Source organism: Nicotiana attenuata, unplaced genomic scaffold (assembly GCF_001879085.1).
Source record: "Nicotiana attenuata strain UT unplaced genomic scaffold, NIATTr2, whole genome shotgun sequence".
NCBI lineage: Eukaryota > Viridiplantae > Streptophyta > Magnoliopsida > Solanales > Solanaceae > Nicotiana > Nicotiana attenuata.
This window is the reverse complement of record NW_017670253.1, coordinates 323123-395211: the sequence shown is the minus strand read 5'-3', so window position 1 is coordinate 395211 and position 72089 is coordinate 323123. Positions and strand designations below refer to the sequence as shown.

At 35.8% G+C, this 72089-nt stretch overlaps 4 protein-coding genes, 1 long non-coding RNA gene and 1 other non-coding gene across 8 annotated transcripts; 3 read left to right on the top strand and 3 right to left on the bottom strand.

Annotated features, from left to right (window-relative positions):
- Positions 1–347: 347 nt before the first annotated feature.
- LOC109236723 lies at positions 348–1850 on the top strand. The gene is made up of 2 exons (XR_002069534.1): positions 348–887; positions 1694–1850. It is a non-coding gene; the product is annotated as an uncharacterized LOC109236723 (long non-coding RNA).
- A 5380-nt stretch (positions 1851–7230) lies between these two features.
- On the top strand, positions 7231–11246 carry LOC109236740 (ankyrin repeat-containing protein At5g02620-like). The gene is made up of 3 exons (XM_019402956.1): positions 7231–8053; positions 8870–9279; positions 9912–11246. The coding sequence occupies exons 1-3, from the start codon at positions 7720–7722 to the stop codon at positions 10791–10793; spliced, it is 1626 nt and encodes a 541-aa protein (XP_019258501.1). The 5' UTR covers positions 7231–7719; the 3' UTR covers positions 10794–11246.
- Positions 11247–26091: 14845 nt separating this feature from the next.
- LOC109236722 (probable membrane-associated kinase regulator 4) lies at positions 26092–27712 on the bottom strand. Its single transcript, XM_019402931.1, has one exon. It carries the CDS (start codon positions 27595–27597, stop codon positions 26299–26301), a length of 1299 nt encoding a protein of 432 aa, XP_019258476.1. The 5' UTR covers positions 27598–27712; the 3' UTR covers positions 26092–26298.
- Positions 27713–29128: 1416 nt separating this feature from the next.
- TRNAK-UUU lies at positions 29129–29201 on the top strand. Its single transcript has one exon. It is a non-coding gene; the product is annotated as a tRNA-Lys (tRNA).
- A 6158-nt stretch (positions 29202–35359) lies between these two features.
- Positions 35360–58287, bottom strand: LOC109236739 (paramyosin-like). Of its 2 annotated transcripts, none has more exons than XM_019402954.1 (18): positions 57966–58287; positions 55128–55355; positions 54437–54532; positions 50074–50126; positions 49796–49892; positions 49595–49668; positions 47906–48014; positions 42261–42371; positions 41382–41458; positions 40672–40738; positions 40035–40100; positions 37303–37410; positions 37049–37179; positions 36759–36825; positions 36601–36656; positions 36449–36533; positions 36170–36240; positions 35360–36074 (listed from the first exon to the last, which is right to left on the bottom strand). In XM_019402954.1, exons 1-18 carry the CDS (start codon positions 58119–58121, stop codon positions 35561–35563), a joined length of 2166 nt encoding a protein of 721 aa, XP_019258499.1. In that variant the 5' UTR covers positions 58122–58287; the 3' UTR covers positions 35360–35560. The 2 variants fall into 2 exon arrangements, with proteins under 2 accessions (XP_019258499.1, XP_019258500.1); XM_019402955.1 differs by having other exon boundaries at positions 35983–36069.
- A 996-nt stretch (positions 58288–59283) lies between these two features.
- On the bottom strand, positions 59284–69112 carry LOC109236738 (phosphatidate phosphatase PAH1-like). 2 transcript variants are annotated; one of them, XM_019402952.1, is made up of 12 exons: positions 68881–69112; positions 68701–68778; positions 66858–68427; positions 66129–66739; positions 65954–66027; positions 65507–65591; positions 64659–64745; positions 62972–63044; positions 62505–62548; positions 60170–60298; positions 59978–60076; positions 59284–59632 (listed from the first exon to the last, which is right to left on the bottom strand). In XM_019402952.1, exons 3-12 carry the CDS (start codon positions 68263–68265, stop codon positions 59573–59575), a joined length of 2670 nt encoding a protein of 889 aa, XP_019258497.1. In that variant the 5' UTR covers positions 68266–68427; positions 68701–68778; positions 68881–69112; the 3' UTR covers positions 59284–59572. The 2 variants fall into 2 exon arrangements, with proteins under 2 accessions (XP_019258497.1, XP_019258498.1); XM_019402953.1 differs by having other exon boundaries at positions 66129–66727.
- Positions 69113–72089: the final 2977 nt, after the last annotated feature.

Below are 72089 nucleotides of genomic sequence, written 5' to 3'. Positions count from 1 at the left end.
GTGTGTGTGTATGTGTGGGTGTGTGTTTTTCTTATTTTTTGTATGTATAAGTTTCAAAAGTTGATTAATGGTTTGATAAATGGAGTAGGGATTGGACTAGTGTATTTTAATTAAAATTGAGCCAAAATTGGCCCAAAATTTGAACCCATTTCGTCCAAATCCGGTCCACAAGGGGGTGCCAAGGGGAGGGTCCAAACGACGTAGTTTTGGATCAAAACTACGTCGTTTCAATTAGTAATTTGAAGATTGAATCTTACCCATCCATCCTATCTTGATCCAACGGCCCTGATTAATCTCCCACCCTAGGTATTTAAAGCCTAGTTTGGCCAAAATTTGCCCCCATTTCCCTTATTGTCTCTTCATTTTTCTTCTTCCTTTCTCTTTTATTTCTCCTCCCCAGCAACTCCGCCTGTCCGCCGCCCGGCGGCGGCCAACGTCCAAACACCCCCAAATTACACCATTCTTTTCCTCTCATCACCCTCTTTCTAGATCCACAACCCAAATCCCCCAAATCTCCACCAATAATCAACAAAATCAAACCCTAGTCGCGCCGTCACCACCCTAGCCGCCGCCCACCACCCCAAACTCCAAAAATTTTACACCACCGGCCTCCTCTTCTCCCCCTCTTTCCATATCTCCGACTCAAAACATCAAAAAACCCCACGCCGCCCTAGCGCCGCCGCCACTGCCCTAGCATTGCCACCACTGCCGCCCACTGTCGCCTGTTTCTTTTCCCTAACCGGCTTCGAGCAAGGTTGTGTCGTTGATATTATTGAAACCGGACTCGGATTCACCGGAATTTTTTGGTTTCAAGAATATCAACAATAGAAGCTTGCTCGAAAGTCGTACCACTGCCTATCTTCGTCTCCCGGATGCTCGAGTATATGGTAAAATCACAATCCCCGCCCCATTATTAATTTTCTGATTTTTCTTTTTTTTGGGTTTTTAGTTTAGTTAGTTTCTGTCTTGTTTCTTTATTTTAATCCATTTCTGATTATGTTTGTCTTTGTTAAATCGCTTCAGCTATATCGTGCGTTCCGTTTGGCATTAATAGTTAATTTTTGTTTGCTCATGTTGGTTCATAATACATGTGTTGAAATTTAATTACATGTTTTAATACTTGGTTTAATTTGAATCAATAGGTTGATATTGGTGTTGTTAAAATCTGAAATTTAGATATTTTGTAGGGTACTAGTAGCTTTGCTTTTAGTAGGGTGGCTGAAGTGACCCTTTGGCTCCTGCCATAGCAGATTTCAGGCTGTCCTTTCACCTTTTGGACAGCCTTTAGCACACAAAATCAGCCTCTTTTGAGGAGATTTTTGGTGAACAAAAATCTGTCCAAAAGTTGGCTTTTCTTTGCCTATTTAAGGGCTGCCCTTTATTCATTATAGGGGGACGCTATCACACATTTGAACAAGTTTTTACACACATCTTTAGAGCTGTTTTAAAGACAAAAAAAACTTGAGAGAAAATTAGCAGCTGAACATAAAGAAAGTAAGCTGAAATTGTGAGTGAATGTTAGAGTGCAAACTTAGAAAAGTATAAGTTTTCTTTGGAGTTGGTTCTGGGTTTCTTCTCTAAGGTTTTTGGGTTGTTTTAACACTTATTTGCTGCTGGATTGTTGCTGTTTTTGGCTGCTTTTGTTGCTGAATTTCAGCCCTCTCCAAGCTGACATTTTCTTTCTGGTATCCAGGTAATTCTCTTAAAATGCTACTGCAATTTTGAGTCAGGATTGAATGGAGACGAAGCAATTTGAAGTTTTTTTTTTGTTCAGTTTGTTCTAAGCTTCAAAAGCATTATGTTCTTGTACAGTTTTGTGTGTGAGTACATATGACAAGTTTTGGATTTTCTATGAATATTCCAGCTGACAACATGCTTTAAACCTCTTTAGTTCCAAGTTGCTTTGTTATTATGACTCATTGTCACCTTGGTTTCATGAGAAATTGCTAGTAAAAATAGAAATGTTAGTGATACATGTTCAGGTGTTTAAGTTGGTACTTTTGAATTTTTTTTTTTCTTGAGATAAAAGTCCTTTGACTGTCCTTACAAATGCATGACTATATAGCTTTATGATTGTATTTTGCTAAGTATGATTAGTTGTGGAAATTCATAAGCTAAAGTAACGTTCTCTCTTTCTTTTGCTCAATTTCATGCATTTAATTTTCCTTTATATATTGTTTGCTTATGGTTACGTTTTCCTTTCAGTTTCTTTTAATATAGTTAATAGCCTTTAGTATTAATAAAGTGAGTCATAATACTAGATTCAAGAATCAGTTATATATATATATATATATATCATTCCTTAAATAGTTGGGGCCTTTTTACATTTTTCTTAAACAGGCCAGTACCACATTTTCATGAAACTCAAGTTGGCCCATTTTCTCAAATAAACTAAACTGGCCCATGTTTAAATAAAAGTCGGTCAGCCTTTACATTTTAATTTAGCCATCAATTTTTAATAATCTGTTTGTTTTTTTTAGATAATTTAATCATATTTAATTAATTTAAGCGCTAGGAATTAGTAGCGCGCTTTAACCCCTTTTTTTTTATTCACGGACTCGCTTGCGTAACGTGATGTTTAATATTCAATAAATTAATAATCTCATACCATACCCATTAGTTTTAGTTAATTTTTAATTTTGTTAATTCTTTGCTAAAATCGCGGATTCGCTTGAGTAGCGCGACGGTTGACTTGTAAATTTTCAAGAGCTAATTTTCTCAAATGTAGTAATTTTTTTTAAAAAAAAGTATTACAAATAATTGATTGTCATGATTTCGGATTCGCTTGCGAGGCGCAATTATGACAAATTAATTAATTATTTTTATTCGATCACGCATTCGCTCGCGTAGCGTGGTCATGACAACATAATTTATCCAAAAAATCATTTTTTCTTAATAAATCTGATAATCAAGAAATAAAAGCGGATAGGTAAAACATAAAAATTAAATAAAGTACAGTTTATCCAAAATTAATTCAAGCCAAGTTTAAGTCAATAAAGCGACCGTGCTAGAACCGTGGGACTCGGGGAATGCCTTATACCTTCTCCCCGGTCAACAGAATTTCTTATCCGAACTTTGTTTTCGCGGACCGATAAAAAATAGAGTCAAACCTTCCTTTGACTAGGGATTCAAATAAATGGTGACTTGGAACACCGAAAAATCAATTCCAAGTGGCGACTCTGAACAATAAAATAATCCCTACTCAAGTTTTGTCACTTTAATTGGAAAAACTCTTTAACCCATACATACATATATTTCGGGGGTGGGAAAAAGGGGTGTGACACTTACTCCTATTTGTTTTCTTCAAGGGGTATTCAACCCTTTCTTTAATCATTTTATTTATGTAACGCAGTCAAACCTCTTTATAACAGTTTCATTGGTTCTAATATTTTCTGACTTTTATAGTGAATAGAAAAAAATTATCCAATAATCAATTTTTTTTCTTTTTTATGTTATATATGAAAAATAAAAAAATTAATCAAATTTAAAATCTCAAAACATATGCATATTTTACTAATTAAAGATTTAAAAAGCTAATACATTACTAATAAACTCATAACAAAGTGTACACAGATTTAAACTTTAAGGCATATATTTTTTAAAGCTACTTGAATATTATATTCTTTAAAATTAATGGAATAATGTAATTGTAGCTTGTTTCATAGCTTTCAGTCTCTTACTGGCGAAGTAATACTTGAATTAGCGAAGATTTGTGTTCATACTTTCAGCGAAAGGACACCAAAAATATACAAGCATATCTTTAATGGAATTGAACGAAATATTTATTTGAAAATACAACAAATACTCCTAAGTTCTTTACTCCAAGGGCAACTTTTAAAAAAAAAGTTAAATCCTTCTAGATATTTGAATTATTAAATATTATGGGCCACCAATAAAATCAATTAAAGTGGACCGGTGGGTGTATTCTTTATCATAAGTGGCGCGTCAAAATTTTCAAGATATTTGGTTAAAATCTCTAAACTTATTATTGGTAATCTTAAAGATTCTACGTGACTATTATAGAGGAGTAATTTTATAAAAGTGTGATGTTACATGCAAAAAGCTATACTAGGCGTTTAGAATTAAGTAACGTTCTGTTTATGTTGGATCAGTTTTTTCATCTTAGGATGTCTTGTTTACGCCATTTATTCAATGCTTACTCCTATTTGTTTTTCTAACCCTTCCTTAATCACTTTATTATTTACTATATAATATAGTAGTACGTGTGCTGATAATAATTTGTACCATAATAATTGAAGTAAGATATAAAAGAACCCACGAGTGGCCCTTAAACAATGGCGGGCTTGACTCACTATTATATGTCTCTTTCTATAAACCAATCATTCAAATTCTTGGTGTGTAATTAAGTCACCTTTTATTAGATCCACAAAAGCTGAGATTTATTTCTGTATTTGGAAGTCCCTTTCAACACATACTTAGTAAACATTTGTCAAAAAATTGTTCACACTTGTAAAAGTCTTTAAAGTAAAGTAGGCCCATGCTTCATAAAATTTGGTTTATTTCATAAAGGTTCTCTTTGAGTACTATTTTATGGTTAAAATAGCACGGGTTAGTCAGCTTTTAGACTGGTCGTTCAAAAATAGCCAGCGTTTGCAACGTCATTGAAAAATAGTTACTATTTTGCTACAACAGAGACCGGGCCAACATAATATACTGGAGATCGGTGCACCTGTGTATGAACTTCCAACATATTATGCTGGAACTCCAACACGCGGAAAGTTCCAGCATAATATACTGGAGATTGGAGCACCTGTATATTAACTTCCAGCATATTATACTGGACCGGTATATTATGCTGGAACTCCTGTATATTATACTGGAGTTTCGGTATACTTATGCCGGAACTCCATTATAATATGCTGGAATTCCAGTATATTTATGCTGGAACTCCATTAACTCCAGTATATTATGCAGGATTATTTTTCGGATTTTGAACAGGTATTTTCGTTTAGATTTATCTTTACATGAAAAGTGACTAAATTTCAATTACTTTTGAAACTGTGGCTATTTTTGAATGATCACTTGTAAATCTGGCTATCTTTGAATTTCTCCCTATTTTATGGGATACACTTCTGTTTTAGTTTGTTTCGAAAAGATATAGTATTTCTATATTTAAAAACTGTCTCATTTCTCATTTATTCTTGTGACATGAATTGTTTGAACGCCATGATAAGAAAGTTCACCTTCTTAGGGTCCTTTGGTATTATGGATAAACAAAAATAATTCTGGGATAAAGATTTAGTATCGCCTTATCCCTTGTTTGATTACTAATCCTGGGTGGAATAGTAATCTTAGGATAAATTATTCTAGGATTAAGCACTAAAATTGACAATCTCAAAATTAATATAACATACCAAACAGTCATCAAAAGATAATATCAGAATAACTAATCTCAACATAACTTGTCTTCAAACCATACGATCCCTAAACAGATTGAAATCTCAATGCCTCTCAATTACTTGTTGATAGTAAGGTAATTTTATAGTTTGCATGTATATAACTTACGTGTCAAGAGCTTTTTTTTTTTTTTATTTTAAATTTCTTAAATTTCATGTCGATCAAACAATATTGCACATAAAATGAGATAGGAGTAATAAGGTAGTACTAGGGATGGGCGTTCGGGCAGTTCGAATTGCACATGAAATTTTGGTTTGGATTTTCAGTTTTCGGATTGACGAAATGACAATCCAAATCCAACCCAAATAAGTTCGGATTGGATCGAATTTTTTAAGTTCGGTTTCGGATTAATCGATTTGAATATTTTGGATTTTCTGTTTTGAGCTTATAAGTTGAGATGTCTCTTCTTTTTACAAAAATGAATATCCAAATGAATTACTCATGTTAAATTGCCTCAAAAGTTCTTCATTCTCACCGCAATCATCCAAATGAAATATTAAACTAATGAAATTATTATATACAAAAATAAAAAATACAATAGAGACGTTAATATGACAGATAAGAAGTAGAAATAATAAAACCATGTCCAAATAGAAAGTATTCTCATAATAACTAGTAATTAATATTGAATATATATATGATAATATCTAATGGGTAGGGTATTGAACTTATTACTATTGGCATATGGACAATGGACTAAATATAAAGTATAAGAATTTCGGATTTTCGGATATCCAAAAATTCGAAGTACCAAATCCAATAACCAATATGAAATCCAAAAATTTTAAAAATTAAATCCAAAATCCAAAAATCCAAACAAAAAATCTAAAAAATTCGGATTTCGGTTGAATTTCGGGTTTGTCCAAAATATGCCCACCCCCTAGGTAGTACTTGTACTATTAAGCNGAAAGGGAGTTGCTTGATACGAAGAAGGATGCAATATAACTTTGAATTAGAAGATATTGTCGGACATTTAGTTGATGTCCATAAGAAGTGAACGGACTAGTACAGTTGGTGAATGAGCATAGGCTCAGGATGTGTTATTGATGTCGTAGTGATTGTACCCCGTGCAGCGATGTTGGAAGATGTCGGCATGTAATTTCCACATGTGGGTCATCTCCTATGAGCAGGTCAGTGGTTGCATAGTTGGCAAAGCTTCTGCGAAGGATTTTACTGATTATCCAGTAAGAAGTCGAATATGTGAATGTTACTAGAGATTCAGAGTGTTCATGAGATGCTAATAGAAGGATTTCAAGGAATTTGGCGGGTTGGTTGTGCAAGATCATGCCAACAATGAAGAAAAAATCTTGGTGGGTTCCAGAGTTGTGTAATAGTAGCTTCAAGCTAAGTGGGAGAGTCCCACCGCCTACGATTGGGTTGCATGGTTATCTACTTGTGAGGTTTCGGGTTATCGGCATATTGGTGATTTATTATAGCTAAGGGAAAAGAACGTAAGTGGTAATTTGAGCAAAGGAATTGATAAAGGTGTGGCTAAAATCAGTCATAAGTAATAAGTTGGCCACCCCCAACTTATGACTTTTTAGCTTATAAACACTTCTAGTTTGATCAAGACTTTTACTAGTTTATCCTTAATAATATTTTCTAATTTACAAAATATTTTTCCCAAAATAAATTATCTAACTTTCTTTGCATTCCATATTCATTGTTCATCTTTTTCTTTTCAAAGAAACTTTTTAATTTATAATCTTTTGTAAAGTTTTTAAGGATATTTTAGTCATTTTAATAAAAGAACAACTTGTGAGCACTTTTCTATTAAACACATCAACTCCTTATCATCCGTTTCAACACGTCTATCCAAACACGTAAATGCTTATTTGAAAAATCAGCTTTATCACTTAAAAATGCTTTTCAACACTTCAAGCTTATCAGCTATTTACAGTCAGCTAATCCAAACGGGCTCTTAGCCTAATAATAACTAATGCTATTATCTAAAATCCATTGTGTTTGAAGAGGGTGTTGTTGTAACTGGTAAAGTTGCTTCCATATAACCAAGAGATCATGGGTTCGAGCAGTGTAAACAACCTCTTGTAAAAATATTGGATATGACGACGTACAATATACCCTTATGGTCCGGCACTTCCCCGGACCCCACGCTACAGAACTTAATTCACCGGCTTGCCTTTTTATTGTGTTAGCCTGAAAAAGATGTAGTTTGTCCATATCATAGATAAGTTAAATATTAGAGCACCCCATGTTACATTTTGACTTAAAAGACTTTGATACCATAAAAGGGAAAACTTTAAGGAACTGTTGAAATTTTCAGCTGAGAGTCTGAGAGTTATGGCATCTTCTGTTGGGCAGCAAAATTTTTCTGGGAAAAAGATGACAAAACAGTTAACAGGAAAAAGAGGAGACACTGAATTTCATTCAGTGGTAAGAGGTGGTTATCTTGAATTGGCTTTGGAGATGATCAATGGCTGTGTAGAAGGAGAATTGGTAGAATTATTGTCAAAACAGAATCAATCTGGTGAAACTGCTCTTTATGTTGCTGCTGAATATGGTCATTTGATTGTAGTGAAAGAGATGATTAAGTATTATGATATTGGATTAGCTAGTATCAAGGCAAGAAATGGATATGATGCATTTCATGTTGCTGCTAAACAGGGTGATTTTGGTAAGTTTTTATTTTAAGTGGTTTTTCATTATCTTGTCTTTCTATGAACTTATAGAATTTCACATAATAAGCACAAATCGTGTGGCCTAACGGCCAATAAAGTAGGTGAAAACTGTGAGAAATTAGGTTCAAATCCAATAGAGATAAAAAAAACTAGGTGATTTCCTTCAATTTGCCTAAACTTTGGTGGTTAGAGTTAATCGATACCCAGGGGCGAACCTACAGGGGTGGTCAATTGACTACCATTTTATCGAAAAATTACACTGTGTATATAGGTAAAATATTAGGTTTTAGAGGTACATAACATATATCGAACACCTTTGTCGGGAATTTTTTAAAACTTTTTTCAAGTTTGAGCCTCGTCATAGCTGGTAAAATTGCTGTCATATGACCAGGAGGTCACGGGTTCAAGCCATGGAAACAACCTCTTGCAGAAATGCAGGGCAAGACTGCCTACGATAGACCCTTGTGGTCCGGCCCTTCCCCCGACCCCGCGCATAGCGGAAGCTTAGTGCACTGGGCTGCCCTTTTTTTTTCAAGTTTGAACATCCTTGAGGAAATTTCTATCTTCGCCACTGCCGATACCTATATTGGTGGAGCTAGCAAGTAACAGTGGAATAGTCGAGGTGCGTGCAAGTTAGCCGACAACATCATTAATTTTAAAAAAAAAAAATCTCTTAACGAATGAAAAACAAATGATGGAAGTTTCTTCAATGTTAAGTTTTATGAATTTGATGTTCCCTTTATCCTTGGTAGTAATTACAACTAATAATGAAGTTATGATCATAGATACTAAAAGATTGGATTTTGTTGCAGAAATGGTGAAGGTACTATTTGATGTTTTTCCACAGCTATCAGTTACATTTGATCAGTCAAATTCCACTGCACTGCACACTGCAGCAGCACAAGGTCATATTAATGTAGTCAATTTCCTCTTGGAAACTAATAGCAGTTTAGCCACAATACCAAAGAACAATGGGAAAACAGCACTTCATTCTTCAGCAAGAAATGGACATGTTGTAGTTGTGAAAGCACTTTTAAGCAGAGAAGAAGGGATCTTAAATTGGAGAGATAAAAAGGGCCAAACTGCTCTTCATATGGCAGTTAAAGGACAAAGTGTTGATGTTGTTAATGAGCTTATTCAATCAGATCCTTCTTTGGCTACAATTATTGATGGAAAGGGTAATACTGCTTTGCATATTGCAACACGAAAAGGCCGCGTAGAGGTAAGTTTTCTTATGTATATTATACCTGCGTTTCATTTTATTTGGCAGTGTTGGACTTGGACTGAACACGGATTTTAAAACAAAAGGCAGCTTGGTGAACTAAGCTCCCGCTATGCGCGGGGTCCAGGGAAGGGTCGGACCACAAGGGTCTACTGTACACAACCTTACCCTGCTTTTCTACAAGGGACTGTTTTCACGGTTCGAACTCATGACCTTCTGGTCACATGACAACAACTTTACCAGCTACGCCAAGGCTCTTCTTCGGACTGAACACGGATTTAACAAAGAAAAAAGAGTTCTTGACACAAAATCTGAACACTTTGTTCTGTTCCTGAAAGTGTGACAATTCCATCCGACTGCAGATTATAGTTGAAAGATTATTGACCACATGTATGTTATGTAGTTCCATATGTTATACATTTGCCACAGAGCCAAATATTTTACATGATTTTTTGTGTTGAAATGAAAACACAGAACACTCTTCTGTTCAAAAGCTCAACAAAGATGTTATATAAGCTTCACGGCCGCCTTAGTCTCTCTTATAATATTTGGACTCGGCAGGTTATACTTTTACCATATATTGGTAAGAAAAAGTATTTCAAATCTTCGACTAACTATCATATCTCATGCAGATTGTTCAAGCATTGGTAAAGGACAAGCGGATGAAGTGGGACGCCATCAATAAATCTGATGAGACTGCTCTTGACATTGCTGAGAAAGGAAGGCAATCAGAGATAGCAACAATTCTAAAGGAACATGGTATTCTAAGTGCAAAGAACATGAAGCTAGTATTACCAACGCGTTCAGCCAAAGAACTGAAACAAACCGTTAGTGACATAAAACATGATGTTCATAATCAGCTTGAGCACACTTTTCAAACACAAAAGAGAGTGAAAAACATAGCAAAACGTCTGAACAAAATGCACTCGGAAGGGCTCAACAACGCAATAAATTCCACCACAGTCGTCGCAGTTCTTATTGCCACTGTTGCTTTTGCTGCCATATTTAATCTACCAGGCCAATATGTTGATAACCGTAAGCATATTCCTCCTGGATACTCATTAGGAGAAGGAAATATTGCTCCTCAACTCCCTTTTGCAATTTTCTTCATATTTGACTCTCTTGCACTCTTCATATCATTAGCTGTTGTGGTGGTTCAAACATCAATCGTGGTCGTTGAAAGAAGAGCGAAGAAGCAAATGATGTCGATTATCAACAAGCTAATGTGGTTGGCGTGTGCATTTGTGTCTGTAGCCTTTCTTGCACTGTCTTATATTGTTGTAGGTAAAGAAGAGAGATGGATGGCAACTGCAGTAACTTTTATGGGAACTTTTATCATGGTTACAACACTAGGGACACTGTGTTATTGGGTAGTTATGCACCGGATTGAGTCTTCAAATTTGAAAAGTTTGCGCAAGTCAGCTCGGAGTAGCAAGTCCTTGTCAAGATCCATATCGATCATGTCAGAATCAGAGATCCCGGATGATGAGTATAAGAAACTATATGCTATTTAGTTCTTCCATACCTAGAAGGGGAGCCTTGGTGTAACCGGTAAAATTGCTGTTATGTGATCAGGAGGTGATGGGTTCGAGCTGTGGAAACAACCTCTTGCAGAAATGCAAGGTAAGGCTGCATATAATAGACCCTTGTGGTCCGGCCCTTCCTCGGACCCCGTATATAGCGGAAGCTTAGTGCACCGGGCTGCCCTTTCTTCTTCTACGCCTTGTATTTTGCGATTATCCTGTATATTCTTGTGTAATAGCATTTGATCCTTGCACTTCAAGCTTCAACACAGCAGCTGCTAGTTTATGTGTAGTATATGAGCAACATAGTTATGAGCATTTTACTAATAAGTGGCTGCTAGCTTTGTCCAAGTGAAAAACAATGTAGTATATGAGCAAGATAAGTGAAGTGTGGAATTTTATGGCCTTCTAAATAGAATTTTGAGCATATTACTACTGTGGTCAGATCATTGGTTTCCAACTTTGTAACTCTGTCATATGCTTCAGTTCCTCTTGTTCATTCATTCACTTGACATATCAACAACAACAACAAGAAGATACGTAGTATAATCCCACGAGTGATGTCTGGGGAGAATAGTGAATACACAACCTTATCCCTATCTTTATGCAAGTATAGACGCTATTTTCGATAAACCCTCGGCTCAAAGCTAGCATGCATAAATACAACAGTATAGAGGAAGACATGCAGTAATATAGAAGTCATATGAGAGAAGCAGTAGCAATACCAAGATAAATAGTGAAACCGAATCATAAACAACATCAGGTTGTGATAAAAATCTAAGAATATGGAAATACAATAATAATACAATCAAAACTGGTATTGAGGGGAAAGACGTTCGACTGCCCCCGAATCTTCTACCCTAATCATCGACCTCCATACCTCCTATCAAGAGCCATGTCCTTGGTAAGCTGAAGATGTACTATGTCATACCTAATCACCTTTCCCCAATACATTTTCGGCCTACCTCTACCTCTTCTCATATCCACCATAGTCAATTTCTCACACCTCCTCAGTAGAACATGTGGGCATCTCCTCTTCAAATGCCCGAACCATCTCAGCCTCGCTTCTCGCATCTTGTCCATCATAGAGGCTACTCCTAACTTGTCTTGAATATCGTCATTCCTGACTATATCTCTCCTAGTATGCCACACATCCATCTCAACATCCTCATCTCCTCTACTCTCATTTACTGGATGTGAGAGTTTTTGACAGGCCAACACTCCACCCCATACAACATAATCGGTCTAACCACCACTCTATAGAATTTACCTTTAGGCTTTGTCACGACCCGTCTGGTCGTTTCGAGAGTTGTAGCCTCGGTACCCCATTTACTACTGATTTTATGCTTTACGGTTGTTATGTGACTTTCCAGGATAGTTGGTTCGGGTCCGGAGAGGTTTTAGAATGAGTTGAGACACTTAGTCTCAAGGTTAAAAGCTTAAGTTGAAAATATTGATCGGATGTTAACTTGTGTGTAAACGGCTCAGGATTGGAGTTCTGATGGTTCCGTTAGCTTCATTGGGTAATTTTGGACTTAGGAGTGAGTCCGGATTATTATTTGGAGGTCCGTAGTTGAATTAGGCTTGAAATGGCGAAAGTTGAAAATTTGGAAGTTTGACCGAGAGTTGTGTTACACCCCATATTTTCGTATGTGAGAGTACGACGTAAGTTAATTGATGTAAGCTCAGAAACGAGATCATCTTTGAAAGTTCATAAAGAAAGTTAATCATGTTAACTTGGTGGTTGCAAATATTTAAGATCATGAACTGCAAGTACCAAGAGGGTTGGAAGGCTTAGAAGCTGAACGAATTGAAGAAAATAGGTTTGGTCGAAAGTCGACAAGTTGGGAATGTTATAATATATAATTTTGGGGTGAGACTAAGGTTCTCAAAATGATAAGGAGGTTATGTTATGATTTATTTTAGTCTTATGATAGTCGTGTGTTATGTTTTGAAGTCAAGCGAGTTGTGGAACAAAAGTTGGCAAAGATCGTCACAAGTTACATTCACAAATATGCTGAAAATTAGGTCAAAGGTAGCTGATCATTTCTCCTAATGTACTTGGAATTACGAGATGATCTACCTACCAAATTGAATATCTACGAGTCTAGTTTCCAATGGATTAAACCGTTCATTGATACAACATTGGATTAGATAGATATTTGCATTTTCGGGAGACTGCACAGATTGATAGGTGACAAGTAGGTGCATCACCTACTTGCCAAAAGGAGAGGCCTCAATTAAAGCTCCAAAGTCTTCCAAGAGGGGACTTTTAAGGGATTATCAACTCATTTCCTTCACCAACATTTCATACCAAGAAAACTAAATTGAACCCCTGCAACTCCTCTTCAAAAATCCCACACAAACCCTTGGTTATTTCGGGTGTTACGATGTGATTTTAGTGCCGAAAAACCCCTAGTTTCTCTTTCTCCTTCTTGTAGCTGCGTTGGGGGACTGATTTTGGATGAAGAAGGGTTAGGTTTCATGGGTTCTACTCAGTCCAAGGTAAATTTATGTTTCTCCTTCCATTATCTAGGCTTGTACGAGTTGTAACTCGATCGTAAAGACTAGACCTAGCGAGTTTCGAAAGAGTGGTATGTTGTTTGTTGTTGCGTCACTGTTGGCTGGTTGTAAACTTATTTTCAAGTTGAATTCATGGTTGGCTTATAGGATAAGAGGCTTAATTATGTATTGTTGGTTGTGTTACTCAATTTGAAAGAAAAGACAAGTCTTGTATAGTTTTATCAGTAGATGTTCATGGCGGTCTCGTCAGCCTGCACAGTTTATATATATATATATATATATATATATATATATAGCCCCCCATAGGAATGGTTGAAACCAGCCTTTGTAGCGGTCCAATTTACTTTGATTGTTTTCCTAATTTTACGGTGTCTCTTAGAGATAGAAATATCTTAGATTCTTTAACTCTTAATATTAAAACAGCCAATTATAAAACCAAAACTGAATCCTTACCACTAGCAATTATTTATAGAATGCAGTATAAAGCCATGAGTCCTATTTTTAATACTGGAGCCATGAAAACCCTCCATAAAGGAGAAATTGTTCTTTTCAAAACAGATCTAAAAAGATCTCACCTGTCAATACCAAAACCCATTTCTCGGAGCCAAATTTTTCTACCACAAAACTGGTTACTACAAGATTCTACTTAGGATGAGAAACCGGAAAATACTACGGTCTCTCAAATCCAACAATATTCTAGCGGATCTGTAGCTATTTCCTTCCAAAGGTCCCTTAGCCAAAGAGTCTCTGTCTCGTCCTCTTCGGCACAGTCTGAGATTCAGTCTGGAAAACATTCAATATCTTCTTTTTCTTCTAGGATTGAAACTGTTAATTTTGACTTTAGGATCCCACAAGCCAAATATTCTGTAGAAACAGCCCCTCCAACAGAAGTTAATTAGAACAACCTCAATCTCCCACTTACTCAGCTTTAGGTTCTGAATTAGGTCTTTTGGAAAAAAAAATTCCAAATTGATAAAGAAAAACTTCGAGCAAATTTTTATTCACAAGAAAATATTTTCAAAAGAACTTGGTTTTTCCAGAATTTTCAAGGAGACGATAGAAAAAATCTCCAAAGTATTTACTATGAGTCTTTAAACTTCATAAAAGAACAAATTAATTATAGTTTGAAGCCTATATATGCTGAATATCACCAATTAGATTTTCCTTTTTCTAAATCAGTTAACGTTTCAAAATTTTGGAAAACCTCCTCTGAAGAAGAAGTCATCTCAGAACTTCCTCCGGCACAAGGATTTTCAACAAGTTATGCAAATACTTCAGTAGTAGCTAATCCTTTCATATTAAAAAACAAAAATGAAGCTATTACAGGCAAAGATATTAAAAATATTTTTGAACAAAATAATTATTCGAACAAATATTTACAATCTCTTGGTGAATATTTAGTTACAAAACCAACTTCAACATTTACTAGTTCTAAGCCAGCAGATACCTCCACTTCTTCAGTCCCTTTGTTTAAACCTTATGAGATCCCTAGAACTTTCGCTACGGAACTTTGGATCCCCCAAGCTAAAGACTATCCTCAGTTCTCTGACCTTCAGCATAGGATCCTAGAAATTGAAAAACCCCTGATAGCTCAGGATACTCCATCTAAGGATTCTTCTGTACATATTCTCCAAGAAGCCGATTCTGACCAAGAAGCCAATTCGCAGTCAGAACAATTTCATGAAAATCCTCCCCTAGAAATTAACCCTGTCAGAACAGGATCCTTCAACTGGCGTCAACCCCAAAGACTTTACTATTCTAGAGCTACCCATCCTGATGTAGCCTTAGAAAAGAGACCCAATGTTATGCAAAGCAACTATAATGCCAATAATATCTATGAATGGATCATAGATGGTTGTTCTGAATATAATATTTTGGCCAAATTACAGCAAATGACTTTGGTAGCCGCTGCATATCGAACTTCTTATAACTATTTTGACCAGCTTACTACCCATGTCTTAGTAGTAGGTTTCACAGGTCAACTTAAAGGATGGTGGGATACCCATCTTAGCGAAGAAGATAAGAACCAAATTTTCTTAAGTGTCCGAGTTGATTCAACGGGAGAAGCAATTCTTAAAGATGGCCTTACCATTCCTGATTCAACCAACACCTTGATTTATACCATTATCAAAACATTCATAGGTAGTCCAGGTGTCTTTAGGGAAAGATCTTCTGAGATACTTAACAACCTTAAGTGTAAAACCCTTTCTGATTTCAGGTGGTATAAAGATCCCTTTCTTACCCGAATCTACGAAAAACCTGATGGAAATCTCCCATATTGGAAAGAAAAATTCCTAGATGGCCTACCTAAGTCTCTTAGAGATTTAGTTAAAGAAGAACTCGAAAATCAGCATTCTGGCGATGTTATTCCTTATGAACAAATCACCTATGGGCAACTTACCAGTCTCATTCAACATGTCGCTCTCAAAATTTGTCGACATGATAAGATATTGAGACAATTAGCCAAAGATAGAACACAGACTCGCCGAGATCTAGGTAGTTTTTGTGAACAATTTGGCTTACCACTTTGTAGTAAAAAGCCTCATAAGAGACGAACAACCAAGGATATGGAGATTAGAAAATATAGGTCTTTTGAACCTAAGTTTAGGAAAACCAAATTGTTTCCTTCTATATCTAAACAAACTTCCAAACTCCCAATTCCGACAAATGTTTCAAGTGCAACAAACCAGGTCATATAGCCAAATACTAGAAGTTGTCTAACTTGGGAGACCGAGCGGGAGATGCGGAGCAGATAACCACGCCTATTTGAGACTCTAGGTATGTTTCTAGACCCGTTTGAGGATGAATATTTGTTTAAGAGCGGGAGGATGTAACGATCCGGCCGGTCGTTTCGAGAGTTGTAGCCCTGTTCCCCCATTTACTGCTCATTTTATGATTTACGGTTGTTATGTGACTTGCCGGGGTAGTTGGTTCGGGTCCGAAGAGGTTTCGGATGAGTTGAGACACTTAGTCTCAAGGTTCGAAGCTTAAGTTGAAAAGGTTGACCGTATGTTGACTTGTGTGTAAATGGCTCCGGATTAGAGTTCCGATGGTTCCGTTAGCTCCGTTGGGTGATTTTGTACTTAGGAGCGTGTCCGGATTGTGATTTGGAGGTCCGTAGTTGAATTAGGCTTGAAATGGCAAAAATTGGAAATTTGGAAGTTTGACCGAGAGTTGACTTTGTGGTTATCGGGATCAGATTGGGGTTCCGGGAGTTGGAGTAGGTCCGTGGTGTCATTTGTGACTTGTGTGCAAAATTTAGGGTCAATCGGACGTGATTTGATTGGTTTCGGCGTCATTTGTAGAAGCTGGAATTTCTTAGTTCCAATAGGTTTGAATTGGGGTGTGATTCATGTTTTTTATGTGATTTGAGGGCTCGAATAAGTTCGTATCGTATTTTAGGACTTGTTGGTATAATTGGTTGAGGCCTCGGGTGGAGTTCGGATGGTTCACGGATCGAATTTAGAGTTTGAAAGATTGTTGTAGCTGAAGTCTTCTGGTGCAGTTGCACCTGCGGGACTTTGGTCGCAGGTGCGAGCTGGGAAGCGCAGAAGCAAAGTTTGGATTGGGGGCTGTGGAGCGCGGATGCGGAAGGAATTCCGCAGGTGCGAGCGTGGAGGATCGCAGAAGCGGAAAAGGACGTGGGGAGGATGGTCCGCAAAAGCGGATGGTTCTGCGCAAATGCGCACCCGCGGGAGCGGGATATGTGACCGCAGAAGCGGTTGGTCAGCCCTGGCCTCTGCTGATGCGGATTATTGATCATAAAAGTGGTACCGCAGAAGCGGATTTTTGGCCCGCAGGTGCGAAAGCACTGGGCAGTGTTTAAATTCGAGGGTTTCCGAGATTTTCTTCATTTTGGACATTTCAAGCTCGGGTTTAGGCGATTTTTGAGAAGGGTTTCGAAGAGATTCTTGAGGTAAGTTACTTGTGGTTAAATTTAATCAATAATTTTGTTTCCCCATTGAATTTTTCACCTAGTTTGTGTATTTTTAAGGTGGAATTTGGGAGTTTGAGGCTAGAGATTTGGAGAGTTTAATTTGGGGATTTAAGTGATGATTTGATGTTGGATTTTGGTAAATTTGGTATAATTGGACTCGTGGTTGAATGGACTTTCATATTTTATGACTTTTACCCAATTCCGAGACATGGTCCCGGGGGCCGACTTTTGAGTTGACTTTTTAACTTTTGATTAAGAGCATAGTATATTCTTACGGAATTGATTCCTTTTGCTCGTTGATTGTATCGAATTGTTTATGGCTAGATTCGAGGCATCCGGAGGCCATTTTGCGAGACAAAGGTGTGTTGGAGTATAGATTTGCACGGCTTGAGGTAAGTAACAGTTCTAGATTTGGTTCTGAGGGTATGAAACCCCGTATTACGTGTCATATGATTGGTGTTGAGGTGGCGCACATGCTAGGTAACGCGCGTGTGGGCGTGCACCGTAGGAATTTTGAGTTGGTCAATTCCATGGAATTGTATAGTTGAATAATCTGTTGTTATCCGTATATTCTTCATGTGTTAAAGAAATTGAACTGCAAATCATGCTAGAAATTATGTTTAGGCTATATGTTGGCACTGTATGGACCCACCGAGGTCGTGTTACATGTTGAATTATTTGTTAAATTGCTAACTGGTACTCAGTCACAGTTTTACTTGCATATTCTATCTCAGTCTCTGTTGTTCTTTATTGATACATTATATCGTCGTTGTTTGGGATGATCATCATGCTTACTGAGAGTCCGAGAGAATGGAGAGATTGATGACTGTGTGAGGCTGAGGGCCTGATTGTAAGGATATTTATGGGATCGGGCTGCGCACCGCAGCATGTTTCATTGATTTATGCCATGATTGGCTTGTTATAGTGCTTGGGTTGAAGGAGCCCCTCCTGAGTCTGTACACACCCCCAGTGAGCGTAGGTACCTACTGAGTGCGAGTGCCGAGTGCGAGTGCTGAGCGCGAGTGCCGAGTGATTGGGAGAATTGAGTGACTGTGAGGAATGAGTGACTGTGAGGTTGGAGTGAATGGGAGGACTGAGTGACTATTGCTCTGAGATTATGCACTTGATTTCATTACTGTTGTGCTTCGACTTGCATATATCACTGTCATGCAAATTTTTGAGAGATATTATATCCTGTTTCAACTGAACTTGACATGAATTAACTGTCTTGGCCTTAATGTCGAACTTGGAAGCATGCTTATCTTCCTATGTTGTAATTTCTGTAATTGAACTATATCTGTGAAGCTCGTCACCACTTTTAGTCCATTATTTAGTCTTGTTACTTACTGAGTTGGTTATATTTACGCTACATCCTGCACTACGTGTGCAGATCCAGGTGTGTCTGGATACGATGGGTGTTGATTCTCTGCGCAGCTTGCTCGTTTGGAGATTCTAAGGTAGTTGCCCGGCGTTCGCGGACCTTGACTCTCCTTCCCTATCTTTCATCTTTATGTATTTAGTTTCAGTTTTCATAGACAATATATTGTGTTGTATAGACGCTCATGTGCTTAGTGACACCGTGATTTTGGGAACTCCCATGTTGAATTTTGATTATCTATCCAGTTTACGAGAGCTTTAATTAACTAAACTGTTTTAGCTCATTTTTCATTTAAAAGTATTGAAAAATATTTTGAAACGTCGGCTTGCCTAGTACCACGTCAGGCGTCATCACGACAGGCTATGTTTTGGATCGTGACAGTCTTGTGGCACATTCTCATCACATAAAACACCGGCTCCGATACGATATGCGACATCATCATCAATCTCCCAATCATCTTGGATTCACTTGACATATCATTAATACATAATTAAGTTGGATTCTTTCTGTCTACCTGAAACTTTAAATTCCCATTCTTAATTTAACGGTCATGTTTTTATCATCGGTATGTGTCTCTTGACAATTGTAGACGCATAGTGTTAAAAGTGCAATCTCTTAGAATCTTTGGCATCAATTATCATTTGCCATATTTTGGCATGAGAATCAGAGTTTCGACAGCAACTGACTCAACCTTTAGTATTCATGGAAACATTATCTCTACTTCAGTGTGCAAATGTTTTCATCTTTTTAGGTGTAGGCCTAAAGGCTAAAGCAATACATCCCTTGTACACCCATGTCCTTACCCTTCTGACTTGTATATTACAACTTTTATATTTAGGCATTGTTTGAACAGCAAAGGGTAATCCAGACGAAGATCAGGACTTAAAGTAAATGGCGAGAGTTCTCCTTATAAGATCTATCTTTGGTTAAAGTGTGAAAAAGGCAACCTGGTGCACAAAGTATCTCGTATTCATGCAGGGTTCAGGAAATTGCCGCACCTAAAGGATGTAATATAGACAGCCTAACCTAATGCAAGAAGTAGTGGTTACTTCCACAGCTTGAACCTGTGACATATAGTCCTCAAGCGAAGAAGAGCATGAAAGATGAGTCAATTACTCAAATGGCCACTCAATTATCCCAAATTATCTCCTAAAGTCACTTTTCTATCGTTTGTAACAACAAAGTCACCAAACTATGCCAATTGCACTCAAAAGGTCATTCAACTAGATTTTTCAAATTTTGGATTGTCAAATACCTATTTTGCCCTCTAAATTATAAACATTTATCTTTTAATAATTTTTTTAAAAACTTTTTAGTATTAACAACAAAAATTCAAAAATTTATTTATAATTCAGAATGAACGAAAATAAAGGTTGTAAAATATATATTCCAGGCACGTAATATAAAAATAATTATTTATGTAAAGGTATTTTTATAATCATTACTCCCTCCGTTTCATATTAGATGAGGTAGTTTGACTCGGCACGGAGTTTAAGAAAAAAGAAGAAGACTTTTGAAACTTGTGGTCTTAAAAGCTTAAGAGGTAAAAGGTTTTTGGGGCCATGACATTTGTGTGGCTATAAAAACTTCTCGTTAATGGTAAATGGGTAAGATGAAGAGTTTAAAGTTGAATTATTTCCAAATTTAGAAATGTGTCATTTGTTTTGGAACAGACTAAAAAGGAAAATACATCATCTAATATGAAATGGAGGGAGTATATATTATAGAAAATTATGCTCATTATATTATTATGTTTCTACCAACTTTCCGACGACATAAAGTTACATGACCGGAAAGCAGGGGGACTATCTGTATAGGGTAAAATATGCTATGTTATGTCGTGCATGAAATATATATAATATAATTGAGCATAATTTTTAAAAATATATAATGTATATTAGAAAAATACCTTTATTTAAATAATTATTTTTATATTACGTGCATGCAATATATATTTTACAACCTTTATTTTCTTTCATTCTGAATTGTGTAAATAAAATTTTAAATTTTTATTGTTAATATTAAAATTATTATTACTAATAAATTATTCTAATTAATTATTTTTAATATGCTTATTATTTTGTTATATATGCTTAAATTTTTTTTAATTAATAAATAATATCTATTTATTCTATAGGTAAGTCCATAATGTAAATTTATTCTATAGGGACATGAATTTCTTGACGCAAAGATTCAGACCTTCCTCAAATGCACTCAACCACATTTCCTTACCTTTATTTTAGTGAAAAGGTAAATTTGGTGGGTAGAGGAAATTGAAATGAGACTGAACTGAAAGAGCCAAAAGCTCCCAAACAAATACCAAAAGCTATTGTCACATGGTTTGCAAATTGCAATCACAACCAATCTCTATATATTGTCTCATATACTAACTTCTTTTCCCTTGTCTCCAGTTTTGGTTTCAATTGCTTGGGTGTAAGGAGCATGAGATATAATATTGACATGACATAAATTTTGTGATTGACATTTTTCCACATCAAACTTCTTCTAATTTCCAAGATTGGTAACTTTTGGACTTGAGTACACAATCTAATTATATAGTGAAAATAGCACGGGCTAGCCAGTGGTAATCGAAAAATAATTAGCTTTTACAAAGTCATTGAAAAATAGTCACTATTTGACTGAAATACGGAAAGTTCCAGTATAATACCCGCGTATAAACTTCCGGCACTCGGAAAGTTACAGCATAATATGCTGGATTATGGAGCTCTTGCATATAAACTTCCCGCATATTATGTTAGAAATCCAGCACATTATGAAATTCCAGCGCATTATGCTGGAAGCTCATATGTAATAAATTCGTACTCCAGTATATTATGCTGGAATATTTTCGGATTTTAAGGGTGTTTTTGTTCAAATTATCTTTACATGAAAAAGTGGCTAAATTTCGATTACTTTTGAAACTGTGGCTATTTTTCAATTACGAGTTGTAGATCTGGCTATTTTTTTTCCCAATAATATCATCCTTGAGCTGTAGTATACTAATTACTAAAAGATTAAATTGCATGACTCAATATTGTCCACGTTATAATGAAGTACCAGAAGATGAACGTCTAGTTTTTAGATAATGTTATTGCAAATATTATCCTCAAGAAAACATCCCAAAATGTAGACATTACACCACATACTCCACTACTGAACTATATTTGAAGCTGCTGATATCCCTTTTAAATTTAGATACATGCACATATATTTTTTTTTCTTTTTTTATTCCTGCAAGAAATATCACTGTCCAGGATCATAATTCAACTGTTCTTCCAGCACTAAAGGAGTTCAAAACTTTTGAAAGAGAATGAACACAAACAATAAAACACAGAACAAAAGGGTCCAACTGATTCTCAATTAACGTTCAGAATTTCTTCTTTGAGATTTAGTGACCAACAAAATATGATTGTACATAGACATTGTTGTTGGGGGTAAAACGGCCTAAAAAATATGGGGAATCAGAAATAGCCAGATTTACAATTTGAAAAATAGCCACAATTTCAAAAGTAATCAAAATTTAGTCGTTGTTTCAGGTAAAGATAAAATTTGAACAAAAGACCCTTAAACATCCGAAACAATTCCAGCATAATATGCTGATCCTGGAGTTTAAATTTTTTACATATGAGATTCCAACCTAATGTGCTGGAATTTCATAATATGCTGGAAGTATATACGCAGGAACTCCATAATCCAGCATATTATGTTGGAACTTGCCATGTGCTGGAGTTCCAACATAATATGCTGGAAGTTTATAGGAGCTCCATAATCCAGAACTTTCCGTCTTTCAGCAAAATAGTGGTTATTTTTAATGACTTTGCAAACGCTGGCTATTTTCAATTAGCAGTCCGAAAACTAGCTAGCCCGTGCTATTTTCGCTAAAAATACTCTTAATATGATATGATATTATTCGTTTTGGGCCAAGCCTACACGGTTTTACCCAAAAAGTCTCACACAGTTAAGAGTATCCTTACCAAGTAATAAATTAATGCTATATATGATGCTGTTTTCCAATCTCTAGAACTCCAAGAATGGATAAAAAATTGGAACGACTATTATTGTCAGAAGGAAGTTGTCTAAAAAACTTACAATTCTTAAAATTCATGTAGATTTCATAAAAAATAGGACGAAATGGAAAAAAAAAAAAAGAAGATATATACGGGTGATACAAACAAATTGAGATTACTTTAGGTTCAATTTTCACTAAGAGTCTTTTAGTTTTATCATAAACTTAATTATATGCCACTAGAAAACATACAAAACTTCTAGAGTTAGAGAAATTTAAATTTTACAATATTAGACTGAGACAAATTTATATAAAGCGACATGAAAAATAATAATTCAAATAACCAGTCCTAATTTGCTTGGAATTGAGAACCTAACTATTGATAAGGATGATTAATATTAATCCCGGAAGTATTTATTGACATTTTGTTTGCTTCTATGTGATACTTGTTATTTCTAGACCTATTAAAACGCTTTCCTAAAGTATTGATATCTCAATATAAAAAATAATTAGGAACACAGCACCTGTAATATTGTGAATTTGTTTGTACATGAAAGTTCATCTGAGCTTCTACCATCGGTTCGGTCGAACCCGTAGGTCGGCTTGTGTCTCTGCCCCCAATTTTGGCGCAACAGTAAGAGTTGCCATCGTTTGATTAGGAGGTTACGGGTTCAAGTTGCAAAAATAACCTCTTACAAAAATGTAAAATAAAGCTGCATACAGTAGATCCAATGTGATCCGTCTAGGGGCGTATCTAGTAGCCTAGGTGTGGGTTCAAATGAACCCATTACTTTTAGTCTAGACCTGAATTTATATTTGTAAAACCCATTAAAATTGCTGAAAATATTGAATTATGAACCCATAACAACTAGAATTTGAGTCCTATATCCATAGAATTAAAATTCTGAATCCGTTCTTTCTCAGACCCCGTGTATAGCGAGAGCTTAATGTATCGAAGGGAGTCACAACGCTAAGGCTGTTGTCGTGTGATTAGGAGGTCATGAATTTAAGTCGTGAAAATAGCCTTTTTAAAGAAATAATAAGATTAGATTGCGTACAATAGACTAGTTTAATTCGTCCTTCCTAAACATCATGCATACTGAAAGCTTAATGCACTGAACCGCCTTTTTTACTAATAATTCTAATCCATAAGGAACTTGTGGGGATGCTCACATATGAAATGATGATGCCCAAAGGTAATTGTCTATGACATATAATAATAAAAATGGTAGTGAAAAAGGCTTTGTAATGATGGGCATCTTAAAATGTGCATATCTCAAGGATGTTTTGTACCTATCAAATAGCCTTGCTACATAATCAACCTTAATTTTAAGTGTCACAGATAGTCAAGTCAGTGGAGACTTAAGCATGAAATTATGAAGATCTTTAGGATTATCTTTGTCATTATCAAGTGGCCCCTGCATGCTTGTTGACATACTATATTGTTTTATTTTTTTTTACGTTTTATTTTATATGACGATATTTAAATAAAGAAGAAAAAAATTAAAGGACTTTTGATAAATAATAAAGGTATTTTTAGAATTTATAATTTTAAATATGTTATGATATTATTATTTTTTAAATATAAAAATGTGTTACTCTTTTTAAAATAAACTAAAAAAAAAAGAGTGTCGTATAAAATGAAAAATAAGGAGTATGTTATACTCAACATATCGTAGCATCCTATCGATAAAAAGTTCCCAAAAGCACCATTTACGGCGGATCATATTAATTTATCATTGTTATGTGACAAATATAGAGTGAATGTATTAATTAATTATGATATAGCGATATAATCAATCAATGTAAAGATGCACATAATATATTCATTTGATTGGTGTAAACTTCAAATATGAGTAAAGTATTTCAAGGAAATACAATGCTTATAGATTCTTTATCTGATCTAGATTTAACTCTAAATAATGAAAGAGAATCAATGTACATTATGTTAATCTCCATATCATAACCAAAAAGATAAATTTTGCATTAGCTCATGAAAGTGAACCTAATACACTATTTGAAGTTAAGTTGGAGAATTATTTTCATAAGCCTATTAGTTGTTTTAGCCTTGCAATAACGATAACATTATTTTCGTGTGATTTATAGGTTACGGATTCGACCCGTAAATCAGCCACTGATGTTTATATCAAGGTAACCGCCTACATCAAACTCTCCTGGGGTATGGTCTTTCCTCGGACCTTGCGTGAACACTAAATACTTCGTATACTGAACTGTCCTTTTATTCATTGTTTAAACCTTTTTTTAATATACATAGAGAGACGGGAAGAGGGAATTACAAGCCTTTTTGTTAGACCACACATCACTTTCTCTCTTAGCTTTTTTCCTTTGCACGATAATTCTTTAAATTACTTTTTTCACTCAGTCTTTTACAAAATTTTCTGTAAAGGACTTAAATACTTTTTGATAATACTCTGAACAAAACTTTTATATTGTAAAAAGAAAAATAACAGCTTTCACTTTACCTTTAGTAAAAGCAGAGAGATTCCTCACTTCTATACTAAATTGTATAATAGTAGTACAATATAAATTGACAGAGTCCATAGCACTTGAATGATTAATAAACCGTGAGAAAAAGTGGAGCAGAATCTAGTTGAGGAAAAAGTCTGTTTGTAAAAAGCCCACTGTCTACTAAAAAGATGTAGTTTCTATAGTACCCTTTTCTACTAGAAAGTTTATCACTTCTTATAAAAATTTTTTTTTGGTTCTCATTCGGTATTCGGTATCCGTATTGGGGTTCAATTAAATTCGAATTAATTTGCAAAGTCTCACATTGGGGAGGTAAAAACGCTGCCAACAAAGGCGACTCTATACTCAGGGCTCGAACCCGAAACCTCTGATTAAGTATAAAAGAATACTTATCATTCAACCACAACCTTTGTTGGTTTTATAGAAAGGTTGTCATCATCTAAATTAGTGAAAAGGTCCATTTCCTACTTTTCTTCTTGTCTAAAATTCTCACTCATCCTTAAAGTATGAATGTATATGACCAACTAATAACAAAATTGAATGAAACTATCAAAAATTTGTTGAAAACATAATTGGAAAAGGGCGACCCGGTGTACAAAGCATCCTGCATTTAGGCAGGATCCGACGAAAGTATGTACCCCAAGGGGGTGTGATATAGATAGCCTACCATAATACAAGTATTGATGGTTACTTTCACGACTCGAACCCGTGACCTATAGGTCACACGGAAACAACTTAACTGTTCGAAGGCTCCCCTCCGTTGAAAACATAATTAAATAAAAAAAAATATGTTTTCCCTAGTAGCTTAAGTTCTTAATTAAGACGATTATAAAAATCAATATAATATCAACGAGAGGACATGTTAAAGATATAATTAATAAAGTAAATAAAAATATTTATATAAAGCGTTTAAGCTTTTAGATGATGCAATCACACAATTCAATATAATTCAAGATTAGGGAGATCAAAATAAGAAAACATTACATTAACTCATGGAATTATACACAATAAAAACAATGAATTAATTACATATAATCTGCAAAATCAAGCAAGAAACCAGTTTTACAGACTCAATTCCTCTCCAAAACTTTCTTTTTTTTTCTTTTTGAGGAATTTTATAGTATCCTTTAAAAGTAACAAAAAAAGAAAAAGAAGAAAAACTTATTCAAAATCTGCAAAGATCTGGTCTTTCTTGAATCTCACTTGTTGGAATCTTGGAAATTGACATTGAATTAATTCCTCCTTCAATCATTCTCCTCTTTGGATTACAAACCTCTTGAGATTTCTTACAATGAGCAATAGCTGCCTCAATTGAACCCTCATGAATTTCTGTATTAGCACTACTACTTCTCTTTAGTAAATTCAACTCATAAAAACCATTAGAATTCAATGAAAAAGATGATGAAGATGAAGAAGAAGAACCATTAGATGAAGAAGAAGACAAACATTTAGTTGGAGAATGTCTTTTAATTACTGCTGAAAATGATTTTCTATGACTATTCACATTATCTTCAACCCCTTCTTTCTCAATATTTCTTATCATATTAGCTAATGTTGGTTGTGTACATTTTCCAATATGGCCAAATGGGGTTTTCTTAGATACTTTAATATACTTATTTTCACAATCTTTAGTACTAAAAACTTGTTGATCAGTTTCATCTGAACAAGCAGACTTGTTAAACAAAGATTTAAGATTAAGATATGCTTTTGAAGCCTTAATCTTTTGACTAATTAAAGATTGTTTAACTAACTTAAGTTTCTTGGACCAAGTTTTCTTTGGATGGTCATTAATGAAAGTACTAAATTCAGTTGACCATTCAAAGAAATACTCATCTGGATTAAGTTCACAACTTACTCTACAAGATTCTGAGGGAGAAATATTGCATGACTCAAATGGGGTACTAGTATTAGTACAAGGTGCAGTAGAACTAGTAGCTCGATGCACTAAGCTCCTGTTATGAGTGAGGTCCAGAGAAAGGTCGGACTCACAACTCACCGTACAAGATTCTAAGGGAGAAACATTGCATGACTCAAATGGGGTACTAGTATTAGTACAAGGTGCAGTAGAACTAGTAGTTCGGTGCACTAAGCTCCCGTTATTCGTGGGATCCGCGGAAGGATCGGACCAAAAGGCTTTATTGTAAGCATTAATCAAATTCTTGGAATTAATGCTAAATCTTTCTTCTTCTTGAAAAGTTTCTAAGTTTGAGGTATGAAGAAGTTTTTGGACCATTTCTAACCTTGGAGGGAGATGAAGAGGGAGGAGTTTGCCTCTATAGAAAAGTTCATCAGCTGGTGAAGTTGTGGTAATTTCTTTGTCAATAGAAATAGAAGACATTTGAAACTCAAAATCTCTACTTTGTGGAGAAGAACTTGTACAAGAACTAACTTCCATATCTATGTAGTCTTCTTCATCTACATTCTTGATTTTAGATGATGAAAATGGAGGAGGATTTGTGGCCATTTATGTAAGCAAAAGACAGGAGTCTCAGTCTCTTATTTTTTTTCACTGTTTTCTGAGTGTGTGTGTGTGTGTGAAGATGCTTATGGGGAGCTGAGCAAAATGTTAAGGGAAGAGAGCAGAGGTTCTTTAAAGTGGAGATGATGCCAAGACATTAAAGCTTATAAAAATGTAGAAAATGTCAGAAACTTTTCTATCTTTTTTTTTAAGTAACAGTAATGTTTGGATCGAGCCATGGAATCAGCCACAGTCAAGTTGTCTCCATATGTCTTATAGGTCAAAGGTTCGAGCCGTAGATCATCATTGATGCTTGCATCAGGGTAGCTGCCTACATCACATCCCGTTTGGGTGCGGCCCTTCCCCAGACCATGCATGAACACGAGATGCTTTGTGCACCGAGCTGCCTTTTTTTTTTTGGATCTTTACATAAATAGTCAGGCATATTTATTATTTATTTTTTCTAGCCATATACATAATTTATACATTGATTATACGTAATTATACATATATAATACATAAATTATGCATATATTATATCTCCATCGGCTATTTTAGTTTAAACAGTTGGGTGGACGACTATTTAGGTTAATTCGTCTTTCTTTTTTCCTAGCAATGTTCAGATCAGCTTTTGTGTATCTCGACTATCTTATCGAATATTTGTTATAATATAGGTATCGAATAATTCTGCTCGCCGAAGCTTAAGCAAAAATATCTGAAGTGTTATTTTCATTAAAATTAGAGGGGAAAAAAGACTTTTGAACGCCTCTGAATCTGATAATACATCCAAATAAAACAATTGCCCCACTCCCTTTCCCAAAGAAAAAGGGAAAAAAGTTTATTTGACTTCTTTTATTTATTTGGTTATTTTTTCTATCTATGTTCCATACTATGACTGTTTGGTTCACTTCATCTACTCTATGGTCAAATTGCTACTTATTCACAAGGAACAAATACTACTTGAATTTTTTTTTTTTTTTTTTTGCTTTATTATCAGTGACCAAATGTTAAAAAAAATACTACTACTTAAGTTCTTGTTCAGCCATAAAATTTGGGAATTTTTTTTCAAATTTATTTTTAAATATTTGTTTGTTTATAGAATTTAACTAATTTTTGGCAGATTTTGAAAACAAAATTTTCATTTCCCAAAAATAATTCTAGAGTAGTTTTTGAAGTTGTTTACTCATAAAACTTCAAATTCTTTTCAAGTAAAATGCATGTTCAGACACAATTTTAATTTTTAAAAATTATTTTTATCTCATCTTCAAAACTCATTCTTTTTAAGTTTCAATGAATTCTATGTTCAAACAACTCAAAAATAGACAAATTAAAAATGCTAGACAAGAAATACTTGCACCAAAAAGCTTAAATAAAATATAAGTCAAATAAAAAGCAAAAAAATATATCCACTATATGAAATTGGTGAACCTTTAAATCGTTTTAGTATTTGCAAATACTGAACTTCAGTAAGTGACACTAGTCTAACTCAAATGCTATAAATTATCCACTTGGTGTACTTAATTAAATGAGTCAACAAGCCGTCTTAGCTCAGCTGGTAGAGCGCATGGCTTTTAACCATGTGGTCGTGGGTTCGATTCCCACAGACGGCGTTCACAACTTTTATTCATTTTCAGCGAAATTTGCTCTACAATTTCGCCTTTATTTTTGAACGAGGAGAAAAATATGTATTAGAAAAATGAAAAGGTAATGCAACGGAAAACAAAAAAAAGAAAGAAAAAAAAAAAGAAAGAGATTATAATCTCGTATGTTTTATTGTTATTTAGCCCAGACCCCACATGTTGGGATCAAACTGGGTTAGTTGTTGTAGCACAATGTAAGTTGTAATTCCACAAGCTATAACTTTAGCTAAATCAAATTAGTACATTTACTTTAGGTCAAATATATCTAAGGAATTCTTTAATCTTGTTGGAACTTTATTACTAATAGAAAATGTTAGTGCTAGAAAAACTAATTTTTATAAATTAGATAAATAGGACCATGACTGCGCAGTGCATTAGGGCAGCCGCGAGAGAGGTATTACGGGTCTCAAAGGATTACTCTGGTGGTCACATGGGAGTCTGGTGGTGGAATGGAGAGGTCCAAGGAAAAGTGGATACCAAGAAAGCAGCGTATCTGTAGCTAGTGGAAAGTGTAAACGAGGAGGAGAAGAGGACGAACAGGGAGCATTATAAGTTGGCTAAGAAAGAGGCTAAAGCTAGCAGTTATGGCTGCAAAGACTGAAGTTTTTAGTCGGCTGTATAAGGAACTCGAGGGCCGAGGTGGGGATAAGAGATTGTTCAGGTTAGCCAAGGTGCGAGAAAGGAAGGCGCGTGACTTGGACCAAGTGAAGTGCATCAAGGACGAAGAAGGTAGAGTTTTGCATGATGAGGGGCTTATCCGTCGGAGATGGAAGACCTACTTCAATAGTCTCTTGAACGAGGAGAGGGACATGAGCATTGTACTAGGTGATTTGGAACTCTCCGGGAGTTGTTGTGACTTTGGGTATGTAGGCGGATTAGAGTTGATGAAGTTGAGGGTGCTATGCGTAAGATGAGCATGGGCAAAACGATCGGGCCGGATGAAATCTCGGTGGGGTTTTGGAAGAATGTGGGCAAGGCGGGCTTGGAGTGGCTCACTAGGTTATTTAATGTCATTTTTAGAACGACGAAGATGCTCGAAGAGTGGAAGTGGAGCACGATGGTTCCTGTATACAATAACAAGGGTGATATCCAGAATTGCAATAATTATCGGGGTATCAAGCTGCTTAGCCATGCTATGGAATTCTGGGAGAGAGCGGTAGAGCTAAGGGCGAGAAGGAGTGTGACTATTTCCGAGAACCAATTTGGGTTTATGTCGGGGCGTTCGACTACAGAAGCCATCCACCTTGTTAGGAGATTGATGGAGCAGTATAGGGAGAGAAAGAAGGACTTGCATATGGTGTTCGCCGACTTAGAAAAGGCGTACGATAAAGTTTCGAGGGAGGTTTTGTGGAGATGTTTAGAGACTAGAGGTGTTCATGTTGCCAACATTAGGTTGATTAAGGACATGTATGATGGAGTAAAGACTCGAGTGAGGACGGTGGGGAGGGGGGACCCGGACCATTTTTCGATTATGATGGAGTTGCATCAGGGGTCAACACTTAGCCCATTTTTGTTTGCTGTAGTGATGGACGTACTGACGCGACACATCCAAGGGGAGGTGCCGTGGTGCATGCTATTTGCAGATGATATTGTATTGATTGACGAAACGCGAGACGGTGTGAACACGCAATTAGGGGTATGGAGGCAGACCCTGGAATCTAATGGTTTCAAGTTGAGCGGGACCAAGACAGAATACTTGGAGTGTAAGTTCAGCAGCGATACTCTAGAAGGGGAAGGGGAGGTGAGACTGGACTCGCAAGCCATCCCTAAAAGAGGGAGTTTTAAGTACCTCGGGTCTATTATTCAGGGGGATTGGGAGATTGATGAAGATGTCGCACATCGTATTGCGGCGGGATTGATGAAATGGAGACTCGCTTTCGGTGTTTTGTGTGACAACAAGGTGCCACCGAAACATAAGGGTAAGTTCTACAAAGTGGTGGTCAGACCAATGATGTTGTATGGAGCTGAGTGTTGGCTAGTCAAGATTACTCATGTCCAAAAGATGAAGGTAGCAGAGATGAGGATGTTGAGATGGATGTGTGGGCACACCAGGTTAGATAAGATCAGAAATGAGGTTATTCACGATAAGGTGGGGGTGGCCTCTATTGAGGACAAGATGCGGGAAGCGCGGTTAAGTGGTTTGGTCATGTAAGGAGGAGGAGCACAGACGCCCCGGCGAGGAGGTGTGAGAGGTTGACATTGGAGGGCCTATGGAGAGGTAGAGGTAGGCCAAATAAAAGGTGGGGAGAGGTGATTAGGAAAGACATGGCCTGCTTCAACTGACTGAGGACATGACCCTTGATAGGAAGGTATGGAGGTCGAGAATTAGGGTAGTAGAGTAGGTAGTGTAGAGTGTTCATAACATTAGTATTAACATGCAGTCTCGTTTTCTGTTGGTAGTAGGTTTTTATGACTAATCGTTATTTTCTTTATTTCCCGATCACTTTACTGTCTTGTTGTGTTATTCTGCTTTTATATGGCTTTTTGATATTGTCCCTTCTTGCCTATATTTTTATTAATTTGGTACTTGTACTATCTTTAGCCGAGGGTCTATTGGAAACAACCTCTTTATCCTCACAAGGTAAGGGTAAGGTCTGCGTACACACTACCCTCCCCAGACCCCACGATGTGGTATAATACTGGTATGTTGTTGTTGTTATTGTTGTAGTAGCCAGTTTGGCCACGATTCTAAAATAAGCTTATTTTGAAAAGTATTTTTCTCAAAAGTAATTGCTGAGAAGCAGTTTCTGGTTGGCTAATCAATTTGAAAAGCACTTTTGAGTACAATTAATCTTTGGTCAAGCTTTTAAAAAGTACTTTTAAGCGTTTTTTTTTCTTCTAAAAAATGCATTTGAAAAAAAAAAAACTGATTTTGCTTCTAAAAGTTTCGCCAAACACTTTGACTTTGGGAAAAATATTACTTTTGGCCAAAAGAAGATTGGCCAAATAAACTACTATAAGATAGGCTTAGTGGGAGTTTGGACTAGGGGTGTACATGAGGCGGTTTGGTTCGGTTTTTTACTAAACCAAAATCAAACCAATTATGTCGGTTTACTAAATTCATAATCAAATCAAACCAACATAAATTCGGTTTTTTCGGTTTCGATTTTAGTCGATTTTTTCGGTTTTCTCGATTTTTCGGTTTATTTTCGGTTTTCTTTTTTAGTTATATTATTCTTGAAAAAGAGATCAAATAATCACCAATTATCCGCATAATCACTGTTTTTCTTAATAATATATGAGGAATACCAATTATTCGTATAAATCATAATTCCAAGACCTTCCATAATAAAAAATGACAACAAACATGTGACAAAGCAAAGCACTGTAAACTTGATAAACCTCAACACTAAAATAATCACCAATTATGTGAGCAAAATGACAAGCAGGAAGCTCGTGTGATGTGGGGGAAGGGTTTCCAATATTTGGGGTTCTTTGATTTTGGAATTGGAACATAGGGAAGATATTGAATAATCTATTTTATTGTTTTTTGTCTTGTTGGGTTTTAGTTTGGGCTTGATATTTAGGTTATGTAGATAGAATCTACTTAGTGGATAGTGAATTTACAAGCCCACAAATAAATAATATCTCAAGACATTGAAAACTATAAAATTGTTTAGAAAATACTTACAAATTAGATTTTAATGATTATTTTTTATGTATAAAATTTTTAAAATTTATTTATATATCACGTCGGTTTGGTTTAGATTCCGTTTGATGTATTTTTTGTTAATGCCAAACTAAACCAAGAGTGATCGGTTTTTTATTTTCCAACACCAAACCAACCAAACCAAACCACAAGTCGGTTTTTTTCTTCGGTTTGACTTGGTTCGTCGGTTCGGTTTGGCTTGATGGTTTGGCTTGTACACCCCTAGTTTGGACATAAGAATTGTAAAATTCCAAAAAAAAAAAAAAAATTCAAGTGAAAATGGTATTTGAAAATTTGAGTTGTGTTTGGACATGAATATAATTTTGGGTTGTTTTTGAAGTTTTGTGAGTGATCTGAGTGAAAATTTTGGAAAACAACTTTTTGAAGTTTTTTAAATTTTCAAAAAATTTCAAATTCATCTTCAAGTGAAAATTGAAAATTTTATGACCAAACTCCGACGAAAAAAAGTACAAAAATTTCGAAAAAAGTAAAAATTCTTATGTCCAAACGGGCTCTTAAATTGAGTGATACAGACAGTGAAAATTCATATAACTAATTCGACTTGCTTAGAATTGTGGCAGTAATAGTTATTATTCTTTTCTCAATTTCAAAGTGGGACAATTTATCCAAAAGTTATACACTGAGCTGCATGAACAAAGGGTCTTATATTGGATTTGTGTTTTGCACTTGTGTCCAAAAAAAAAAACATAACTTTAATAATCAGAGAGCAAACAATTAAATAATAATGGCCTGTGTCTGCAAAACCCACAACCCCAATGCAGCAAACTTTGATTAAAGAAACAATTATATTGCAGTGGATATAAAAGAAACAGCCCATTCTTCAACACTTGGTTTTTAGCACCTTCAAAAAAAAAAAATAACAAATTCTGTTATGGATCTCTTCTTTTCTGCTCCTATTTTTCATTGTCTCATTGACTAGGTCAAAGCAGTGATGGGGGTATCTTTTTAAAACCTTTTTTTATTTTTTTACTGTTTTTGAGATGTCAACTTTTGACACTACTAACCCTACTCATAACTACCATAGCCTATAGGGTACAATGTCTTGCCTTTCCAATTTTTGGAAATGTTGAATTCAAACATATAAAAATGGTATAGCTTCCAATGCTCGAGGTCTTTGTTTTTATTCCCTTTTAACTCCTCTCTCTTTATCAGTTTTTGTGTGTGGTAGGTTGATATGTGAGACTAAACAAGTAGTAGGTAATACTGTTAAAATATGACAAGACAATAGCCAAGAGGTCATGAATTTGAACGAGCACAAGTTTAACCGTAGTTTCTTTATTGACAGTAGCATAATATAGTTGAAACATTTAGGACTCGTTTTGTTTGGAGAGATAGAAAGGATAGAAATAAATAGATAAGAGAAGAGAATCACATCTTTTTTTAAGTAGAGTATCCCAGTGGTAAGAGTACGATACATGATGTGTATATTAGGCACATGATACGGGTCCGAACCTTGATACAGACAAAAATATGGTATTTAAATAGAGAAGAGTAGAGGGACGGACCACCCATTATCCATCGTTGAAATTTCTCAGTTATCAAAAAGAAAATAGAGTTATACTCATTATTTAGATCTTATTCATTTCCTTTCATTCTAACAGTCCAACCCTAAAATTACTTGTTCTTTCAAGGGTTAAGATCTTGACTATTATATTTGGAAGTCCAAAAATTGTGCCGTTTCAGCCATTACCTTAACAAACAACAACAAAACTACCCTTCCATGACGCCCTATTGGTATGACTGAAAATGAAATGAAACAAATAAGATTCGAAATTTATGGATTCTAAATTTGTCATTTAATTCATAGCTCGTTTTAGTTACTAAATAAAATATTTATATCCTTGGAAAATACAGAATGTAAGGAAAACTTACTGGGTTTATCCGAACCTGTAGCTAATATTGTAGCTCTGCCCCTGGCTGCTACTACTCCACATCAGATTCCTCACATGACTTTATCTGACAAAGTTCAAAACTAGACACGCTCCGAACTGACAACCTTCCTCAACTGGCCCAACTACCCGTCTCCATTTCCCTCTTCCTATTAACGCTACTTCAGCTTTTGCATTCCAAAAGAATCTGTATAGCTTCTTATTAGCAGACACCAAAAGTAAAATTTCTTTCACTTGAAGAACATTTTTTATTTTTTTCTTAACACATACAGTATCCAAAACTCAAATAATCTGGATTCACACCGAGTAGACCTACTAGGAAATAAAGTTTCCCCTACTAGGAATTTCTCTATCTTTAAAGCACGAACATGCTTCTGGTTAAGGTGGAGCGATCCCAATTATCTCACCACACGCTTCGGTGTTTCTCACATGAAGAACTACTCCTTTCAAATCCACAGCTTCAACATTTTAAGTCCAGTCTAATAAATTTATAGAAAGGACAGTACATGGAAAGAATCCATGTTAAACCTAAATTCAGGCTGGACACCTTAAAATCAACTCATTTTATGTACAAAAGATTCATCTAACACCATAAAAACTAAGTGTAACAATATAAAGTGAATCAGAGTTATCCCCAAGGTACAGTGTTGAGAGAAAAAGGAGGTACAACAATACATTCTATATCAAATTGCCACAACTTTGGCCACTTTTTGCTCAAGAAAGTAGCCAAAAGACTACATATTTAAAGTTGTGGACAGTTGTTGGAAAGTTCATTTAAAATGTTGTCGTTCTTTATCAATCACATCGGATTCCCAGTCATCAATCTCCTCAGCAGGGTGTATTCTACTATCATTCTCAAGTTCTAACTCGAGCTTCAACTTAGACAGTTCAGCAGCTGGATCCAAGGACTTCCCTTTCCGAAGTTTTGGTGACTTGAAACTGGACTCCAGTGTCCCTGTTGTCTGATTGATAGCTAATGAAAGACTTCTTCCGACGTTCTCTCTCATCCATCGCCTTGGTGTTAGTACCACAGTTTCTGAAGTGGACGTAGAGTCAGCCCTTGGCGTCTGGATTCGTGGGAGAGCATCCAAAAAGCATGCAGAGTCATCGCTTATTGGCAGCTTAGGAGATGAAGAAGGAGTACTTTCAAGTGTCCCTTTTGATTTTGCCTCAGTCTTCCTTGCTAGGGTCTCAAGTTCCAGCGTTGGTCTATTAATGGATTCAAATTCTTCTTCGAGCTTTTGAAGAGTATCAAATAAATCTTTCAGTTTCTGATCACCTTTCCTGGTTAAAAGCCGTGTTATTAATCTTGGGGTCATTACAGAATGCAACCAACATTAGTTCATACATAAAACAAGTAAACAATAACACTTCATCACCTAGAAATCACGCCGTCTTGCCCATGAAATTGTCTTTTTATGCCGTCCACTACACTGAACACCGTAACTAACTGCAAATTAATTTTAGGAAAAAGATAAAACAGAACATCAACTGACGATAAATAGAGAGGGAAAGAGAGAGAGAATGAAGAATGAATTGAACAGAAAAAACACATAACAAGTTGGAGATAAAATAAATATTCTTCCGGTGGAGAATGATCATGCTCTTGAGACTAGTGAACAGATCAGAGAACGCCAGAGAAATAAATATCCATGTACCTTAGCCTCTGCATTCAGGTATTCTTCCTCTAGCCTTCTCTTCACTTCAACTGTTTCCATCTTCTCATTGTTCGTATTCTCTGACCTGGCAATCTGAATTTAGAAACGCGATTCCCCTTAGAAGGATACTTAAATAATGTGAATTATGATACCGTTTCAAGTTTTCTGCAAGCTCCCTAATGTTTGAAATAGAGGGGCCCAGCTCATCCTGTTAAGTGCAAAGGAAAAAGGTTTTCATAACACTCAGTTTCACTATTATATCACAATCGAAAGCATTAATCTTAGACACCCCACATGGAAACAACCATACCTTGTACATGGATAAGACAAGGATTGACAAGTTCACCAAATAATCTTCGCATTTGTCCAACTCATCACTTGACATTTGAAAAGCACATCATTAAGTAAACATTCTCCAGAAATCCTACTATTCAAGGATACATTAAATGCATGTCGAAATACTGGTACAGCTATTTTACTTTCACTCTTATTGCTACTCAGAAATTTAGCAAGCCAGAACAGTCAAATTAACACGGTAACACCTTTTTTCCATATAAAAAAGAAAAAGAACCCAAAGACACATTCAGAAAAGCTCCATACTTGACCTGCTTCTGCTTTTGTTGGATGTGAGAGGACTCAAAAGTCCAGGAGTCTTCTAAAAAACTAATAAATGCATCACAAACATCTGCTTCTGCCCGATATAAGGTCATTGATCTAGATAGCTCATCTTCCTGAATTTAGGATTGAAGATATTAGATCTTATTATAAGATGGTCATCCTGCAGACTACAAAATTATGCATTAACTTCATTATAACATAAATTCCTTGACCATAATGCTTCATCGTCGACCTACCTTCACCTTGAAGTGTTGAAGAATTTGATTATTAGCTTCATCAAACTGCTCTCTTTCTTCCCTAGCATTGTGAAGACGGGCATTTGCAGAAACCAATGCAACTTTGACCTGCACAAGTACTCATTGACACAATATGATCAGTGATAAGAGTGATGATCAGATGCTAACAAAGGCGTCTCAATAAAAGTTGTGGCCTAAAACCAAATTTTAATAAGGGGTCTTAATTTTTTTTTTTTTGCCTATAGTATAGTTATCTTGTAAAATATAGTATTAATATTACATTGGTTTCTTTCTTTCTGTGTATAGAGGAATTATCTTATAAAATATAATATTACTATTCACATTGGTAAGGAAATTCAAGTTAATAAGATGTTAGCCACGTATTTACAATTTGTTACCTTGGGTCTTATTATAATAAACGTTATTTATCAATATGAAGATGTGAGTATCTTAATTCAAAGTTCTAAAATATTTTTATTATTAAAAAATAGATAGTCTTTCTTTCCTTTTTATAAGTATTTTGTGTTTGTTTTTTATTTTTCTATAAACTTCAATATTGTCCAAGTGAAAATAAGATAGTAAATCCACAATTAAAAATATTTTTGGGTCCCCAAAATTTAGGTTGCCTAAAGCAAAGGCTTTACTAGCCTCCCCTCGAGCCACCCCCTGGATGCTAATAGTATAGCATTGTGTAGTTCATAGTCAACCTTCCACAAAAAATTCAGATTCTCAATGACCTAGGTCACGGGAGTAATTTCTGGAACACTCGTGATTGAATGTTGAATATCATAGACTATTTTCTTCCTGCTCCTCAATTCAGGTGACCATTTTTCAGGAATACTTTCCATAAACTATTTGCAGCTCAGGCAACTCGAACTTCATTGAAGCTGACTCATTTTACTCAAACTTCATTGAAGCTGAGTCATTTTATTTCCTTTTCATATTTTATTTCAGATGTCCCTTTTCTTGGAGGGAAAAGACTTGTTTCCATTAAAAATCTGATTATCCAATTTAAAACCTTTGGGCAATGGATTGAGTGATCCAGGACATTATAAACCCCTTTTGGGAACTCTTACATAACCGATGAGGGGCAAATGTAGCATTTTCGAACACCCTCTCACGTGTGTAACCCGGTTCTAGGGTTTACACATGGATTTGATTTTTTTCTTTTTCCCTTCTTTTTGATTCACTTTCCCTGGAGTAAAGAAAGAAGGCTCAACAGGAGCGGGGCTAGAGTTGAGAAATAGAGATTAGGCTCAACAGGCTATAAGTAGACTTGGAAGAGTGTTAGTTGACTCGATGGGCTGAATTTTGAGAAAGAGAAGCCAAGAGCAGCTCCATAGGCGCAGTTGAGAGAGAGAGAGAGAGAGAGAGAGAGAGAGAGAGAGAGAAGCCCAGAGCGATAGAACATTAGGAGGGAAAGAGACTGTGAAAACGAGCTCACCTAAGTTAGACTATGATACCATGTGAAAGAAAATGAACCTCCGGCACAAGTCAACCTCAAAATCTAGCTTATGAGATGTGGATTGTCCAAACCATACAATGAGACAAAAACTCATTCTTTCAACCAATGCATGACACTTAACCCCTCCGCTCCATCCCCCACACGTCCATAACTAGACATCTAGTGCATCGATAATATAACATGGGGCCCAACATTGGTAAACAAAGAATAAGGATGCGCATGGCTCTTATACCATGTGAAAGAATCTGAGCATCCCACCTCAAACCCTAAGGCATTTCTTTCATAGTTTCGAAAAAGTATCTCCAATAAGGACACACAAGTCCTGATTGGTTTGGCTAGTGAAGTTCAGAGAAAGCTTATAGAGTACTAGTAGGGATCTCGCAAGTGTCCATCTAGAGAAGTCTCTCACAGGTACTTAGCTACCTTTATCAGGCAATTGCTTGCTCCTGCTAAAGAAGTGTATACAAGTGATGCCATTCAGAAAATCTATAAGTAGGAAGGACTTCATTTAAGAAAAACTGAGCATAGTTATTACACACTGCACAATTTTACTAATATTAAGGATTAGTAGGCATGGATCCTTCCACTATGAATGTCATTGCTGAATCTGAGGTATACAAGACACTAAGGAGGCTCTGCTCCCCATTTTCAAGCGACTAGTACCTCTGGATCTTTCAATGAGAAGGTCAGACCACACTCCTCAGGAGATTACTGTGCCTATTACAGTAAGCCCAAATTCCCACAGTTTCTCTGCAGTAAGTGAAGGGCGTCTAGATTTTCTAACTTTTGAACTGCTCTTTATCATTCTAGAAACAAAAATACAGTTCAATGATGGTGTCTCCTTGCAGAGGAAAAATATATCTCGAGTCATTAACGTAATGCAGTATACTTCTCCATCCACTCGATTTAGACTCAAGAGTACTCCACTATCCCATCGCTATGTATATGAAGTGAGACCCAAACTTTTCTTTTACAAGCGTGGTGTCCGGGCTAGCTTGCACGTGCCTAGACTAATTCTACGGGGTACCTTCTACCTTCCACCAGTACATGTACCAGGTAACTATGTCCACCAAAGCTTGGAATGAGAAGAAATCACCTACAACTGGGGACCTAAACTTGCATAATTGACGAGCTACAATTAAGTAGTAGATGCAGATGAAGTGGCTCTACAGCCCAAGTAATGCAATAAAATCAAAATAGAAGATTAATAAAATGTATTTCACTACGACATACGCACTTTTGGTAAATAAAAGAATGCATTAGCTACCTTTTTGAGCTCTGCTTCAAGTTCATCTCTCTGATTCTCAAGTGCCTTAATTTCATCCTCAAGTTCCTAGAAAGAAAATCAACTTCAACTGGTGAGTACAATCTCGTCATCAAGAAAATTATCAACAAAGTGAATTTTTTTTATCCCATCCCAAGAATTAGAGGACACTGAGACACGAAAACATGTGGGAAATAGTTAGCATCGGTTGGCTCTTTCCAGTAATTGTGAGTCTAACTCAAAAGGAAATAAAAAATGAAAGAACAGATGAACTAATGAACAAAATCATCTGAGCACCCGTTCTTTTTGTTACATGAAGATTCAGAAACAGTAAGAAGTAAGGAAATAAATGTTAGTGTGCCAGGAAATTAAGATTCAGACAAGGAGATATGTGCTATGTTATGGAGCTTATAGTTAAAGGATCATATATACTCGGGCTCCCTTCGGATTTGGTTAATCCATGCATCAGTATAAATTAACTCTGTTTGGCCTCATTTAAATGTATAAAGTAATCATGTTAACACCTTCACTGACATATTAAAGATTTAAAATCTTTTCTCTAACAAACTTGCAATTTGACCCAGTAGTAGGAAAGATCAACCTGTGAATGTCCAATAGGAGCACGTCCAGGAAACCTTACCTTTTCAAGCTGGGAGATCTCGCCAGTTTTTACTATACGGAACTTAAGAGCTCCTTCCTTTTGGATTCTGCAGGGAAAAAATGGATGAAATCTGAGAATGTTTTGAAACAAGAACTGGATAATCCCACTAAAAGAAAAAAAGATGGCTCCTTCCATAGGAAATCCAAAATTTTCCATTAGGAATAACTTGTCTTTAATAAAAAGGTATGAGCATATTTCTATCAAATGCTAGTAAGTTTACAGTGTTAGAAGTATCTGAGCCATTACAGGAAAACTTAAATATAAGGCTACCCTTGGACTAGAAACTTCAGTAAACAGTAAGTTCCTTTTTGAGAAACATAAGTATAATTAAACAAAATTTGCACTGGTCGCCCATGATGTTTGCAATCACTCTAATGTACTAGTTAGCCTTTGCAAGATTGCTCTGAAATAGAGACACATAAGGATCATATGTTAAGTTTTCCTTCCACTTTCGCTTTTCAGTAAACCTCCACCTAAGATGTCGTAGTTAATAGTTATAGATCAAAACTGAAGCATTTGCAAAATAAAAAAAAATAAAAAAAAAAACTCAGTAAATTTTTTTCCATTGAGAGAGAGAGTGAGAGAGAGAAGGTAAAGATCACAGTGATTGCAAGTAAATATCATTTAGAAGTTCATTTTCAAAGAGAGAGAGAGAGAGAGTAGAAATGACAAAAGAGAGAAGCTCGAACCTGTTCTCTGAAATGCGCTCTTCAGTTTTTGAAGCAGAGCTTGAAAGAGACTCCGATAAAACCTTCAGCTTAAACACCTATTTATATAGCAAAGAGAAGACAGTTCAAACACGCAAAACAGATCCAACTATACCTTATGTAGAAGAGAACCTCCATAGGATTAATTGCCTTTTCCGGACTTCTTACTTGTTTTTTATTAGGAGAAGTCAACAATCATCATCCTCATTTTCTTCTACCCCTAGGGTTGCTCCAAATTCACTCCTCTGTCTTTAGTAATCTAGCACGTGCATAATTGGTTTTGATGTTTAGCTGATGATTATTTGTAATAGATTTTTTACTATAACAGGAAATGAGTTTTGGATGTATCAACGTTATTTATTTTTCAAATTTACTTCTTTGATCACTATGATTAGTGGTTGTGATACAGAAGAAGATAAGAAACTTGTCAAATTGATACAGATTTGTGTTTTTTGATTCTGATAGATTATATATTTATATATTAAACTTCAGCAGATCAGGTATAATTACCCCCTCTATATCAAATATTATTGTTCTTGTGGAGATTGAACCAGGTCATTTTTTGTGGTGCAAAGGTAGTAATTCATAGAATACTACTAGTGAGGGATCCCGTATTGAAAGATAAGCTAAGTGGATGTTATGTGGTTGTAGAGACGCCTCAATAAAAGCAAATGGCTCTTACAAGAAAGCAAGCTCCATAAGAAGTATCATCTCCAATAAAAGGTGATTTGTGTGGATTTTTTAGGCAGGTCTCGTGTCCAGGGTATAGGGCTGTGAGCAGAACCTCAGCCGATCTAATTTTTATGCATATATGGCACTTAAGATCCAGGAGAATTCAACATCATCATCTAGAAAGCATACCCTTTTGGACTGACTTTCAGGAATATCCCTGTTGAGCAAAGCCTTCTTCTGTAATAAAAGTGCTTCCAACTTGGACAAGAATTGTAGCTGAGAGACTGCTTCTTTCAATGCCTGCCACAGAAAATGCATCCAGTCTCAACAAAATTTGAAAAAGTTCCCATCAATTAAAATGAATCTAAGCTTATCCTGGAGACATTATGTTTCACAGTTACTTTGAAGAGGTAACTTTTGTTTTCATTTATATGCCTAAAGGATATGCCATAGTGGAAAACTGTAGATCCACATATGCTGCCAGGACTATTATAAGTGATCCATCCAATGGCTGACTATTTTGTTTTGGAAAAACAATAGCATAGATTTATTTCAGTGCACAGAGTGTTTAGAAAATTTTGACAATAAGAACAACTACATACAAAGATGCAGCGTCTTTAAAAAACATTAGCAACTACTTAACGACTTTAAATTGAAGTGTCTTACAAGTGTTTCGCTACATAATATGTACCAACATAGAATGACTTCCAACTATCTGGAAAACCCTCCAGTTATATAATTTTGTCTCAACGATTGCCTGTTCTTTATTGCGAGGAGTACGTACAGTTTAACATTATGATCTATTTACAGCTACCCAAAGTCAACACTAAATTTAGTTATAGATGACATCTAGGAAATGGGATTGTTACACTATTTAACATTCTTCTTGAATAAGTTTTCTGGGTTTTCCGCGTTTCACATAGAAGTGATGATGGGCTAAAACCAGAAAATTATTGAAAAAGATAGATGACTGTTAGAAAAGGAAGTACAATCAGATTCTGGACTAAGTATGGATGGGGGATGTGAGCTTAAGTAAAAGATTTCCAAATCTATATNACTAGTATCGTGAACGGTTAGGCGTCACTTCTTTATCTAACTGCTAGTCAATCGGATATTATGTTTAGTGTGTGATGTGCCAGGTTTCAGTCAGCTCCTAAGGAATCACATCTGACTGCAGTAAAGAGAATTATTCGATATCTCATTGGAACTGTCTCTCACGGATTATGGTATCCACGATCTAACAGTTTTAAACTAGAAGGTTTTTCGGATGCTGATCTTGCAGGTGATAAGAAAGACAGAAAAAGCACTAGCGGGACATGCCAATTACTTGGAAAGGCACTGATACCTTGAAACAGTAAAAAGCAAGGATCAATCACATTATCCACAACTGAGGCTGAGTATATCGCCATTGGACAATGTTGTGCACAATTACTATGGATGTCTTATCAATTGGGTGACTATGAATTATTCTTTAATCCCATTCAAATTTTCTGTGATAACTCTAGTGCTATATGTCTCTCTAAAAATAATGCGCATCATTCTAGGGCAAAGCATATAGACATCAAGCATCATTTTATTAGAGATCATGTTCTTAAGGGAAATATAGAACTATCTTTTGTTGGAACTGCTGATCAATTAGCGGATATCTTTATTAAGCCATTACTAGAGGACATATTATGCTTCTTAAGAGAATTACTTGGTATTATGTGCATTAATCATTAATATTAGGACCTATGTGTTACTATTATTTTTTGTATGCGTAATGTTCAAACTTTGTTGTTTTTTCTAATCATTAATTGCGCCTCCAATTTCCCTCTCTTTTCCTCTCTTTTCACATCAGTTACAGAGTTCAAAGAAAGAAAACCAATCATCACGTTTGTTCAACTGACACCCCTTCCTTTTCTGTTGGAACCTTCTTTTAATACCTGAAAACCTTTTTCAGTCTCCATCGTCCCCATCACCTAGAAACCCTCCCCAAAAACTTTCTCTCACCAAAAGCTCTTCCATGGCCAAATACTCAAAAAGTCCTTCTGCTTCTACCAGGAAGAGTACTCGCTCCAGAACAAAACTCCCATCTCAACCTCCAGAATAAGTAGACATAGGGTCTGACCATTCGGAAGGTTTTGCCTCCTCTCAGGCGGACCTCTCAGATCATTCTCATACTGTAGGAGAAAAAGCCCTGGGAAAAAGACCTATGGAAGAACCCCCTGAATCCTTTACTCCAAAGAAGTCGAAAATAGATCTCTCTAGTTCTTTAGAGACTCACCTAAATTTCTGGGATTCTCCAAACAAGGATTTTTTCATTGCTTTGAAAGACAAGCCAATTGCTCATGGGAGGGTGTCGACCTTGATGACATGGAAGCCCTAAATTGTAAGGTAAAAGATATGTTTGTTCATCAGGACTGGTCTAAATTCTTTTCTGTTCCCCCTCCTAAAGTCTATGAACCCATAGTGTAAATGTTTTATGCAAATCTTCGCTCTAGTAAGTCTGATAAGTTGGAATCCTTAGTGTTAGGGAAACGCATTGTTCTTGATTGTGCCATGTTTGATTTAATTTTCCAGTGTAAGTGTTCTGGTTTTCCCATGCTTTTCAAAAATTCCTAGCCTAATGATTTTGAAATCACTTTTGATCAAGCAAAACGGTGTATTGCTGAGTGTCCATCTGAATCTCTCCCAAAGCAGTTAGGTCCAAGTGATGTTAGTTTTGAAACTCGTGTTCTAGCCCACATTGTTGCAACTACTCTGATTCCTCGCACTGGCTCTTTCTCCATCTTCTCTCAAAGAGATACCTTTCTTGTCTATTGCCTAGTGACAAAACTCAAGATCAAATTATCCTCCTGGGTCATCAATTTATGATTGAAACTGCTGATAATCCCACCAGTATGCCTTATGGCATGGCCATCACTCACATTTTGGAAGCTCATAATATTTCCATCTCTGAATATCCCTTCATCTCTGTTTCAAAATCTTACAATTCTAGAGCGTTTGCGAGTATGGGGCATATATGTGTGAAGGGCTCATGGGTTAAGAAACAAGAAGGTGAGGTCAAACATGCTCAACCTGATCCAAAATCCAAACCCTCTGTTTCCCATCACAGTCCCAGTGTCCCTGACCTTGCTGAGAAGCTAATTGCCATTGACAATCAGCTGTCCGCCATCAAAGATCTTCTTACTGCTACTCAGTCCACTGTTGGAGATATTCATGCAATCTCCAAAGAGACAGGGTCTGATGTTTCAAACCAGTGTCCCTGACCTTGCTGAGAAACTAGTTGTCATTGACAATCAGCTGTCAGCCATCAACAATCTTCTTACTGCTACTCCGTCCACTGTTGGAGATATTCATGCAATCTCTAAAGAGACACGGTCTGATGTTTCAAAGATAAGAGTTGCAATTTTCAGAGCTAGGGAAAACGCAATCAAGGCATTCAAGGAGGCACACGACAGGCTTGATGGAGTGACTGTCTCAGCCAATGCCAGGTTTGATCAACTGAAGAAGGCGATTTGCAACACTCTTACTTATTTCTTGCGTCGTTAATGTGGAAGTTTTAGACAATATTTTTTGCTGTGCTGTTTTGGACTGGATAACCAGTCGTTGGATGATTTCTTTTTGTTTCTATTTGTGCTGTTTAGACAATATGTTTTGTTTTGCCATAACTCTGCAAGCATATCATGCTATAAATCGTGTTTTAGTATATAGTTTGTTGTTATCTTATCCCCTCTTTGGTGATGCCAAAAAGGGGGAGAAAGGATATATGTATATTCGTGCAGGTACATCCATTGCAGGGGACTATAGAGAAGTAGACTATAGATATTACAGGAGAAGCTGACTAAAAGAAGTCTGCAACGACACTTCTTGAGGGGGAGTCAGAGATCCTGCAGAAGCAATAGACTAAAGGAAGTAGTCTCAACAGCACCTATTGAGAGGGAGTCAACTGCACTCATTGAGGGGAGTAAAATACAGGGAAGTCAACTGATGTTTACATATATTATTTTGTCATCACCAAAAAGGGGATTGTTAGGTTTTAGTTTTAATGATGAAAAATAATATAATTGCTTTTGGTATAGGGACTCAAGGAAAGCATCCAAGATCGAAGAAATCAAAAGGAAGGAATCAATCAAACAACTAAAGATCCGACAAGGAAATCAATCAGAGATTGATTGAAGCGGAAAAGAAGCATCGAAGATCTTGCAAGATGATCAATCAAGCTGCTATTACTGAAAGGACCAAAAATCAAGGAGAAAATCCGGCGCTATCAAGACCTGTATAAGGAAAGCTATTAAAGTCCTCTCATCAAGGAAGAGCAATGGCAAATAACCTTATTCTTGGAAAGAATCAATTTCTTTCCAAGGATCAAATCTCTTGGGTTGGCAAATCTCTTCAGCAACGGCCTCTTACAAAGTATTTATACACATCATTAAGCCTTAGACAGATATACTTTGATCGAACCAAATACCCTCTCCTTGTTCTATTGCAAACAAACATTGTAGCTCCACTAGATCTGTTGTGTAACAAGTTAGAGAAGAAAGAGAGAAAAATACTGGTGAGGTTTTGTATCAAAAAGAAACGAGTGACATAGAAACTGAGCCATTGGTGTAAACCACGCCATTCACGTTGTACTCGAGAAACTCATTCACTGAAAGAGAACTCCCTTGAAACCCAAGCGGACTGGACTAGGATTCACATTGAATCCGAACCAGTACAAAAATTCCGGTGTCTTTACTTCGTGCACTTTATTTCTGCATCTTAAATTCTGCTCTTATTATTATCTCGTTATTACATCTAGTCGACTAATTAGAAAACTAGTCAACTTGTAGTGATTAAAATATAAAAATAAACAATTCACCCCCCCCCCCCCCTCTCTCTTGTACTTTCAAGTAATTACTCTACCTCCCAAGCAAAAGTACAAGAATGAGAAGAGGATCATGCCTGCTATTTAGCATTGAATTATGTTGCTAGAAAATTGTCTTTTAACTGTTAGAAAGGAACTTTTCATTTATTTAATGATGCCTCTCCCATAAATACGGCAGTTTCACCATATAAATTATAAGTGCCTTATAAGACTACTCTAATGCGATCACAGCAATACATTTGTTACTTCATCATTTAGTAATCTCTTTTTGCTCAACCCTTTACTCTTTACTACTACCACAGACCAATTTATCTGTAAAGTCTGCATATATATGGAAAGGAATCATGTTGTCAAGTTTCGGATACCTGATCTTTTATTTAATGCATCAAAGATACAGCTCTATGTTTTTTTGAATATTATTCAGCTATCCCTCACTCCATTTTAATTGCTTTTTCTGACCTCATCCCATTAATGGCACCATATTAATGGCAAGTTAAACAACATTTTCTTCATAAACAACATTTTGTCCATTGAGTATGGAGTATTTATTCTTCAAAACACTACTCGCTCATCCCTCTTTATATCACAAGTATTTATGGGAAGTTGAGAATCTCTTCTGCCATGATGTGTTAATATTTTCTTAGCAATTTAATTTCTAAATGCGTGATACACTACTTCCCATAATATCTCTTGAACATACAGATTTTACGATGAAAAGTCAAATGGACCAATTCCAAGTCAAACAAAGATCTTAAGCTCATTAAGTATAATAATCAGAAAAGAGATAGCTATTTATCAGACAAGAGGAGACAAGTCAAAGTTTAGAAAGAAAGCTCATATTTTATGGCTAAGATAATAAGTCTCAAGCCTTTTGTTCCTCCACCAAGAAAATTTTCTAGTTTCTCAACTATGTTCTCTTGAAAATACATTATCAGATAGAATAATTTGGTAAAGAACAAAAAGGGGGAAATGGAATCCAACTTGCCTCTGCATTAGTTGCAACACTAGACGAGTCCTTATCATCTTTGCTTGAAGGCAGTTGTAATATCATCTTGTCTAGTTTTTGATGTATGTTTGAGACTTCAGAATCTATTCTGGTCGCAGATCACATAAGAAGAGAAATTATATATTGCAGTTTGTGCAGGCAAATAGCAAAAGAAATGCATGGCTATCAACAACAACATAGCACTATGCTACAGAATAGCTTAACTATTTAGCTGTGAGTCATAAGAGAATAATGTAAATGTTACTACTATTGCTTAAGCACTAAATATTATGGAAGCATGAGTTATTGCAGAAGGTCTCGTTACTGTAAGAAGCTTCTTTTCTTAACTTATATCATCCGGTCTCTCTGTAGAGAGCAGATAGGTTATGTTTTAAAGATGATAAGGTAATCTTCTTCACTACTCTCTAGGGAAAGCAAGCACTTGTTATAGCTAGCTATTCATGGGTCAAGACCACTGGCGGAGCCAGAATTTTCGTTAAGGGGTGTCAAAATATATAAAAATAAACATACCAAGAAATTAGGGGAGTCAATACATAATATATATACATATAATTTATTTTTTTACCTACCTACACAGTGTATTTTTCCCACGAAGGGGTATCATTTGACACCCCTTCCTATAAGGTGGCTCCGCCACTGGTCAAGACCCTAACAAGACCAGAATTTAGGTCTTTGATATCAGTCTTCTTATCAATGCAATCAGGAAATACTGCAAAATCTGGATTTACTGCCAACGTTCCAAACATAGATTGACTTTACACCATCATTAAAATATGGGTTGAAAAGGCGAACTGCTTAGTATTTGCTGGGGGAACATGAGGGACTTAGAATTAGCTTGTCAATTTTTGGAAAATATCTTTATTTTTTTTTTAAATTGGAGAACAGAAAAAAGAATTATAAGAATTTTACTGAGATTGGTAAAAGTGGATCCGGTGTCACTTTTGGTTCAGTATAACATGTTTGGGAGAAAAACCTCTTTCCTGGAATGTGGACAATCTGCATCTGAATGACAAGAAAAGTGGACTTCTATTGGGATGCAGGGAGTAATATCTAAACATCCTGACAGGTCGTGGAGCTCGTAACACTTAAGGTTTCCAGTCCACGTTTGGGAAAGGCTTCTCTAGTACAGCAACTCTCCTACACAATGGCAGACAAGTCCTTCACCCGTAATGACATGCACCCATCAAATTTTCATACGAAGCTTTAACTAAGATATCACAAAAATAGTGAAAGCAAAATTCCTACATTTATCAAAAGTCAGAAAATTAGCACGAATTCTTGCCTCAGAAAGTTGATCTTAGTACTAAAAAAGATTTCTATGAAATATTAAGTTTATTGTCCAGACCATTAAAAATATAAATATTATAGATAGTCACAAATATACATCTACTGGTATAGGTTAAAAGAAGTGAACCCAAAAAAAGAGAATAAGCTATGGCAGTAATCCCAATAGCTTACAAGAATTAGCCTATGGTGATAAAACTTGAGGTGGAAGGTACATAGATGTACAACAGAAGTGGTGTGTATACACAAGTATCAATGAACCAAAAACCGGTATTGGACATGTGAAAAGAAAAGGAGTATAAACTTTTCGCGTCATAAGAATGAACTTGCATATAAACATGGAGAAAAATTCCGGCATGATAGAAGGATAAAAAATCTTCACACCTCACTATATCTGCATTTATTTTCAGCCCAGCAATTGCACCTTGTGCATGGAGAAGCAGCTCTTCCTTCTTTGCCTGGGATGAAATATGTGAAGATGGATGGACTTACACTTTTGTTTAGTTGATAACATACCAACCATAACTCTTTAGATCCTAAGAGCAACATCACTACTGGACATGCATAAGGAGTTTGTTCCCTTACCAGCACTTCTTCTTTATAGCTTGAGAAAGTTTTTGCCAAAACTTTTATGCTGCTCATGGTTGCCTCACGGACTTCTTTCCCGCCCATAAGACAGAGCCTAAAGAGAGTATAAAATAGATCAGAAACCAAAAAAAACTGGTATTACTTCTGTTTATCATTTTCCCTCAAGTTCAGCACACATTTCTGAAGTGACTCAACCATTCAGATAACTGATTGGTCCGAGTCCATCCAAGTAGGAGCCCAAAAGAAACTTGAAGGATCAATATTGGAAAAATCACCCGAATATCTCCATAAGTAAAGATATTTCTTCTGTGTCAGGTGCTTCAAGAATCTGTGTAAAACAGAAAAGTTAAGACCAGTTTATCCCCATCAACAGAAAGCATTGTTACTGAAAGATGAAGCAAAACAGTCAAGATGATATAGCAGTCTCTATAGTTGACATTATGCTTCTATCACGAAAGTGGAACTACACATGCAAGAGTGAAAGTGCCATAAGCTCCCCAGTGAGGGACACCTTTTGCATTTCTTCTTCGATGAAAAGCCATAGTCAAAAAAAGGAAACAGTAAACACTCAACAGCAGACAGCAGTAACATTTTACTAGCTTCCCATTATCCAATCACGTTAACAAGATTTGTGTTAAAAATCAAATAAAGTGATATATATAAGATGCAATTTCAGTGAATTGTCATTTACTGATCTCATCTTCTACGGAATCGATCCTCTTTGACTGTACAAGAATATGTGGAGCTCAACATGTCTGGAAGCACAGGAGAACGTTATATTATTACCCTTACTCGATACTGGGTCATTCATGGCATTAATATACATATCACCTGCGTACACTTCTGTTTCTCATTTACCCTTACCTTATGCAGGTAGAGAGGCTATTTCCCGTAGACCTCCGGCTCAGTCCAACACAGTCACAGCATTGAAGCGACAGATATATAGTAATGAAAAGAGTCATGGAAAAGCAACAACAACAACAAAATAGTAACAAAAACCAAAGCAGAAGCAACATATGATAGTGATAGACATCCAGGAATACGACAAAATAAGAGTATTACTAAAACTACTAATAAGGACAGGAAGAAATCTCTACTACCTACTAACCTAATTCTCGACCTCCACAACTTCCTATCAAGGTCTTGTCCTCAGTAAACTAAAGAAGTATCATGTCCTGCCTAATCACCTTTCCTCAATACTTCTTCAGTATTCCTCTACCTCTCCTCAGACCCGCCATAATTAACCTCATACAACTCCTCATTGGGGCATCAGTGCATCTCCTCATCACATGCCCGAACCATCTCAACCTCACTTCTCACGTCTTATCCTCCACGGCGGCCACCCCCACCTTTTCACGAATATCTATGTTCCGGACCTTATCCCTCCTAGTATGCTTACACATCAACCCTCCTCTAATACGGTTTGACATCCTCGTTAATCTCTCTGTTACTTTGGATTACTGACCCAGGTACTTGAAAGTACCCCTTGGGGATGACTTGTCTATCAAACCTCGCTTCCACCTCAACTTCCCGAGTTACGTAAGTGAACTTGCACTCCATGTATTCGGATTTAGTCCTGCTCAACTTTAAGCCTTTGGACTCCACAGTCTGTCTCCAAACCTCCAACCTTGTGTTGACTCTGCCTCGTGTCTCGTCAATCAGCACTACATCATTTGCAAATAACATGCACCATGGCACCTTCCCTTGAATGTAACACGTCAATACATCCATCGTCAAGGAGCATAAGAATGGGCTAAGAGCTGATCTCTAGTGCAACCCCATCACGATTGGGAAGTGTCCCGAGCCTCCTCCCATTGTCCTAACCCAAGCCTTAGCACCATCATACACAGGGGTGGACCCACCTTATAGGAAGGGGGCCAACTAAATCCGCTTTCTCGAAAAAATTAATTATTTTCACCGCTGAATTTCATCGGAAAAACATGAAATTCTTAAATGTGATTGTACCTGAACCCGCTTAACACAAGCTGGCCTGCAGAGCAGCGGTCAAGGGGGTTCAAAATGCAACTAAGGTCACAAGTTCGAATCTCTGCTAAAGCAGCAAAGTCATATTATGAGTGTTCTATCTTTTAGCAATTCCTTGTTTACTATTTTGTCTTTTTCTCCTACTTCTCTTGATGATTTCTTTTCTTTGCTTATATCCAACAAAAGCCATACTTATTAAACTATATTTTAATTCAAAAAAATTAAACCTTGGTTCTCTTTCATAATTTTTGCTAAAACATGAGAGTGCTTTGTTGAAATTACTTGTAATTTGCCAATTTAGTTTTAGTTTACTTGATGTTGAAATTATTAATTTGTGCTATATTGAAAATTAGTTTGGTGTATAATCTCTTTTACTTTGAACATTTGTATTAATTAATTTTAGTCTATAACTCTATTTTAGTGTCTTCTGTTTGTAAATACTTTACTATGTTAAATTTCTTAGAGTTATCACAATTTTAAGTTGGTTAAAAATCTTTTAATAAAATTAATTAATTTTCGAATTTGTTGAAGAGAATTTGGCTAATTTATATAGATAAAAAAATGTAAAAATAGAAGTAAATCCTTTTACAAGAAATTCCCTACTTTGTTGAAAAAAAGAGTGTAAATGACTTCATTTTGAGGTCACATGATGAACAAAAAAGAGTAGTGAGCAAATTCTATTTATCGGTGCCGCTCATACGATTGGCTACCATGGTCTTTGATTGAACCTGCTTGTATAAAATCTTGGGTCTGCCACTTATCATGCATATCCTTAATCGCCCTAGTGTACGCCACAAGAACACCTCTAGCCTCGAAGCACTTCCATTGTCGTACACTTTTTCAAAATTAATGAATACCATATGCAAGTCCCTCTTCCTCTCTCTATACTACTCCACCAATCTCCTTATAAGATGAAAGGCTTCGGTAGTCGATCGCCCCGGCATAAAGCCGAATTGGTTCTCGGAGATAGACACACTACTCCTCACCCTCATCTCCACCATCCTCTTTCAAATTTTCATAGCATGGCTAAACATCTTGATAATTTGGGAGAGTATAGTGGAGATGAGGGTAAGGAAGAATGTGTCTATCTCAGAAAACCGCACAAAGGCTCATTTAAGGCACACTTAAGCCCTGAAGCTCAGAAAAGCTCAAGGAGGGCGCTTCACCTCGCTTAAGTTGCTTCAGTGTACGGCAAGGCACTAAGGCCCGCGTCTCATTTCCCACGAGTTCTCTGTTGACTCAAGCGGCACTAAACAACAAATATAATCAAAAATAACTGTATGAGCTGCTAAGCTAAGCACTATGAATGAACTTGTTACTTTGCTCTTGAATTGCATATACATTTTTATTCTTTTCCCTCATTGCGCCTTTTTAACCGAAGCCCACACTTTAAGTGTGCTTTGCGCCTAAAGGCCCAATAGATCTAGAACGCTTTTTAGAGCCTTTCGACTTTGACAACACTGATGTCGGGGCAATCGATTACTAAAGCCGTTCATCTTACAAGGAGATTGGTGGAACAATATAGCGAGAGGAAGAGGGACTTGCATATGGTGTTTATTTATTTGGGAAAAGCGTACGACAAAGTCCCACGGGAAGTTCTATGGAGGTGCTTGGAGGCTAGAGATATTCCTGTGGCATACAATAGTGCGATCAAGAATATGGATGATGATGCTAAGACCCGGGTTAAGACAGTGGAGGAGATTCGGAACGCTTCCCAGTCATGATATGGTTGCACCAGAGATCAGCTCCTAGCCCGTTCTTATTCGCCTTGGCGATGGATGTATTGATGCGTCACATTCAAGGGGAGGTGCCATGGTGCATATTATTTGCAGATGACATAGTGCCGATTGACGAGACGCGAGGCGAAGTCAACGCAAGTTTGGAGGTTTGGAGACAGACCCTGGAGTCCAGTAATATATATAGCTCATCTACATTACAACAATTTACAAGTGCAAGAGTTTCTCTAAAATAGATATCTATTGATCAGAGCACTTCTATTGAGTCTAATTTTAGGAGATATAGAAGTGTAAGGATATGATTAATAACATGATTACTAGTCATAGGAGATGTAATGCTTATGGTGAATTTAGAACTTTATTCTGTCAGTCTGATATAACTTAAAAAGAAAAAAATAAGAAGACTTGATTAAAATTATAGCAAAGATGAAACTCCTCCCTCCAATAGAGCATTTCACAGTTAAGATTGGAACAAAGAACCTACAGTTGCAGAATTCATAGATCAATAAGTCAGAGGATCCATACAAACAGGAAATGCTCAAGAAAGGACCACAGGAACATCTTTTACTAACTTCCCAATGTCCAATCAAGTTAACAAGACCCCTTGATTAAAAAAATTAATATGATGTGAAATTACCTACTTCACAATAATCCGCAAGTGCAAGATCAAGTTTTTTTAAGATAGACGTCTAGTAATGAGAGCATCTGTGTCGAGTCTAATTTAGGAGATGAAAGACTAAATAATTGGGAGGAACCACACAACAAACTCATGAAGGGTTGCTTCAGGTTAGTCAAAACCCTAGCTCAAAAGAAGGAACAACGAGGTCAGCTTTGAGGTTAAACTATACCATGTAGAGGAGCAATTTCAAGTCATCAAAAAGGATGGAACACCAGCTAGCTGAGCTGTTTTTTAGCTTACCATGGAAAGTATCATGCCTTCAAGAGCTTGACTGCTAAGAAACACATCTCTAAAATTCAATGGTTCTCCACCAAGATCAGGATCATAATATAGAACCTGTCCATGGTAATTTAAGCAAATAAATGAGCAACCTAAACTACATGATGCAAGAATGTTAAACTCAAATACAAATCAAAATCATCAAGAAGTTGATATATGATCACAAATATAGTTTATAAGACGAATCCATTTGGAATTGGAAAATAGAAAATATATATCTCGCCGTTGAGGATACTCAAAGGCCCAACTGCTACACTTTTACGTCTAAGAAATGATGTGCGAGAGAGAATTACAATGCTCTCATGATACAATAAGGTACGGAGAGATAGTAATGACAAGTATATGGCTAGGTGGCTTGCCATATCCTGGGTTGAAAATCAGATAACTAAGAGCTAAATTTTGCAATTGTTACTATGTATATTTTACATGAATTCAACCTAATTTTCCAAGCTTTTCACTATGAAAGGTAAAGTACGAATTCCCAAAGCTAATACAATGGAGGCATCTGAAGTAGAGCTGAAATCAGGTAAATATTGGCCTCATTATGTTGTAGGTTTCCTGAAGATGAGTCATAAATGGAATATTAATATCCCCCATAAAGCTGGACAAGAGTCAAGACCATACAAAATGGACAGCTTTATGACTTACTCACCAAAGTCGGCTCGCGAGGAGAATTCTTGCTATCATCGGTGGTATAAATAGAATCAATGCTCTTTGGGGAAGAAACAGGTTCACTAACAGGCAGTGCTAGTCTCTCGATCTCTTTCAGAGCAACTAACCATCTTCGTAGTAGCTGAACTCTCTCCACACCTCTACATGAAACAGAAAGTTCTTCTAATCTTTTCGCTGCTTGCTTAAAATTTTGATAACTCCGAGACCCCTAAACCACAAGAAAGTACCAAGCACTTAGTTAAAGAACATAATAGGAAATCCTTGCTAATTCAATCAATCAACTATGAGTCAATCCCGATTCATTTTTTATATGAATCATCTGCATCCATTCCGCTTTCAGTCAGGAAATCCTTGATAATTAGTTGGGGAAATTTAATTCTTTTTCTGAAGAAAAGCTATTAGAACAGAGAAGTGAACATCAAGAACATAACTGTGGCACTTGAAAGTTGACCAAATCAGACATATTGTGTGGCAAGAGTTGCAGACAGTATCTCCTCTCTTAGGGATTTCCAACAATTTCAAAAGCTTCGTATGCACTCGTATGTAATTGTGTATACTTAAATTAATCAGAATCCAATAGTCTCCATAAATTGCTGTCAATATTCAATAAGAACTGTTGAAGGTAGACATTGTATGTCGCTTTCCACATCAATTTTAGAATAAAAGGCGGTAATTTCTAGCATTAGTAAAATCCAACAAAAAGCAAACTTTTACTAGTAGCTAGCTCATGAGGTGCAAATATGATTATTGTTATCCAAAGTGGTATGCTGCATATAAAGACAACAAAGAAATGTGATAGCTACAACAGTATCCGGTTCCATCCAAAAAAGACGAATACTACTCAAAAGCAAATCCAGAATCTAAAGTCCTAATAAACCAATTAATACAGTATACATATATTTAAATTTGAATTTTTTATATACAAATATACAGTCCAGATTCCAAGACTTATATGTAGGATCATACACAGATTTTTCCTAAAAATTTCTTTTAAGTTTTTCAATGTACACATATTCATAACAGACACACACACACACACACACCATATGTGTAATATCTACATCTATATTAATTATAAAAGCACAAATGTTAGGAAGCTAAATGTTAAGAGACGAAAATATCCCCGAAAAATTGATCGACCTTTTTGCCTGTTAAAGTTAATATTTCCTTTATGTAGTAATTTAATGATGGGTATAAATATAATTTTGGGTTAAGACTAAGTAACCTTCTACATTCTAAAATATACAATTTTCCTTCAAAGAAACAACTTCATAATTGATTAAAATTATAATATTTAGAATTTTAATAATTACTATGAGAAAAGTTGGCAAAGAAAAATTCTACAAGCACGTAAAAGACTTGTCATATTATATATACAAGCACTGCCCTAATTATACATGAGTTTACATTAATTGTAGAAGTTTTAGAACTTTATTTCTTGTCCCAAAGTTATGTTTCTTATTTGATAAGAATATAAATTCAACTAAACATTATTTACCAAAAACCAGACCTAATAGACGAACTTCTTTAAAGTTAAATTAGTCAAGGCCTCCTTCATACTCATTTTAATCGGACAATTTGATTTGACTTAATCATCTATACAATGCCATATTTATTTTTCTTTATAAAATTTGACATGATAATATTTCACTTCAATAAAAACTAAGATCAAAACAACACAGGAATATAACTACGTTTAATTCAATCTTTTGGCGGTATTGTTCATTTATTACGGTTAGTCTTTCTTTCGATCTTCTTGTTTTGTAGCAATCATGATGGATATATGTGCTTCCAAGCATGTGTTTATCCCCAAAATTCAACTTTCACCACAAAATGAAGGATATCCTCTTAAATTTGTCCAGAAATAATTGCGCGTATGCTTGTGTATTGCAATGACGATAAATAAAAGACCTAGCCAAATAAGTTCAAATGTTGGACTATAGATGTGCAAGATATTTTACTACATTGACTATTATATATTGCATTTTCAAGAGGGATATCAATGTCGACAACAAGAGTTCTAATAACAAAGCATCTAAAATATCATAAGGGAACAAACACCAAAAACATCATATATAAAGAAGTATTAGATAAGATACGGTTACATTTTTTATTTTTATATTATAAGTATATATATCATTCACAGGTTCAGACGATGATGTCAAATCATTTTAAATTCAATTATTATGTAAGTGTAATCACATTTGAAGATAGTTACAGTTTCTTCCACATCAACTATTGCGGTCATACAGATAATATTCTAAGTAAATTTAATATTTGGTTCCTTAATTCATATAAAATTGATTGAGAATCTACATGAAATGTATTAATATCAAAAAATTTAGTGATCAAACATCAACGTGCAATTATTATCGTGCAACGCATGTTCGTAGAAACTAGTGGACATGTGTGTGTGTGTTGAATTAGCCTCTTATGAAATTTCATAAAATTTTCAATATGCATGTTTCGGTCTAAAGCCCTAGACCATATGCTGGATTGTACATTTTCTTAAATTTTCAATATACACAAACATATATGATTTGGACATAAATATATACATACATACATGTAGATATGTGTGCGCACGCGCCTGTGTAGTCCGATTCTAAGGATTATATGTTGAATTAGCCTCTGCTCGGAATTTCTTAAAATTTTCTGTATACGTATACTCAGTCTGAGTCTAGACATATATGCTGGATCACATATGCATATTTTTAAAAAATTTCAAATGTGTAAAAACACATAGTATTAGTTTGAGACTTATATGCTAAATTCTCGTATATGAATTTGTATGTATGGAGAGAAGAATGGGGCATACAGAACGATCGAGGAATAACTTGGCGCCGCCAGAAACGGCATTAGAGGCTTGTTGGACAACGGAATCGGCGTAGTAACGAAGGTTGCGCGAGAGGTTTCTGTTGCCGGCGCCACCAACTTCTACTGCTTTGTTCACCGCCGATCTCAGCCATGACATTGCCGATCAATTTGCTTTTCTGGTTCGAATTTGTTGAGGAAGACGAAGAAGCGGAGGAATGAGACATTGAGGATTTTGGAATTAGTTTTGTGTGTAACGAAAATGCGGAAAAGGTACAGATTGTTCGGTAGTTCGGGTCTCTTGCCTCTCCTTTCGCGCCTTCTCTTTCCTCCCTTTTTATGTGTGCGTGCTGCGGATATTCCTAAACAAGTTAGTACTAATACTTTTTTGTGTGAAATATCATAAATAGCCATTTTGGTAATTCAAAAATAGGGATGTTTTCAAAAGTAATCAAAATTTAGTCACTTTTTTATGAAAAAATAAACTCTGAACAAAAATACCCTTAAAATTTTGGAAAAAATTCCAGCATAATATGTTGGAATTGGAATTTTTTACATATGAGATTCCAGCATATGAATTTCATAATGTGTTAGGAGTTCCAACATAATATGCTGGAAGTTTATACGCTGGAACTCCCTAATCCAGCATATTATGCTGGAACTTCCCATGTGTTCAGCAAAACAGTGGCTATTTTTCAATAACTGCAAACGCTGGCTATTTTTCAATTACCAGTCCGAAAACTAGCTAGCCCGTGCTATTTTTACTACCGGGACTTTTTTTCTTTTTCTAATGACAGCTAATAATTTTGTTTACCAAAGTAAATGCATACAGTCTCACACTTAGGGTGTGTTTGATATCCAATTTTCCCTTTGTTGGCTTAAATTGTATTTGAAATAAGTTTTCCCTTTAGGAAGTGTAAGATGATATTGGGGAAATTCGCAACTAAAAAATTAGGCAACTAATTTGGGGAACGAGCAGGAAATTGTGACTGATTTGCTTTTGTATAACTACATGACAACCCTACTGTTGTATTTCATTTCATTGTATTTAAAATAACAATACGATACGATACAACAGGTAATAACCATCCAAACAAGCTGTAAGTGTAATTCTTCTAAACATGTAGAGGAGGGTAGAGACAAGAACTACAAAAAATAACATTGGCATTAGCATTAACATTTGTAAAACAGCGCAAAATCGTCCATTACTACACTAGCATTTACATTTGTATTACATACATACACATATATACACACGCGCGCATGTGTAAACTTGTTCACATTGCTGGTCTCAAGCGCGAATAAAGGAGGATTGCAATAAGTTAATAAATAATGCACCTTTTGACTTTGAGGAAGTTTCAAAATAGCCAGTAAAGACTAGCAAATGATCTTAGAGAAATAGAAACAAAATTTTTATTCAGTAACAACTTTATGCTTTGAGTACAATATGAATTAATTATGACTACTTATAACTGAAATTTTACACTTAAAAGAAACATGAATGGCAGTTCCCCTTCAAAGGAAACTGCAGTAGTTATACATATACTGACTAAACATGTCATCGGCCTCCCAAAATCGTCAAAGAAGATCCATCGCAATGGGAAGAAATCTCTACAAGTTATCGACGTCTGCCAAGGGCATTTTCCAATAGTTCCACAAGTTAAAATCTTCCTGCAATAATGAAAATACCATATAATCGAGTCAAAGCTCCAAGACAACCAGTATATGAACCCCCTTTGTAGAATTGAGAACATCCACCCCGCGGAAAAAGAAAAAAAGGAACAGTAAAGTAAAGAAAAAGACTACGCTTTGGTTCTAGAAACTGGTAAATAAGAAAGAAAACGTTTATCTAAAGATAGGAGAACACGAGAATATAAAATAACAAGAATTTGATGTATGATAGCTTGTCCTATAGACTTGCATTTCATGTTGAAAAGTGGTTCTAAACTTATTAAAAGTGCCAATGACGCTACAATTACTTAAACGAACAAAAGAAGACATTAGAGTCTTGCTTACCTGCTCAACCATGGATGTAGGAGGGAACATGTCATTAACTAGAGTGTGTAATGAAGTATAGGATTTCACGTCAATTTGGTGATTAATCGCTACCTCCCCCTGTAAGTCCAATTCAGCTTGTTAAGCAAGAGTGTAACTGGACAAATTGTACATTCCATTTTTACAATAAAGCAAAGGAAAGAGATTGAGAACCTTTGGGTTTATTATAAAGATTTTGCCTTTCGGAATTCCAATTTTTCTGTAACTGAGCTCATCGGTGTCCCTATTCCCAAAACCCGCATAAAAAGGGTTGTAATCTGCTGGGAAAAGTGCTTTGATGTCCTGAAATGTAGAAGAATATATTAGAAGAAGGTGGAAAACTCTTAGAGAGATACAAAAGGATTGAATCCACTGTCGTTTGGTTTGTGGGATGAGGAATAACAATCTTGGGATAGACTACGGGAATATTTCATTCCCTGTTTGGTTGAACTTTTGATTCTGGGATTAGCAATCCTGAGATGATTTACCACAAATATGGTATTATATTTATCCCACTCAATGTAGGATAACAAAATAACAAAAAATGCCGTTATCCAAAGCTCTTTTTGCAAAGTTCTTTAAAAAACTCAAGGTTAAAATTGAAAATAAATGTTCATCCCAATTTAACTAGTGTAAAACCAAACACATGTTTTATATTATAACCCGTAATCCCATTTTTAGTCAAATGAACCAAACATAAACCAATAAAAATATAACCACTAAATAATTTCATCATTGTCTGTGTACACACTACCCTCCCCAGACCCCACTTGTGGGTACAAACTAAAATATATGGCCAAACGGGAGTTGTAGGCTTCTCACATTTTCAGCTACCAATTTGGGACTTTGTTCACATATCCGACAATTAAGTTCCACGTAATTCACTATCACAATCCATGAATCTGCCCCTTGAACCAGTTCTACGTGGCCTATTACCACGAGTCACGTGTCAATTTTTGAAATTCACACCCAAAATATTTATGATAATCCAAACCCGCAAGCCCCCACACCATCACTTTGCCATTGTCATAAGCAGCTAAATTCACATACAAACAGAAACACTCATCAGAAAGTCAAAAGTGCAACAGCTAACATTCATTAGACAGTTAGTTGGCCTCATAGACAGTTGGACACACACTATTCTTAGATGTTAAAAACTGTAGCATTCTATCTTTTCTAACTCTCTTCAGTCGTTCCAAACTCAAAAACAATTTGAGTTGCAGAAAACCAGTGAAAAACGTAAGAAAATATTCTTTTTCTGTACATTAATTATTTCTTTCACCTATTTCTCAATAATTATTCCCACTAAACTTCTAATCTGTATTCTGTATATAGTTCAAAAAAAAGGGACCAAACATAAACCAATATAAATATATCCACTAAATAATTTCATCATTTTCTGTGTACACACTACCCTCCCCAGACCCCACTTGTGGGATTACACTGGGTATGTAGTTGTTCTTGTTGTGGTAATTCCATCAGAATCCAATCCACATATTACAATCCCAACAATTATAATCCCCGTATAAATTGTTCACCAACCAAATGACCCCTTCAGGACTAGGCAAAAATAAGACTAAACCGTGCTTTTTTTGGTGCAATATTTGACTCTCTGGATAAAACAAGACTAAATCACAATACAGCAACGGGAAATATCATAGAAGTAGTTTCAACTGGACGTGTGAGACTATAATGTTGTCATTACCCTCCGACTATGTTAGAGAGCAAAATGTCGCTTCTAAAGTTCCAACCTGCTATCTATAAAAGGTTAGGAGAAGGTTGGATCTGTTCCATCTTTTTTTCTTGTTCTTCTTCTATCTTTTTCACTTTCTGGAGTATTTTCCCCTTGATTTTTCTGCTACAAATTTGTCAATTGGGAAGTGTATTTTCTTTTTTCCCTTTTTAAAAGGAGTATCAGTTCAGGATAACCTGCTTACACCTCGATTGATCCACCAAAAACATGCTACCTCCCCACCAGCACATATACCAAATAACTCTGTCGATCAAAGCTTAGCCAGATGGGAAGAATTACCTGATGTTGCTTATGCTGGAATTCGAACCTTGATTTTCAAGATTACCATTCCAACTCTTAGACCATCTGGTGACAAATTAGGGGCTTACATGCGATATCTCTTGGATTTTTCTTCTATTTGTCCATTATTTCTCCATTTTCTTTTTGTTTAACTTTTTAGCTTAAAAAGGTTAAACTTTTGAAGAAACTTGTTATAGTGGACATTTGTTGTAGTTTACCAGACAAAAAAACTAAATGATAAAATATTATTATGGATTTTTGCGCTTTAAAGAAATAAGATTTGTGTAAATGTATTTGGAGCAAAACTATAATCAACATTGTACCAAATATAGAATTGGATTAGACTAAAATGCTGATAAGTTATAAGATATTTGATCTCAACCAAAGAAAATCCCATCTAAAGAAAATAATATCCACTCTATCCATTCATTCGTACCAAGATACACGTGAAAGAACTGTCAGTCTTGGAGTACTTACCTCTAAGCAGGCAATCTTGAATTCATGAGGAGCTCTTCTTATAACTGCCACGACATAGAAGAGAAAAGGTAAATTTTGTCAGAGATCAAATTTATGCCAATTACTTCTTAAAGGGGGGAAACAAATTGCACAGAATCATGCATGCAAAGTGCGACCCAAAATCTGAAAAAGATGGCATGGCACCAAGAATAGATCAATGGTCTTAATATGGAACCAAAAACCAGAGCTCAATGGGAAATTGGGGACGGAGGCATATAGAACTGACAGAAAAACTCTAGTACCGAGACAACATCTGTTGCTTCAACTACTCTTTTTATCATATCAGTAGGAAAAGTCAGTAGACTTGCTAAGCGCAAAGAGCTGAAGATTCTGCATCAAGAAACATGTGTAACTCGTATGCACAGATAATGCATTTTGACGCAGACTAAGGCAGAAGATGGACTTATGCTAAATTTGTACTTACTTACCTTCTCTGTACAATGAGGGAAATAAACCATCAGGTGAAATAACAACAGGTCCAGGTGGTAAGGATTTCCCATCCTGCAGATTGTTACACGTTTCTGGTCAGTGAAATCTGTTACACAATCAGAATTCTACAAGAACGGACAAGCAAACAGAGGCCAGATCCAAGAATTCTTAAGGTGGTGTATACAATTGAGTCACAAATAGTGGTTAGACAAAATGCATCCCCCAAACCTCCTTTCCCCGTAAAAGAAAGAAAAAAAAACACATGGAAGGTCTGAGAACAAAGCACAGGAGTCGGAAATAAGAAATGAAAAGAACGGGTAGTTAAAGCTAAATCTTCACCCCAACACCATGAGTGCCCAAAACATGTAAATACGGCAGTACTCTATTAGTCGGTTGGCTTTGAGCTAATTCTGTTCAGATTATTTGATTTTCTGCTTGTAGATTGGCAAAACCAATCAACAGATCTATTTGTGCCTCTCTTCCTCAGCTAATTCATTTGCAGCAACATGTTTTACACCCAAGCAGGAAATAAAGCCAAAACTTTAAAACTCAGAACAACTTGCATAAGAAAACGCCAGATATAAAAAGTGAGAAATGCAAGTTGAGAACAAGGCTGCTTTTTCTTGATAGTTGTTCAATTTCCCAAATCTAAAGAAATCCACAAGAGTGAACGGCTCTACTTCACAAAAATATCAAACGGAGATGATTTCGTGTTGTCTCTTATCTTTTTCTTTTTATAAATATAGCAACCTTAAAAATCAAGCTATGCACCATAGGTCCCAAGCCTGATAAGGAAGTTTGGATAGTTCACGGTCAATGAAAAAATAGTTTGGAATTGATGAATAGCTGATTGGATTTTGATTGATATAGCAACCATCAATTAAATGAAAATAATCGTCATTTTGAAGTTTCTAGCATAACCATGGATATAAGCTTATGGCATGTCCCACCTAACCAAATTTGGAAACAGCTTCTTGAAGCCGTTCTGAGGTAGTATATTTGCTAGGACCGGAAACAAAAAAAAAGGTTTATATGGTTCACAAGGCCATTGGTGTTTGAATCTCAGACTACCAAGGTCTAGAGACATTTCTAGAGATGTTCATTTGATCTCATTATATTCTCACCTTGAAGTGTGGAGAAGAGGCGAGAGAGACAGAGGTGGAGTGAGGAAAGTGGAGACAACAACTGAAACCCTAGTAAACTATGTATACAGAGGTGGAGTGAGGAAAGTGGAGACAACAACTGAAACCCTAGTAAACTATATCACCCCCCTAATTTCAGTTTTCAGTTTTCTCATTTTCTATAATAAAAAAAAAGGAAACCGCACTGGAAAACAATGTTTCCCTGCACGGAGAATCAAAACAAACCAAACCAAACCGAAAACAAACCGAACCGGAAAACCAAAAAAATTGTATCACACAAACCAGAAATTTTGGTTTGGTCAGTTTTCTTGGTTTAAACCAAATAATGCACAGCCCTACATGTAACAGAGTGCCTTCGGGAACATCTTAAAAAATAGTAACGATATAGAGAAGATCAGCATGGACTGTGCGCAAGGAAGACATCAAGAAATTGTCCTACATGTAACAGAGAATCCAGCCAAAATGCTCCCTAAAATCTTCTGTATGTTTTAGAAAACTAAAAATTAGTGTCCTCGGTATTTCATGTATATGGGACAATGTTTACCTGTTTGAGATTGAACAGAAAACTTTTGGTCAGATAAGCTTGAACAATTGCCCGTGCACTGAGAAAGAGTAGCTGATACCCATTTTCCTGCAATTACAAGAAAGCACATCCATTATAAAATATTGAAGAAATATAGTTCAACATCAATGAAAATGGAAGTGAGACTTCATAAATATTTGGCCAGCTTCGTGTTAGTCAGTCATGGAAATAGTAAACAAAGGACAAGGAACACGCAGGGAATGGAGATATAACAAGTCATACTGTATACATATTACTCTTCAACCCAACTTTTATACATTGTATAATATCCGGCATGTTGAATCAAATACTCCGCCATGAGGAATGTAACTTTGCCAGGTCTCAACTAAGCAAGTATCTCATATAGGAGTCTTGTCATCCTGTATGAATGGGTCTGCGGATTAGCCTGCGACACTTTGTCTAAAGTTATGATAACTAGAATACAGGGCTCTTCTATCTAAATCTTAAAATTCTTCCATGCTCATTTATGAACACCTTAGTTTTCCTCAGTTTTCCTAAGGATTAACCCTATATGATATCATCAAAGTTTTACTTTCCTCGCTTTTGAAGATATATACGTTAAATAGATTTCCTGCTCATCTCTGGCAGATATGTTTATCATATCACATTAAATGTCATAGGCATAGCTCCCCCCCCCCAAAACATCTTTCTCGTGCTGAAGCATCAAATCCAGAATTGCCACACTATTTGAATTGGAGGAAAGTATTGGTTGTACTTTGTCTTAAGGAATTTTATCAAAATACAAAAGAATTGATGCGACGACTTGAAGACGAAGAAACATTAAAATATAGGACAGAGAAAAGGAATACCTTGATTGCAGAGAAAAGTCTAGCGATTCCGGAGTGGGTCCAGTCCTTTCCAACCAAAGGCATGAACTGACCAAGAACATCAGACCTAGACATAAAATATGAACTTTTTAAGTACGTTATAAAACATGTCCTCATCCAGTCTACAATGATAGTTACATAGTACGCTGCCAGAATGAGATAATGTTCCAACAAACGGTCCTATTCTCACAACTCCAACTTATAATATTATTTTATGCTCTCAAATCAGGTTTCTTTATAATGCTTTAAAATTTATTAAACGAGGGGGCAAAACACGTCCATATACAAGAAGTACACTATAAAGTAGAAAACCTTACAAAAAGATATTGTTTTCTCACATCAGCTTAAAGATGAGAAATTTGGACATGTGATCCTATAGAAGGCTAACAAAATTTTGCAGCTTGAGGTTTAGTGATCAAAAAAGCTTACTTGGTAATAGTCCCATCAACATCAGAAATTACAATCCGAGTATTCCACTTCCACAAATATATATGGGCTTCAACCTGTTTTAAAAAGTTCGTTCAGCATTGCGATACGAACCAAAACAATAAAAAGACTACTATTTTTTCAAGCAAACATATTTGGCACAAGTAACACAACAAACCTTTTGCTCCCCTAGGACTCGAGTGGAAAAAATGAAAGTCACCAAATTCTGCCCCTCCTTCAGTTTTAAAGAGTCGATTTGATCAGAAGAAGGGACATTTGTTCTCACAAGTTGCTTGCGAGGAGATTCCTTAGCACCTCGTGGTGTTGCTGTTTGTTCTGTAGGCTGGTTCAGTGAGCTTGATTCAGAATCAACAAACACCTCTTCATTTGATGCATTACTACTTGTGTGCTCAATTGTCTTAACTCTTCTAAATGGAATTGGCCAAAGCCTCCATCGTCGTCCAGAAGGAGTTGAAGGCAACCCACTATCATCCTCTCCTGTTTTTAGGTTCTTCTCCTGCTCCACGGGTATGAAATCAGTAGATTCAACTGGTAGTTCCGTATTATACGCAGCCATCCCGAGAACGATTGGAGCAGCTTTGTCCCACTGTAAATAGTTTCCTTGAATTCGGACAACTAAATTCGGATTGGTAATTATTGAATTTGCAGAACTTCTGAATTCCTCCTCAGAAATGCGATTTGCGTCAAAGGCTTCTCTAGCAGCAATGGAACCCATTCCAGCATGAAGAAAGTTCCTACAAAGAGATATCTCTACTCCTGCAGATATCACTAACAAAATGCGTGAACGAAGTGAGAAGTAGAGTTAAATCGAACAACTAAATGAGACATTATAATTTTAATCAAAAACAAGAGGCACGCCTGCTTGTGCTTGAACCAGTTTCTGTACCTTTAAGCAAAGCTGCAGTCTGATCCTCCAAATTGTCACATTCAGCGCATTCATCTGATCCTTGCTCGCCATTTTGTGTCTCCTCTACTGCTAGAGTTACATCAGTCTGTTCCTTTGTGTCTGAAGCATTATGATCCAAGTCCAAGTCACTTTTCTGAAGGGTTACAACTTCAGGCTGTAAATCTCGTGATAGAGAACTGCAGGGAAGGTCGGAATCAGGAGTTAACCCATTTTCAGCTTCACTAATTGCAGGAGGACTCATGTGAGACTTCACTTCTACACCTTCAACGACTCCCTGAATCTCCGACTGAGAATGGGTATCTGATTGATTAACCTCATCCTCCGCCTGCATGGCTAATGCTGACAGCTCTAAACAGCTCTTGAATACGTCGTCCTTCTTAATGCTGCATGATGTGCTCTCCACAGTGCTATTCGTGCAAAGATCTGATTCTCGGTTCTTCAGGTCATTTTCTGGAGTTTGATCAAGGTGCTTCCCATCAACTTCAGAGACTTCTACCTTGTGCTCGACTGTCGTGCTCTCATTTTTCAGGTCGCAAGTATCTGCCGAGGCAACTTTGGATGTGTTCAGATCGCTGAAATAATCGTCAGCCCATGTGCCACCGCCTGAATTGAACTCTGAGCTATCATCACAAAATTCAGTACCCTGACCAGGACCCAGATGAAACTGGGGTGTGTCTAATTCGACATCTTCCGTATTCCTTTCAGAAGACGAGATGGGTGCTGTCAGTATATGACCATCAACGCTTACTAGAACAACTTCAGAACCCGAATCCTGTGATTCTAAAACATGCTCCATATTTTCTAAATTATCATATCTACTGGAACCGTATTCTGATAAATCATCAAGAGACGGCTGCTCATCCGGAAACTCGTAATATCTTCGGTCAGCATCCGAATCTGTCCTATTTAATCGATCCATACCTAATGTCACACGTTCGTCTCGTAATGGAAAATCAGCTGCAGCATTATACTCATCCTCCTCATTTTTAGACAGCCCATCATCTTTTCTACTTTCTTTATCGTTAACATTACCAAGATTACTACCATCCCCTTCACCTTTCAGACTATCGGACTCCTTGAAGCCACCATTTTCCTCATTCTCATTGGCTCCAGTAACCTCTTTGATAAAATACGCTTCACCGGAGTTATCAAGATACATGTGAAAATCGGCTTCTTTGCCATTAACTTCTATTCTAACTACCTTTTCTGCCCCCTTAAGAACACCCTGAAACTTACCAAATCGAACGTACCAAGGCGTGCTCCTAAAAGTCCCATCATGCTGTTTCACAACAATTATATCAACTGCTCCACCAAAAGGGTGAAATGGGGTGGCAACTGAGTATACACCCTGTGTTATAAAGCTACTAACTTTACCTACAACATTCATCTGTTCAACTACCAATAGACTTATATTCCCCCAAAAATACAGAATAATCAACAATTTAACCAAAACCTAAATGCTATACTACAATCTAAGAAACTGTCAAAACCAAACAGCTTCAGAATGATCCAATTGAAATTGATCCCACAGATTACCAATCAAGAATACCTGCATGCAACAGATAAAAAAGGGAAAAAAAATGTGAACATGCATAGTATTGCAAATGACAAATTCAAGATCATATAAGAAGAAATTTAAAACCCATAAAGAACAAAACTTTACATCAAGAATCTTGAAATTACAAAAACCCAAATGAGAATACAATCCATATAATGCATGAGAACCAAAGAAATCTTAAGAACCCCCACCACCACCACCACCACCACCACCACCACCTCCCCCTTCCCCCCTCCAAATTAGCAGAATAAATCATATACTTACAGATTGAAAAAAGGTGTATTCTTGAAAATCTTAGAAGCTCCAACGATCGATGGATCAAAATGAAGTTTAATCTCAGAGCTGAAGAGGGTTGACACAAAAAAAAATTAGAAAATAATATCAAGAATTTTCTCCATTCAATTTATATGTCTGTATTATGTTATTATATACAAAAGAGTATACCAGGAATATTATGAGGGTATCTTTTTCTTTTCTTTGATTTCTCTCTCTCTAGAAAGTAGGTGACTTCTGTTGATTTTTCTGATATAAAAATTTGTTAAATACAGCAAAAATAAATTCTGGAACAAAAGGGGAGCTTTGAAATTTGGACTGATAATGAAGAATTAAATGAATTTTGGATAACAGACACAACCAGAGTCAATAAATTCCTTCCAACTTGCCCAAAATATTATCACCTCTCAAATTTTTCCTAAATGCACAATGTGAATAAATAGGCATTGTCCTTTCAACTGAAGACTAGTGTAATTCCATAATTGCCCTTGGATTTTACTGTAAGATTTGGTTGTTGGGGAGGGTAGTTTTGGAAATGCAATTAACTGTTCGGTTCCATAGTGAAACGAGGTAAAGACAATTATTGCACTCTGTTGCAGTTCGAATGTAAGTTGGGGCGTTGGGCCTTCATTTTTTCTTTTTTTTTTTGTATTAATAAATATTTTTAAATTATTTATTTTGGATAAAGTTAATAGTACTACTTATGTTTTCTAGTTCTCAAGAAAGGGTTTCTAGGTTGAATAAGGAAAAAAGAAAATAAAGGACTTCTAGAACAAGATCCTAACTTCCTAAGAAGTATCGCTTCTCTTTTTTTTTTTTAATATTTATCATGACAAGCGATCTCTTGGCCAATGCAAATTGGTTTTACAATTTAGACAATTTATTTAAATTATTTACTCTTATTTTATAAGTCGGGGTCATCCAAAATAACCTTTTTGCCTTCGCAAGGTATGATTAAGAATGTGTACACACTACTCTTCCAAACATCACTTATGGAATTACATTGATTTTTTTTTGTTTTGTTCTTGTAATACTCTTATTTTATGTGATATTTTTTTTTATAGTTTATGTTAAAAATTATTTATTTTATTATTTGAAAAATATTTATTATTATTATTATTATTATTATTATTATTCAAGTTTTACCTGTAATTGTTAAAAAAATCACATTTTCATCTGAACAGAGCGTTTTGATTGAAGAGCGGGTACTAATATTACAGATTGGTGTATTTCAGTTAAAATACCTGACGTAGCAAAGCCTTGGGTAAAAACAGCACTAGGGCCAGTTAATTTACTTAAAATTAAAATATTTTTTTTGAAATACGGAATTATATGAATAAGGGAGAAACTCCATGAAAGGAAAATTAATGATTCATATAAATCGCTTAGTGGGAAATGTCCAGAAGAAATCCAACGAGTAACTAATAATCCTGTTATACAGAAAAAAGTAACTATTATGCCCTTTTCTGATGAATCGTATAGTTTTACGATTTCATCGACTAAAAGGGTTATCAAATGAATTGTAATTACAATTGAAACGATCGAAAAGGAAATGTGAGTTAATATATGCTCTAAGGTTGAAAATATCATAAAAAATCTTAAAAAAGAAGAGTCCCTTAATTACATAATTCTAAAAAGGAAATCGGGAATTGAATTCATTATAAGATCTATTTATCCTTTTTAGAAGACGGTATGCCGCCACTCGGACTCGAACCGAGATGCATTAGCACTGCTTCCTAAGAGCAGCGTGTCTACCAATTTCACCATAGCGGCCTGTCTTGAACTCATAATAGCCTATGAATAAGCAATCGTCGAGATTGAGGAAGCTATTTTAGTTTAGTAATGATTCAAATGGATCAATAACAATAAAAAGTTGTTCAAATAGGAATTTGAAGTTGAAGGTTCATTATTTTAGATTTGAGTTTAGAGTCTTAGTTTTTTTTATTTAACCTGGGACTTTCCTATATTTTATGCTTTCCTCGAATTGAACTCTTGTAACTAAACCGTTCTATACTCAATTATGGATTTTGAAGACAAAATAGAAAGAAAAGAACCTATTTTGCATCGCTCAAAATTGACAACCAGTCATACAGAATTTCATTAAGCAATTTTCTCTATTGGGTTAAGGGCAAGATATACATGGGGATCTATATAATAATTCAGAGAAAATAAAGAATTAGAAAGTTAGACAAAACAAAAAGGTTTCAAAATAGAATCAATTAGTTTCAATGAGTTCTTAACTTTCACTAATTTCACTAAAGATTTTTAGATACGTTCTTCTATAGATATGGAAATAGAATGGAAATATATGATTTTTTTTTAATGGAATTCTGCAAATAGGTCGATGGGGAAAATGAAACTCCCCACCTTGGAATAGAAATGATGTTTATTCTTTTGTCAACAAAAAAGTTATTATTCAGTAAATAGAGGATTTTCTAATTCTATTATTTTATCTATCAATCAGAAAAACGAAGCGAGTTCCATTACGTATTGATTGGTGAGCTAATCAATATCAAATATGAAAGGGAAATCGTTAAATTATTCAATTAGATAATAATTGAATAATTTAAGAGAATATTAATGATAGATACAAATAGATCGATGTATAATCTTTGAATGAATAATTTTAGAAAATAATGAAATTTCCATATTAATCGAGTATTTCTTCNTCTCAATTTTATCAATTATTTGATAATTATTAATACCAATTTTAGTATTTGGATTACTGTTGGTATCGATCTTAACCCAAGCCTCAATATCTTCTTTTTGTCTAAGAGAAAAATGGATAATTTTCCAATCAAAATATTTTCTATCGAGATTTCTTTCTATATATAGAATATTACCTTTTCTTAGATAATTATTGATATGAAGATTGCCGAGCATATCAAAAAAGTTGTGTTTGGACGTGTTGGAATTAGAAGAAATCTCTAGGTTCTTATTTACTTGAAAGGGTAATCTAGAAATAAAAGAGTCATTTTTATTTTCATAATTAATCGATTTATATGCTAAAAGATCATATCTATAACATTTTTTAAAATTATCTTTTTGGTTTGCTAATGAATAGAGTTCAGAATTCATTTTCTTTTTTGTAATGAATTAATTGGTCTTTTTCATATGAATTCCATTTGTTTAAATTTCGATTTTGAGCCATACAACTTTGATTAACCCTATTTCGCCATTTTTGTGGCATTAATCTAGACCATCTAATCTGAGATAAATCGTATTGATAATGCCGTCTTAACCAGTTTTTCCATTGATTGATTCTATAACTCTGAAGTTTCTTATGTTTTAATTCAGAATGAAATATTCCTAGTGTTCTAAAATAGTCCTTTATTTTAGTCTTAAGGAAAAAAGACGCTCTGTTATATTGAAGAACAGAT

What these genes read in the sequence shown, in the direction of transcription:
- LOC109236740 (XM_019402956.1), top strand. Translation starts at nt 7,720, where the DNA reads ATGGCATCTTCTGTTGGGCAGCAAAATTTTTCTGGGAAAAAGATGACA. An exon ending in TGCTAAACAGGGTGATTTTG is followed by an intron (nt 8,054 to 8,869) that starts GTAAGTTTTTAT and finishes ATTTTGTTGCAG; the next exon opens with AAATGGTGAAGGTACTATTT. An exon ending in CACGAAAAGGCCGCGTAGAG is followed by an intron (nt 9,280 to 9,911) that starts GTAAGTTTTCTT and finishes TATCTCATGCAG; the next exon opens with ATTGTTCAAGCATTGGTAAA.
- LOC109236722 (XM_019402931.1), bottom strand. Translation starts at nt 27,597, where the DNA reads ATGGCCACAAATCCTCCTCCATTTTCATCATCTAAAATCAAGAATGTA.
- LOC109236739 (XM_019402954.1), bottom strand. Translation starts at nt 58,121, where the DNA reads ATGTCATGGCTGAGATCGGCGGTGAACAAAGCAGTAGAAGTTGGTGGC. An exon ending in AAGGCATGATACTTTCCATG is followed by an intron (nt 50,127 to 54,436) that starts GTAAGCTAAAAA and finishes TGTTTTACACAG; the next exon opens with ATTCTTGAAGCACCTGACAC. An exon ending in GTGTTGCAACTAATGCAGAG is followed by an intron (nt 42,372 to 47,905) that starts GCAAGTTGGATT and finishes TTTCTGTGGCAG; the next exon opens with GCATTGAAAGAAGCAGTCTC.
- LOC109236738 (XM_019402952.1), bottom strand. Translation starts at nt 68,265, where the DNA reads ATGAATGTTGTAGGTAAAGTTAGTAGCTTTATAACACAGGGTGTATAC. An exon ending in GAGTCCTAGGGGAGCAAAAG is followed by an intron (nt 66,028 to 66,128) that starts GTTTGTTGTGTT and finishes TTTTTAAAACAG; the next exon opens with GTTGAAGCCCATATATATTT. An exon ending in TCTTTATAATAAACCCAAAG is followed by an intron (nt 60,077 to 60,169) that starts GTTCTCAATCTC and finishes TTGGACTTACAG; the next exon opens with GGGGAGGTAGCGATTAATCA.